Here is a 72,089-nt window from a genome sequence, read left to right as displayed (position 1 = left end):
GATTAGTAATATGCATTGCTAAGAAATTCATTTGGACAACTTTAAAGGTGATTTTCTCAGTCAGTATTTAGATTTTTTTGCCCCCTCAGATTCCAGATTTCAAATAGTTGTATCTTGACCAAATATTGTCCTATCCTAACAAACCAAAGCTTATTTATTCAGCTTTCAGATGATGACTTGTTTATGACTTATGACTGGTTTTATGGTCCAGAGTCACATTTTATCCACAGTATGTCTTTAATTAACAAACACTGTCACAATCACTGACAAAATTAAAAACCCTGCGTTAAGAACTATTTTCATCACTAATTCTGTTGATTAGCCTTGCTTTAAACTGAATTCACAATAGTTTTTTTTCACTCTTTCACCTTGCATGAACACTGAATGCATGGACCTCCACCAGGAGGCCTGAACTCTTCTCCATTTCTGTAAACCCTTCCTTCATGTTCACAAGCTGCAATACAGTAAAAACACATGTATCATGTTGAATATTAGAGAAAAAAAGAAAGAAAGATCTTTCTTAAAAGAAAGATGTTTGCATGCTTATTTACTGTTACAAGTCGGACAGCACTGGTCATGTGGTTTCGTTGGGTGCGTGCAACTCGGAGGCGGACATGAAGATGATGCAGATTCACACGACACTTGTCCACCCTGCATTATAAGATACACCCACACATACACACATAAGTACATTCACATGATCATATATGTGACCCTGGACCACAAAACCAGTCATAAGATTAAATTTTACAAAACTGAGATGTATATATATAATATGAAAGCGCAGTAAATAAGCTTTCTATTGATGTATGGTTTGTTAGGATAGGACAATATTTGGCCGAGATACATCTATTTGAAAATCTGGAATCTGAGGGTGCAAAAAAATCAAAATACTGAGAAAATCACCTTTTAAGTTGTCCAAATTAAGTTCTTAACAATGCATATTACTAATCAAAAATTACATTTTGATATATTCATAGTAGGAATTTTACAAAAAATCTTCATGGAACATGATCTTTACTTAATTTCCTAATGATTTTTGGCATAAAAGAAAAACCAATAATTTTGACCCATGCAATGTATTTTTGGCTATTGCTACAAACATACCCCAGCGACTTAAGACTGGTTTTGTGGTCCAGGGTCACATATATGTATATATATAGTAAACACTATTAAACACTCACCGAGCACTGACATCTTAAACATGGATCCTGTCTGGACACAAAGGTTTGACCGTCTGTGTACGACTCACCCTCATAACTGCACTCCTCACATCTGAACACCAACATACAGAACTGATTAATAAAGGTTAAATAAAAAGTGTTTCATATCTTTCGTGCTTACTCTTTTAGTAAAAAGCGTGATGAAATGTCAATACCGTGCACAACATTCTCCTCGTCTCTTGACTGGATTACGACAGGGAGTCGGTGGACAGGGTGGGTACTGAACACAATTAATATTCCCATTCTGAAAAAAAATATATAGTTTGTTACAAACTTCTAAAATGTAATTATTTTTCATTTTGGAAAAGCATTTCATCTGAATCAATTTATTGAATTTATTACTTTTTTTGGCACTTATATTTAAAGCATTTTAAACTGCATTCAGAGTAAACATTTGATCAGTTCATGCATTCTCTGGAAAATAAAATATAAATACAAAATTTAAATTAAATTAAATGTTCATATTAATGACAGTGAAAAAAATACTGAAGAACTTAAATAACTAAAAAATAAAATAACATTAAATAAAAATAACAAAAAATTACATATCAATGGCAGTAAAGCAGCAGATTACATAAAAATACAGCCAGGTTTGAAAAACATTGCTAAAATAAAAATATTAAAATAATTTACATATCAATGATAGTGAAGCAGTATATATTGAAAATATTTTGTATACTGAAGAAAAAAATTGTATCAGTTCATGCAATCTTTTAAATAAAACAAAATACATATCAATGACAAAACAAAACAAAAAAATACTGAAAAACGTAAAATATAAAAAAAACAATATAATAATAACAGTAAAGCAGCAGATTACAAAAATGCAGCCATATTTTGAAAAACATTACTAAAGTAAAATTTATAAATATTTAAAATGAATTAAATAATTTACATAATAATGACAGTAAAGCAGCCAGGATTTGAAAAGCATTACTAAAATAAAATGAATAAAATAATTTAAATATCAATGAAAGTGAAGCAGTATATAAACAAAAATATAAGTATTGAAAAACTTTTTGTATATTAAAAAAAAAAAAAAGATCAATTCATGCAATCTCTAGGAAAATAAAATAAAATATAAAATAAATTAAAATAAAATAAAATTGACATACAATGACAGTGAAGAATAGCAAGTTATAAACAAAAAATTTAAATATTTAAAAACATAAAAAATAAAAATTACATGTCAATGACAGCAAAGCAACAGATTACAAACAAAATGCAAATTATTTACTAAAATAAAATTATTAAATATTTTACAATTAATTGATTAAATTAATAAAATAATTTACATATCAATGAAAGTGAAGCAGTTTAAAAACAAAAATATAAGTAATGAAAAACGTTTTTGTATACTGAATTTCTTTATCAATTCATGCAATCTCTAAGAAAATAAAAATAAAATATAAAATAAAATTGACATACGAGTGAAGCATAGCAAGCCATAAAGAAAAAATTTAATTTTTAAAAATTTAAAATAAAATAACATGACGTCAATGACAGTAAAGCAGCAGATTACAAACAAAACGCACATTTTTTACAAAAATTAAATTATTAAATATTTTAAAATTAATTTATAAAATTAATAGAATCATTTACATATCAATGAATGTGAAGCAGTATATAAACAAAAAGTATATAAACAAAAAAGTTTGTATACTGAAAAAAAACATTTTATCAATTCATGCAATCTCTACAAAAATAAAATATCAAATAAAATAAAATAAAATAAATTTGAAATATAATGACAGTGAAGAATAGCAAGTTATAAACAATAAATAAAATATTTCAAAACTTAAAATAAAATAAAAATTACATCAATGGCAGGAAAGCAGCAGCAGTTTACAAACAAAATGCAATGTTTTTACTAAAATAAAATTATTAAATATTTTAAAATTAACTCATACAATTAATCAAATAACAGCAGTGAAGCATAGCAGATTGTAAAAATACAAACAGAAAACGTATTCTATACTGACATTTTTTTGATCAGTTCATACAATCTCTGAGAAATAATTAAATAAAGTAAAATAAAATAAAAAGTTTACATATCTATGACAGTGAAGCAGTATATAAACAAAAATATAAGCATTAAAAACGTGAAACCTTTTGAAAAATGAACCTTTTATCAGTTCATGCAATAAGATACAATTTAAAAAAAAATAAAAAGTAAGCAGAAATGATAGACAAAAGTCACAACTTACCTCACATCTACACGTGGGATCACATGGGGGTCCTGGTGGCAGGGTCATCCCATTCGGGATGTCTATTCCATTCACACTGCAACCTGTGAGAAATAAAAGCAGCAAACTAATATAAAGTATAACTAGCTATTTACTAGACATTTACTAACCTGTTGCTAAACTCTTAACGATTTCTTTTTTTGGAATAACATCCAGTATTTGTCAAAAAAGTAAACTGACAGAACTTTGATTACATGTTCTCCACTATTCTGTACTTGGTAAATATTTTAAACAAGTTTTAACATCATATTTCAAAGATTAAACACACCGTCACAGACAGGACAGCAGGATCCAGGAGGAGCAGAGGCTGGGTTTCTACAGCGGATATTACAGCGCTCACTCTCACAGTGAACCTGACCCTCCTATAGAGATAGAAAGAGAGTACATTTAAAGAATAAAGCACTGATGGTCCAAAAACAGCTCTGTAACAGGTGAAGAAGACCCACTGTGCAGGTACAGGTCGTGCAGGGATCATGAGGAAGCTTCCACTCAGAGCCGTGCTGGTGCCGCACATTGTCCTGGACACAACCTTCATGTCAAGACAAAAAACTCTTTTGATAAGTATGAACTAAAGAAAATCTTAAGTCATTTGTCATTTAAAAAAAAAAGCAGAAAAACCTCACAACACACTTACTTCGACACCTGGGACAGCACTCTCCACCTACAGTCTCCACCAAATTACAGGGAAGTTCAGGACATGGCTCACTGTTACAGACTATGTTTCCTGACTATAAGTAAAACAAACACACATCTCCTCAATTAGTGCTGATTTTAAAGGGGAAAAAAACTTACTATTTAAACTTAAACACAAACTCACAAAAGACCACAAAGCACCAGCGTAGAGGATGCTTTTGGTAAATTTTAGAATATATATACTGTACAAGATGCATTTTAAACAGTTAAATATTGTTTGTGTGTGGACAACGATGAGCATAAAGCATTACAAGTAATGTGTGTTATGTGCAGTGGTGTAATTGTTAACTAAAACTGGTCAAAATAACTGCAAAAAGCTGAAATAAAAAAAAAATACTACACATGAAAAATGCCAACTTAAAAAAAAAAATAAAAAATTTAGACGTACTTCCTTAGCATCTAACTAAAATAAAATGTTGTTTTATTCAAAAAGATTTACACTGCATTTAGGGTAGAAATTTGATCAGTTTTTGCATTCTCTGTGAAATAAATAAAATAATAAAATTGTTATGTACAGTTGTATTGTTAACTAAAATGGTTTGAAATTGTTCATTAAAAAAACTTGAAATAAATAATATATCAATACTACATGAAAAACAAACTTAAAAAAAATAAATAAATAAATAAAACAATGAAAAAAAAATGAAATTAGACGTTGCATTGACAACTAACTAAAATAAAATAAATTGAAGTTGTTTTATTCAAAACAATTTACACTGCATTTAGGGCAAAACTTTGATCAGTTGTTTATCAATGTTTAAAAATGGTTAATAAAAAACCTTGAAATAAAAATATATAAACACTACATGAAAAACATGGGGAAAAAAATGAAATAAGACATATTGCCTTGGCAACTAACTAAAATAAAATAAATCGAAGCTGTTTTATTCAAAATGATTTACACTGCATTTAGGGCAAAAATGTGTATAATTAAATTAAATTAAATTAAATTAGTTATGTATAGTGGTGTTAATGTTAAAAACCTAAAAATCTTAAATTAAAACAAAACAATTACAAATAAATAAAAAACTAAAATTAGACATATTGCTTTGACAGCTAAGATAAAATGCATTGAAAAAAATATTAACAATGCATTTAGGGTAAAAAATGATTAGTTCATGCATTCTCTGGGATATAAAATAAACTAAAATAAATATAGTTAAAAATAAAAACAGTTATGTACAGTGGTGTTATTGTTAACAGAATCTGTTTAAAATTGGTCACTGAAATTTTTTTAAAATAAAAAATATAAATAGTACATGAAAACTTAAACGTGAAAAACTAATAACTTAAAAAAAAACTTAAAAACAAAAATAGACATATTGCCTTGGTAAATAAAATAAAATAAATTGAAGTTGTTTATATATATATATATATATATATATATATATATATTATATATATATATATAAATATATATATATTTTAGTATTATATACTACTACTATATTAATATTTTATTTAATTATATATAAAGAGAGATATATAGTAGTATATAATACTAAAATAATAATAATGACAGAAACTTAAAATTACCTAAATGTGAAACAATTTAAAATCAAAACTCTAAATACAAAATAAAAGTTAATTTAAAATATAAATAAATATTACAATAGTAGTTAAAATAAAATACCAAAATAACCAAAATAGTTATAATAATAATTTTTTTTTTTTTGCAAAAATAAGTAATATGTCACATTTTGAATTTACAACATAACACTTCCTGTTTAAATTTTTATTTCCATTAATTTTGTGATAAATGTTGCAAACCTACACAAAGGCCTACATTTGCGTACAACACTTTGAGCAATTAGTGAGAAGCAACTGCAAAACCATATTACTTCCCAGTAATGTAAAAATATAATATAAAGCTTATTTTTTCTGAGGAGTATTAAAACAATAAGCACTATATTATACTATAGGCATTACAATTTCTCAAAAAGTCCAAAAGTTTTGTCAACTGAATACAAAATAATTAGTTCACTAATATAAGTGCTCTTGTAATATAAAATATACATTTATTTAAAATATTCTAAAAGTGCTATGTCTAACTGTAACCTTGTGTTAACCAACCCCACCAATGACAAAACAGAAAAGCACACTGGCATCTCACAGGCTTACATTGCACACACAGCGTTTGCAGGGATCACGGGAGTGTTGAACAGAGACGCCGTCGAGGATAACCTGCCCCTCAAAGTCACAACGGGAACAATCTCGGCAGCAGGAGCCGAACGGCGGCTTCACGCCATCCTGACATGTCTGAGGACACCGCTGCACATCAACACACGCCTGATTCCCACCCTGACGAGCAAAACACAACACGTGCAAACAAGCGTGAGGTCATTTTATCCACTAACTTGTTCAGAAGAACATGTCATTCATTGTACATATGGAAGTGAAAGAGAAGCACCTGACAATTACAGATCTGGCAGCCATCAACAGTGCTGTAAGAGCCATTGTAGGGCCGACCGTCCACATTACATGCTGCAAAGGATGCAATAAAATAGACACAGTCACAAATAAATGATGGCAGTCAAATGAAAGAGCTCAAATGTGCTTGTTGTACCGGAGCAGGTCGGACAGCACTCTCCAGGTCTCCTGTAGGGGGTTGGACACGCCGTGGGTTGACACTGGATGGGGTCGCATCTCACCTGACTGTTCTGCAAATGAACACATGCAATCCAGGTTAATATGATCAAAGTTGTTTGGCTGAGCAATTTGCATTGACTTGTTTAACCCTCTGGTGTTGTTCGGTCATTCTAGACTGAAAAAAAAAGTTTGCAAATTCTTGAAAAATCACTGGTTTGACCTTTCTGTCGTTATGTGACCCTCCAAAAAACTGTGGACTTAACTCGAAAAAAGGTAAAAAAAAAAAAAAATGAATCACACTTGTGTTGTTAAAGGAGTAGTTCACTTTCAGAACAAAAAGAATCCAAGATGTTCATGTCTTTCTTTCTTCAGTCGTGAGGAAATTATGTTTTTTGAGGAAAACATTTTAGGATTTCTCTCCATATAATGGACTTCTATGGTGCCCGCGAGTTTGAACTTCCAAAATGCAGTTTCAAATGGCTCTAAACTATTACAGCAGTGGAAAGAAGGGTCTTATCTAGCAAAACGATCGTTATTTTTTTTTTTTAAAGTTAAAATTTACATACTTTTTAACCTCAAATGCTCGTCTTGTCCAGCTATGTGTGCACTCTGTATAGAGATTAAAAAGTATATAAATTGTAAATGTTTTTAGAAAATAACCGATCGTTTCACTAGATAAGACCCTTCTTCCTCAGCTGGGATCATTTAAACCCCTTTGAAGCTGCATTTAAACTGCATTTTGGAAGTTCAAACTCAGGGGCACCATTAAAGTCTACTATATGGAGAGAAATCCTGAAATGATTTCCTCAAAAACATCATTTCTTTACGACTGAAGAAAGAAAGACATGAACATCTTGGATGACAAGGGGGTGAGTACATTATCTGTAAATGTTTGTTGTGAAATTGAACTACTCCTTTAATGGTCAAAAATGACCGCCATAGGAAATGATTGGGAACTAAGCAAAAATACTGTGACGGGTGTCTCTGGACTCATCAGCGTTGCCCTGGCAACAGACAATCTACACCCGCATGTCCTCATCACCGCAGATCGGCCACCGCTGCTTCCCAATCAACAGCCGGCTTTATAAGCCGGCACGCTACTCAGCCAAACAGACGACGTCTCAAGCTGGAACGAAACGGCTCTAACTTGTGTTCTCTTTTGTTTTAGAAAGCAGCGAGTGACTGATCTCCCTCACTTGAGCACCCCTGGCCACCCACTTTCGACGTTTGAAGAGCACAACACAGACACGCCGCACCAGCCTCACGCCACGATTCACGTTTTTAAGTATTTGTTTAATAAAAACCAACCTCCGGGGCTGTTCACTCAGCTTTCCTTGTCGTGTGATTCTTCACCCGTGACAATACAAAATACAGAGATGTTTCTTTGTGTACAATCTACAAATTAGCCACAGTGTAGTAAAACTGTGCACAGCAATGAAGGAGGTGACAAAACTGAAGCAATTATACAAACACTGCTCTGTAACTATAGAATAGTTTATTAGAATATTTTATTAAAAAAAAATTTTTTCACAAGGTAGAACAAATCTGCCTCTATTCGATGGATTTTAACCCCCTATTTTTGAACATAGATCTTAAAGTGCACTATCCAAAAACTATTCAAATTGTTTTAATTCATGAATGCTTTGGAATACAGACCTACACTTGGAATCTTTTTAAGAAGGCAATCTGCCAATTATTGCAGAAGTATTTTAACAGTGAGTGACAGAAAAACAATTTTTAATGAGTGAAATAAGTTAGAAGTCCCTTTTAAGAGAGTGCTCCTAATCTTGTTTTCTGTATAAAAGACACCTGGGACCCAGAAATCTTGCTGATTGATTAGAAGTTTTTACCACAGGAACACCTGCAAAATGTACACTAACTTCCCTAATTATTGAAATGTCTTTTGCTATTTCAGTTTGACCTTATTTAGCATTTTAGGGTTATACATCATCTTAAGGCTGAATAAATAAGCTTTTCATTGAGGTAGCAATGCATGTTACTAATCAAAAATTAAGTTTTGATATATTTACGGTAGGAAATGTACAAAATATGTTTATGGAACATGATCTTTACTTAATATCCTAATGATTTTTTGCATAAAAGAAAAAAGAATAATTTTGACCCATACAATGTATGTTTGGCTATTGCTACAAATATACCTGCACTACTTAAAACTGGTTTGGTGGTCCAGGGTCACAAATATAATTTATCTAACTATAATCCGTACAGATTCTCAAATTCTAACACTAAAATATCTCTTTCGGAACATTTGGATATGAATAATGAGATTGTTTAGTCCATTTATGAAACTTTCCGTTGTTTTTTGGCTGTCTTTGGTTTAATTTCAAATGCAATTTCATCCCTGCAAGGACAGCAAACAAACACACAAAGTAGACTCACAGAGCAGCTGCACTTGACGCAAGGGTTTGTTCTCGACACAAACACATCGCCGTTCTCATAGATTTCACCCTCATGTTCACATCCTAAAGATTAACACGGAAGACAACACAAATACACCTTTTATAATGCACATATAAGTACTTTGGAGTGGCATTTAAATACTACAGTATATGAAAGCACATTGTGTGTAGAGATGCATTGTGGGTACTTGTTTGGCAGACAGGGCAGCACGTTTCCTGAGGAGCAGACGGTTCCTGACAGGACTGTGATGGACATGGATTCACATTACACTCTACTCTTCCATGCTATAAAATAAGCACACATACACACACAGAACAGTGTCACAGTTGCACAAGACATGCCAGCAAGAGAGAAGGACACAAGTGAAGATCAAAAACCAAATCTTTTTGATTTCATACTTCACATGTACAGCGGTTGCAGTCGTCTGGGCTGAAGACATCGCCATTGCTATAGATATTGCCGTGAAAGCTGCATTCTGCAATCAGAGACATACACAAGGTGTATTGCACCGGAACGAACCCCTATGGAAACAATCTTCGAGATAAGCATTGAAGAAGTGTGTGTGTGTCTGCAAGCATATTTTCTGCCCACATCAGATCCAATCTTATCTGCAATATGAACTATAAAGATGTCTGTGAGTATTCATGAGTGACTCCAGTCTGTTCTAAAAATCTGATGTCTGAAAACGAGTAGTTCAATGCATTCTCACGTAAAGTGGGGTCAGTGGGGTCTTCTGAAATTCATGCTTCTTTCAACATCATTTATGTCACATATAACATATATGCGAAAGTATTATTTTTTTTTCATATTTTATGTTGCTTCCTTATGTCAAACTGCTTTAAATTATTCTTTTCCACATCAATCTACACTCCATACACCATAACGACAAAGCAAGAAACAGATTTGTAACAACTTTGCAAATTTATTAGAAATAATAAACTGAAATGATTCAAGTAAGTATTAAAGTATTTCTGGGACAGTTGAAATTTAGCTCAGGAGCATTCATATTGCTTGTAGATGTTACTACACTTCAAGTGAAGTTAACCTGTGGCAATTTCGTTTGAATGGGTATGATTTGAAAAGGCACGCTGTCTTAATAAAGGATCTAACAGCTGAAAATGTATATTTGAGCAAAAAGCAAGCCTTGAGATCAAATGAACTGCCTGTAGAGCTCAGAAACAGGGTTACATCAAGGCACACATCTGGGGAAGAGTTCAGAACTTATTCTGTTGCATTGAAGGTTCACATAAGCATGTAGCCTCCATCATCCATAATGGACGAAGTTTGGAACAACGAAGAGCAATTGATAGAGAAGGGCCTTGGTTAGACTGGTGACCAAGAAGCTGATGGTCATTCTAATTGAGCTTTATGATTATATATGCAAAATGGAGAAACTTAGAGAAGGACAAACATCCCTGCAACACTCCACCGATCTGGGATTTATGGTGGTGTGGCCAAACCCAATCCTCTCCTTAGATTAGAAGACACATGAAAACCAACTTGGAATTTGCAACAAAGCACCTTAATTCATGAACCTTAATTCCAAGCATTATGTTCACAGGAAACCAGGCACTGTTTATCATCTGCACAGTAGCATCCCAATACTAAAGTATGGAAGTAGAAGCCTAATGCTGTGGGGCTGTTTTTCAGCGGCAGGGACTGAGGGACTCGAAGGAAAGCTCAATGCACCAATATATCAAGATAGCGTTAATGAACATCAGACTGGGAAGGAGGTTCAACTTCCAACAGAGAAATCACCCTAAGCACACACCAAGAGTGGCTAAAAGACAACTCTGTGAATGTCCTTGAGTGGCCCAGCCAGAGCCTGGGCTTGAACCCAAACAAACATTTCTGGAGAAGCCTGAAAAGGTCTGCCAGCCCTCATCCAAGTTGACAGAGCTTGAGAGGTGAAGAGGTGAGGAGAAGAATGGCAGAGAATTGCCAAATGCAGATGTGCCAAAATTTTTGCATCATACCAAAAGGCTTGGGTCTGTAAAGGAGCTTCAACTAAGTACCATGTTAAGGGTATGAATACTTATGCAATGTACTTATTTCAGGTTTTTAGTTTTAAGAAATTTGCAAAGTTTACAAATTAGTTTTTTGCTTCGCCATTATAGTGTATGGAGTGTAAACTGATGTGGAAAAAAAGTTATTTAAAGCAATTTTACATACTGTAAGGCTGCAACATAAAACGAGGGAAAAAAAATTAAGGGGTATGAATACTTTTGCAATGCGATGTATATATATATATATATATATATATATATATATATGTGTTTGTTTGTTTTTTTCACAGCAACAATGTAATATAATTATGTGTAAATATGTGTATTACAAACAAAATATTGCCATTACTATTGCGGATCACGCTTTCAGTAAACAAGATTTAAGACGGAAGTAAGAGAGAGATTGTAGAAGAGGACTGATTTAAACAGCTGTTGGATTGTCTACTGTTCTAAATCTGTAATCCACTCTGTCTAAACATACACATCCAATTAGACAGAGAGCAAGAATGGAAAAGAGCTAAGGAAAATGAGAGAGAGGGGAAATAAATAACTTTTTATTGCATTTACAAGTCTGTTTCACTGACAAGACATCTGCTTATGTGTGATAAGTACACACACACACGCACACACACACACACACACACACACACACACACTAAATCATCATACTTTTCTGCGCCAAAAATTTGTCATTTTACTGAATAAATCAAACTGTCCTACAACAGATCATAAAAGCAAAATATGTTGTAGAAAACGGGTGCACCAGTGCAAATCAGTTTTGAACCACTTGGCTACAAACTCACATACCCACAAAAAAAATTTGATTACAGGACTTCAAGGAAAACCACTGTGGTTCATTATGTTCATTTATGTCATGCATGTAAATTTCCCTTATGACTGGCTTGCTGATTAAAGCTTAGAAGCTTAATGAGTATGTTGTAATTAATTATTTTGTGTTTTGATTCCTAATGCTGATGTAATGGATGTCAGATTACTCACCATTTGAGCGGCTGCACTGAACTTTCCCTTGGGTGCAGATACAGACAGTGCGGCTGTCAGGAGACCATTGGGAGCCTTCATCCATCTGACGTCCTTCCCACACACATTTCCGTTTCGAACACTCACAGGTTTCCAGGTAGTCTACTCTCGCCTGCAGGGCTGTGTTCTACAAACATTAAAGAGTTGTTAAAAAAAGAACAGTGTCCCTACTACCTTTATGGTCCTTGAATGTGGCAGTTGTGTTGCTGTCTATAGAGGTTCAGAAAGCTCTTGGATTTCTTTCAAAATATCTTAATTGGTGTTTCAAAGATAAACGAAGGTCTAACGTGTTTGGAACAACATGAAGGTGAGTAATTAATGACAGAACTTTTATTTTTGGGTGAACTATCCCTTTAATGATTACACTGCGTAACATATATTTACATATGCACATGTACATATACATGAGGTCAAAAGTTTACATACACCTTGCAGAGATGTTCACTCTGCAAAATGTTCATTATTTTACCAAAATTAGAGAGATCATACAAAATGCATGTTATTTTTTATTTAGTACGGTCTTGAATAAGATAATTCACAAAAAATAGACGTTTACAAATAGCCTACAAGAGAAAGTAACAGTTGAATTTATAAAAATGACCCGTTCAAAAGTTTACATACACTTGATTCTTAATACTATGTTGTTACCTAAATGTTTGTTTAGTGATAGTTGTTCATGAGTCCCTTGTTTGTCCTGAACAGTTAAACTGCCTCCTGTTCTTCAGAAAAATCCTTCAGGTACAACAAATTCTTTGGTTTTTCAGCATTTTTGTGTATTTAAACCCTTTCCAACAATGACTGTTTGAGTTTGAGATCCATTTTTTCACACTGAGGACAACTGAGGGAAGGTTCAAACTCTCACTGATGCTCTAGAAGGAAACACAATGCATTAAGGCAGCCGTGGCCTAATGGTTAGAGATTCGGACTTGTAACCCAAAGTTGCAGGTTCGAGTCTCAGGTCCGGCAGGGATTGTAGGTGGGGGGAGTGAATGTACAGCACTCTCTCCACCCTCAATACCACGACTGAGGTGAGTCCCTTGAGCAAGGCACCGATCCCCCAACTGCTCCCCGGGCGCCGCAGCAATGGCTGCCCACTGCTCCGGGTGTGTGTTCACGGTGTGTGTGTGTTCACTACTGTGTGTGTGCACTTGGATGGGTTAAATGCAGAGCACAAGTTCCTTGTATGGGTCACCATACTTGGCCTCACTCACCCCCTTTCCTTTCCTTTAAGAGCCAGGGGGTGAAAACATTTGAACAGAATGATAATGTGTACATTTTCTTATTTTACATAAATATCTTTTTTTTTCCATTTACATGTTAACTTGCATGTTTCTCAGAAGACAAAATAAGTTCAATTAACCCTGATCTTCAAATTCAAAAAGTTTTCACCCCACGGCTCTTAATGCATCATCTTTCCTTCTAGAGCAGGGGTGGGGAACCTTGGCCCTCATCCTGCAAGGTTTCCATGTTTCCTTGCGCAAACACACCTGATTCAAATTAACTAGTGATTGTGCAGAACTTCATTGGCTGTTGGATCCATTTGATTTGAGTCAGGTGTTGTGAAGCAGGGTTGTATGAAAAACTTAGAGGACTGCGGCCCTCGAGGACCAGGGTTCCCCACCCCTGTTCTAGAGCATCAGTGAGCGTTTGAATCTTCTGTAATAGTTGCATATAAGTATCTCAGTTGTCCTCAGTGTGAAAAGATGGATCTCAAAATCATACAGTCATTGTTGGAAAGGGTTCAAATACACAAAAATGCAGAAAAACCAAAGAATTTGTGGAACCTGAAGAATTTTTCTGAAGAACAGCAGGCAGTTTGACTGTTCAGGACAAACAAGTGACTCATCACTAAACAAAAAAACAAACAAAACAGATGTAGATCATTTAGGTAAAAACCCAGTATACAAGAATCAAGTCTATGTAAACTATCTATCCATCTAAACTATTATTTTCTCTTGTAGACTATATGTAAATGTCTTTTATGTGAAATATCTTATCCAGGTCAGTAATTAATAAAAAATACGCATTTTGGTAAAATAATGAACATTTTGCAGTAAACTTTTGAGTTCAACTGTACATACATACATACTACATGCTAAATAATTACGAAATTAATTTACGATAACATTCACATGGTACTCCAAGGTATTTTAATATACTGTACACCACAGCACTAATATTGTACATTTCCCTCATACAAACTCTGGTATGGCCATGGTACAGATTTAAAATAACAATAATGGTACTTTCTAGTCCTTTTTTTCTATGTGCAGACTCAACAGCATGCCTACAGGTATTTGCAATATGTTCCCAATGTACCTGACTCTTCAGCATGTCCAGCATGGTTCTGATGCTATGCAGGTTGTTCTCCAATTGGCCAAGGCGTGCGTCTGGATCAACTTGGTATGCTGCAGCTGATACTATTCCATCTCCACGGTCTCCCTGATCTTGCATCATGTCCAGGTCATACACTGCAGGTACTGTGGGAATGACTATGTCCAGAAGGGAGTCTGTAAAACCACAAACACATGCAAACACACAGGTTAGAAAAGATGAATGCACTGTGCTTGGCTCACCTGGATATTTTGGACATATTTCAATATGTGTACATCAGTACTTGATCTATAATGCTAAAGCATACATTAACCCTGTGTATCAGAGGGCAATAAAGGTAATAAGGTTTCCAGAAAACAATCATAAACATCCCTAATAAAATAATACCACAGCTACTAGCTGACCCCTAAAAAAAAAACCTAACAGCTGAAAATATGACTAAACCTGAATCAAACTCTTTTGTGGGTCCTAACTTTATATTAGAAGAAGCTTCACGTCCTGAAGCTTTATTTTCAGCTTTGTTGCATGTGTGGTTAAGATGTTTAAATGTTTTGTTGTTTATATGTTTAAGTATATTGAGCATTAAGATGTATAAATGTATTGTTTTCATGCCTGTTACATTGTCACAGAACCATGGACGCTTTTCATATGCCCTGGTGGAGAGTTCAGCAGTCTGCCAACCACCCTGAAATGATGAGAAAACACATACAGTCAGTTCTGTGGCCTTGAAAACAGTGAACTCTGTAACCATGGCGACTCATTGCAAAGTCATGACAGTAACGTCTTAAAACAGATGAGTAATGACAACACCAGAACAATCACCTCTGTAGAATGCTTTAAAGAGTTTTGCAGGGGACCAATTCATTTTGAGGGCTTCTAAAAGTCAATAGTCCTGCACCAGCTGAGCTACGTTTATTGAGATAAATGTGCACCTGGACCACAAAACCAGTCATAAGTAGCAGGGGTATATTTGTAGCAATAGCCAACAATACATTGTACGAGTCCAAATTATCCATTTTTATTTTATGGCAATAATCATTTGGATATTAATCGAAGATTACTTTCCATAAGGATCTTTTGAAAATTTCCTACCGTAAACATATCAAAACGTAATTTTTGATTAGTAACATGCATTGTTAAGAACTTCATTTAGACAACTTTAAACGCGATTTTCTCAATATTTTGATTTTCAGATTCAGATTCCAGATTTTCAAATAGTTGTATCTCGGCCAAATATACGTCCTATCCTAACAAACCATGCATCAATCATGTATAAATCTCAATTTACGATAACTGACCTTTATAACTGGTTTTGTGGTCCAGGGTCACAAATGGTAGTGCTAAAGGATTGCTTATGCTAGGTTATAAAGCTTCAGAAGAAAAACTTAAGGAAAAACTGGAGAAAATTTGTTAGTGTGGAAAACATTTTAGCCCTACTGACAACCATGATGTTAGCTGTTTGATGTGGTATTTGCGTGCTGGTTTAGATTTTGTTCCCCTGTCTAAAATATGTTGCACTAAATGTTCTCTGAGGTTCATATTTTTTTTTGCATGATTCACTTACACTACCATTCAAAAGTACGCATTATGTTTTTTAAAACACTTTGAAAGAAGTATCTTTCACTCACCAAGGCTGTATTTATTTGATCAAAAATACAGTAAATAATTCAGTAAAATACAGAAATATTGTGAAAAATTATTACAAAATAAAATAACTGTTTTCTAATTGAATGTATTTTAAAATGTAGTTCATTCTTATGATGCAAATCTGAATTTTCAGCATCATTACTCTAGTCTTCAGTGTGACATGATCCTTCAGAAATTATTCTAATATGTTGATTTGGTGTTTAATCATTACCTACTAATTATTATTATTGGTGCTCAAATATTAATAATAGTTCTTCTTATTATCAATGTTAAAAACATTTATGATAGTCCCCAAAATACTTGGGCATGCAGGAGACATTCAAAATGAATTAATGATATTGCATTTAATAATAAAATATCAAATGAAATAAGACAAATTGAACACTTTTAATGAAACAAAAAACTTATAATATATTGTTGGAAATTAGGACAAAAGGTATTTGGAAACACTGTAGTCTTGAAATGTTGTTGTAACATGTCTATACACTTTGAAAATGATTTTTTTGATGTTGGAAATACAAGAAAATACTATTTCATACTGTTTCAAAAGTTCTAGATTAATTTGATGTATTTATTGAAATTTACTAGCAATTGTTATGAAGCAATTCCTACACCAAATTGTTATAGTGTAGTTAATGTGATTAACTTTACCAGTATTATTCTGGACACCCGGAATTGATGCATTGCGATTCATGAGTCGATTCTGAGATTTTCCGAATGCATCGCAATTCTCTCTGGAATCGATTCTGAGCTTAGTTTTTAACAGCAAATGGCACTCTAATCTTGTCATGATCGGGGCTGTGGGTTTTCCCTCAGCCACCTGAGGTCGCTGTTTGCACTGCACTCTGATTCATCACGTCTGTTTTGTCATTACCACTGATTCACACACAGCTGTTCACAATCTGGACTCTGTATAAGAACACTCACACTTCATTCCGTTTTCAGGTCTGCATTGTCTTATGTCTCCTGTTTTGTCTGTTCACTCTGCGTTCCTGTATTCCTGGCTCAAGATCATGTTCCCTGTTTAGTTTATTTAGTGTTTCAGTTTGTTACATTTGTGCCGTGTTGGCCTTTTGTTTTGTTTATTTTCTGTTAATAAAATACTTACCTGCATCTGGACCCAGACCTCCTTGGCTGTAACGTGACAGAATGCAGACCTCACTGATGGGTCCAGCGGGGAGTAATTTTTTTTCTGAGGAGGCGGAGGCAGCGTCGGCCACCCGCTTTGAGACCATCTACGCCTGTTTGGCGGCGATGGAGGCCATTAACGCTGAGGCGGAGCGGAAGCGCCCCTACTATAGGGCCAGGGCGGAAGCGTTTTTTCGGGAGAGGGCGTCCGCTCAATCTGCTCCTGACGCGGCGGTGACCGCTCTCTCTGCTCCTGACGCGGCGGTGACCGCTCTCTCTGCTCCGGACTCGGCGGTGACCGCTCTCTCTGTTCCGGACGCGGCGGTGACCGCTGAAGTTCCACTGGCGGCGAGGCCAGCTCACGTTCCTCTGGCGGCGGTGTCCGCTCACGTCCCTCCGCTGCACGGGCCTGGCCCGCCATCCCTCCCCCTTATGCACCTTCCACCGTTCCTCCTCCCTCCAGAAATTTTGTTTTGGGAACGTCTGGTAGCCGTTCCCTAGAGAGGGGGTACTGTCATGATCGGGGCTGTGGGTTTTCCCTCAGCCACCTGAGGTCGCTGTTTGCACTGCACTCTGATTCATCACGTCTGTTTTGTCATTACCACTGATTCACACACAGCTGTTCACAATCTGGACTCTGTATAAGAACACTCACACTTCATTCCGTTTTCAGGTCTGCATTGTCTTATGTCTCCTGTTTTGTCTGTTCACTCTGCGTTCCTGTATTCCTGGCTCAAGATCATGTTCCCTGTTTAGTTTATTTAGTGTTTCAGTTTGTTACATTTGTGCCGTGTTGGCCTTTTGTTTTGTTTATTTTCTGTTAATAAAATACTTACCTGCATCTGGACCCAGACCTCCTTGGCTGTAACGTGACAAATCTAGTTTTTAACTGCACAAAATGACAACGAAGATGAAGGCCGAAGAGCGTTTGTGTGTTTGGTTGAGTCATGTAATTGCACATCGGGTCAGAATGCTTTTATGACGTGAGATTAATATAAACAGCTAACTCCCTTGTAATTCACTTCAACATTTTCAAACTTTATGAATGATTATTTTAGGTTCAAGTGTGTGTAAGAAACATGCAGTGCCAAAACTAAGCTAAGAATCGTTTTGAGACTGAATCGTGATGCATTCGGAAATTCTCAGAAACGACGTAGAATCATTTCTTAATTCACGATGCAATTCTTCTCAAAAATAAATAGAAAAGCCTTTATTGGCTATTACAGCAATCAAACACTTCCTATAATTGCTGACCAGCTTTTTGCATGTCTCCACTGGTATTTTTGCCCATTCATCTTTAGCGATGAGCTCCAACTCAATAGCTGTTCCCAATGAATCAGGGTAATTAGGATGCTTTAGAACAGCTTGGACTATTTGGAATGGTATAGAACTTTGGATTTTCCCATAGACTGTGACAGTTTGCAAAGGGTATGAATAATTTTGGACATGCCACTTTTCGTTAAAATGTAAATAAAAGCTGAAAAATATTTTTTTCCACAATGATGCTTATTGTACATCGTCTTATTATCTTTTGGGAGAAGCCTGTGACATTTCCGGTGAAAAAAATAAAAAAATAAAAAAATAATTTATATATATATACCCTAACCCTAAGTCTAAAATACTTTTATACACTAGCATGCATGTGTTTGTATCAATAAACTCACGCTGAACTTGCTGGCCTTTTTTCCTGCAGTGCTGGAGAAGGTAACCTGCAGATCTTCTGGGAAATAAAGAGTCAGGATTCGTCCACCTTCTTTCAGTTTGAGCACCACGGCATCCTGACAGTCCACATACAACACTATCTGCCTGGGCTCCAAACTCACAGCCATCCTCACCCAACCTCCACCCGTGAATGGACTCCCACCTGGCACCTTTAGCACCTCCGTCCGCAGGCCATCCTCTGACCTGAACTCCAGCTGCAGCCAGTCTGCTCGGGTGTTGGAGACGAGCTCCAGCAGGGGGCGTTCATCCTTCTGCAGGAGGGCAGAGGAGGTGAAGGAGATGAGGGTGGCCTCCGAGCCTTTGTTCTGACGGCCCACCAGGTGCAAACCCAGGACGCCCTGTGAGGTGTTGAAGAGGTAGTCCAAAACATTCTGGGGTAGTTTTAGATGAGGCGTGCTTGAACGAAAACGCCAGGCCGGCATCTCTGGGTCACGTCCTTTGACCTTAGACACCCCACGAGGAGAGCGAGTGACATTAAGAGCCTTCAAGAGGTTGATTACTAAGAGAAGAAACATGTAGAATGACAAAAGTGACATGCATTATGCCTAGTAATCATTCAGTACCATGATACACAGTTGAGGACAACTGAAGGACTCATATGCAACTGTAACAGAAGGTTCAAATGCTCATTGATGCTCCAGAAGGAAACACGATGCATTAAGAGCAATTTGAAGATCAGGGAAAACTTAACTTAGTTTATCTTATTTAGGCAAAATAAGGCAAATGTACACATCTTCATTCTTTTCAAAAGTTTACACCCCTGGCTCTTAATGCATGTTTTTTCCTTCTGGAGCATCAGTGAGCATTTGAACCTTCTGTAATAGTTGCATATGAGTCCCTCAGTTGTCCTCAGTGTGAAAAGATAGATCTCAAAATCATACAGTCATTGCTGGAAAGGGTTCAAATACACAAAAATGCTGAAAAACCAAAGAATTTGTGGGACCTGAAGGATTTTTCTGAAGAACAGCAGAAAGTTTAACTGTTCAGGACAAACTAAGAACTTATGAACAAAAAGTATGTATTTGAAAAGAAATCTCACGGCAGTCTTCAGTGATGATCCTTCAGAAATCATTCTAATATGTGAATTTGCTGCTCAAGACACATTACTTCTTATTATAGAATTTTTGTGGAAACCATGATACATTTTTGTTTCAGAAATAAAAGACTTGAAAGAACAGTATATATTTCAAATTGAAATGTTTTGTAATATTATAAATATCTTTACTGTCACTTTTGATCAATTGAATGCATCAATTAAACACAGAATGATTTCTAAAGGATCATGTGACACTGAAAACTGGAATAATGGCTGCTCAAAATTCAACTTTGCATCAAATAAATAAATTACATTTTAAATATATTTAAAAAAGAAACTATTAATTAATTAAATATATAATACATTTTAGTAGTGAACCTGCTATCACACAGATGAAACGGTACAAAATTACAAGCTTTTTGACCTTTTATAAGCATGTAAATAGTAATATGTGAGAGGAAAAAACCCTGCAGAGCAATGATGGCGAGTGAGGAAAATGCTCATAATGACTTCCTTTCCTTGTCAGATCTTTACTGTTCCAAACCTCCCTGAGGACAACGCAACACACACACACACACACACACACACACACACACACACACACACACACACACACACACACACTGGTTTACATGTTTTATGGGGACATTCCATAGGCGTAATGGTTTTTATACTGTACAAACCGTACTTTCTATCGCCCTACACCTACCCTACACCTAAACCTAGCCCTCACAGGAGATTGTGCATACTTTTACTTCATCAAAAAAACTCATTGTGCATGATTTATAAGCCTGTTTCCTCATGGGGACCTGAGAAATGTCCCCACAAGGTCAAAATTTACTGGTATTCCTATCCTTGTGGGGACATTTGGTCCCCACAACGTGATGAATACCAGGTACACACACACACACACACACACACACACACACACACACACACACACACACTCTTAATCTATATCTCAGGTATTTCTCTATGAAATCAGATTGAACTGATAAGAGATAGGAACTTAAAAGGCCAGACAGAGACGAAAAGACAAGATAGAAAACAAAGGTTATGTGGAAGTGGAAATGATCCTTTGAAAAAAAAAAAAAAAAAAGCAAGCAAGCAGAAGCATACCTGCGCTGGGCAAATCAAAACTTACAGATAAAAAGAGGCAAACTGAGACATTGATAACATAGAGAGAAGGGCTGTCTCCTGAAGACAGATAAATCTACAATCAAAATCAAAATCTCCTTTTGGGAACATCCTCGAAGTCAAAATAATTTCAAAATTGAGCACATTTTTTGGATGCTAAAGAATTTCTTTAGGGGTAGGGTTGGCCTGTAATAATCATATTTGTGAGTAAATATAAAATGCAAAATTTTAAAAAGCTTTTTACATTTTTTGTCATTATTACAATGTATTTTTGTTTTTATTTTATGGATAGATTAGATTTCTAATTAAAAAATGTTCATTTAAGGGTGGGATTAGTTTGTAATAATCATAATACACTTTAGAATAATAGAAATCAATGGTATGTTCTAATTTAGCGATATTTTTTAGAGACAAATTGTTCAAAAATGATAAAAAATATTGTAGGTGTAAGTTTATGCATAGTCTATTTATAAAAATCACATTTTTCTTTTCTTTTTTTATAAAAAAACAGCTTTTTAGAACATTAGCACATTTTCTAATTCAAAAGTTTTAATTTAGGGGTAATTATTGGGGGCTTTAATAATCATAATTATAAGTAAATATGAAAATAGTAATATTATTACAATGCAATTTGGTTTTCATTTCATGGATGGGATTAGATTGTAATAATCATAAATAATTACTTTTTTGCATTTTTAGATATTTTTAGATTAGATATGTAATGCAAAAAATTATTTAGGTTTGTGATTAGTTTTTAATAATCATAAATAGCTTTAGAACAACAAAAGTCAATAGTATGTATTAATATAGTATTTAGCTATTTTTTAAACAAATTGTTTCAAAATTATATAAAAAAAACTTAAATCACTTATTTAACAAATATTTTAGTTATGAGTTTATGCATATGCTATTTATTTTCCTTTTTCATAAAAAACAAACAAACAGCTTTTTAAAAAACTAAGCATATTTTCCTAAGCAAAAGGTTTTCATTTAGGGGTAAAATAAGTCTTTAATAATCATGAAAATGAGTCAATAAAAAAAAGATACATTTTTTGTTATTATTACAATGAAATTTGGATTTAATTTTATGCATTAAACATTTAGCATTTAGGTATTTTTAGATTAGATATCTAATGCAAAACTAATTCATTTAGGGATTAGTTTGTAATAATATGTAAAATGTAAAATGTATTACAATTTTTAAAAGTATTTTTTATATACGTTTATTAGGTGCTGTAACATCTCATCACTTTCGTTTTCTTTTTCATTAAAAAAACTTCAGCTTTTGTGCAGTTCATTCAAACAGTCCTGCAGTGAAAGTGATTTTTAAAAGTATAAATATTCCATGTAGTCTCCAATATTTCTAAATAAATAAATGAACACGAAATACATTCTTTTGGAATGCCCAATTCAGCCCATCAGTGATACAATGTAGCGGCGGCACACATCAATGCAACAATGTATCAAGTGTTTGATTGACAGCTCTCACCGGTGTCGGCGCCGCGCGGGTGATTCGCGTCCTGATGAGTTTGAACAGAGTCACAGACATTCCAGAGAACAAGCAAACTCATGAAAACACCTCCAACTAAAGCCGTCAACTCCATTCTCACCCGACCAATTTCTGCTTCAAAGTCTTCAGAAGAAAAAATACCGTTTTCATTATTCAGTGAAATAATGATTAGAAATATTAAAGTACGTTAAAATAAAAAACGTCAATAGCCTACATGAAGCAAGATCTCGGATGAAGAGCTAGATGAGTCTGGTCTGGTCTCGTATGACAGCGACCTTCAGACATGAAACATCTGGACTTGTTTTCCGTTGTTTAGCTGCGGGGTTCGAGGTTTTCCTGTCGCCTCCAAACAAAACAAGGCAAAGTTTCGTTCTTTTCCGAGACTGAAATGAATGCTGTACATGTGACAGTCGCAGGAGACTGCAGTTCTCTCCTCTGTGTTACTCTGCTCCTCTAATCGCGATCCTCCTTTCTCCTTTCAGCCAATGGAAAGAAAAACTACATACTTTCAGTTAAACATTTCCGGATTTCCGGGCACCCCCGAACCTTTAGTCGTCAACTTTTAGTGAAGAACACAAAACAGTTTTATTAATACACAATGTCTTATAATAAGTTATACAAAGATTATTGGATTCTCAAAAGATCATGCCCATTCAAAAACGATTACATATTAATTAACACAGCATATGATATCACATAAGCAATAAAAATGAAAAAAATATATTAAAATATATACATTTTAACTTATAAATTAATAAGAATGTGATGGTCAGTTTCAGTACCATGGTATATAGCAAAAAAAAAAAAAAGTAGAAAAATGTTATTCAAAATCAGCAATCTTTCTGAGTGTATATGAATTGATCTTCAGGATTCATATTTGCAGAAAACAATGGTTTGAAGTTAAAAACATTGTAATGATATGTTTCTTACAAACACTGCTTTTCACCTCCCAAGATGTTAACTGATGGACTGGAGTGGTGTGGATTATTTGTGGACAACTGTGTTTTTATCAGCTGTTTGGACTCATTGTGATGGCACCCATTCACTGCAGAGGATCCATTTGTGAGCAAATGATGCTAAGTTTCTGCAAATGTTCTGATGATGAAACAAACTCATCTACATCTTGGATGGGCTGAGAGTTGAGTACAGTTTCAGCTTATTATCTTTTTATTTCTAAACTATTCTTTTTACACTATTACACTTTTAAAAATAAAGGTGCTTTAAAAGGTGCCATGAAGAACCATTTTTGGTTCCATAAAGAATTATTTCGTCAAAGTTTCTTTAAAGAACTACATCTTTCTTACCTTTTTATAATCTGAAGAACCTTCTTTTGCAATAAAGAACCTTTTGTGAAACAGAAAGGTTCTTCAGATGTTAAAGGTTCTTTGTGGAACCATTTAAACAAAAAAGGTTCTTCTATGTCATCGTGAAGCACCTTTATTTTCAAGAGTGTACAAAGTCATTTTTTTAACATTCCCACCTTAAATTTAGGGGGGAAAAAATGGGGCTTTATTGAAATCATTATATTTTAATTATTTTTAATGTTTTTTAAAGAAGTCTCTTCTGCTCACCAAGCCTGCATTCATTTGATCCAGCAGTAATAAATAACTGTTTTCTATTTGAATATATTTCAGAATGTAATTTATTCCTGTGATCAAAGCTGAATTTTCAGCATCATTACTCCAGTCTTCAGTGTCACATGATCCTTCAGAAATCATTCTAATGTGCTGATTTGCTGCTCAAGAAACATTTATTATTATCAATATTTAAAACAGTTCAGTACATTTTTTCAGGATTCTTTGATGAAAAGAAAGATGAGCATTTATCTGAAATAAAAAGCTTTTGAAACATTATACACTCTACCATTCAAAAGCTTGAAGTCAGTATAATTTTTTTATTTTAAGAATTATAGAAATAATACCTTTTATTTAGCAAGGATGCTTTAAATTGGTCAGAAATTATGATTTATAATGTCACAAAAGATTTCTATTTCAGGTAAATGCTGTTCTTCTGAACTGTATTTATCAAAGAAACCTGAAAAAATTGTACTTAATTGTTTTCAACTCAATAATAATAATAAATGTTTTTAAGCAGCAAATCAGAATATTAGAATGATTTTCTGAGTGATCATTTGACTGATGTAATGATGCTAAAAAATCAGCTTTGAAATCACAGGAATAAATTACATTTTACAATATATTCAAAAGTTATTTTAAATAGTAAAAACATTTAAAAATTGTAGCTTTTGCTGTATTTTGGATCAAATAAATGCAGGCTTGGTGAGCTGAAGAGACTTCTTTAAAAAATCTTTTGAGTGGTAGTGGATGTCACCAAAGTATGTCAGTGGTGTGAAAGACCACTCAGATGACCTTTGTCTCTGATGTCTAATTGGTTAAAACGAGGACACTATTTCAGCCACCTAATCTCTACCTGTCTTAATTACAGTGTGCTTCCAAGACAACTCTATTAGTGTGTCTTGTCAGGGTTTATTAAAGCATATAAGGTATACACACTAGGACGAGACAAAAATAGGCCAGATTACCACTCAAGACACAGGCTGTTACACTTTACCATCAGGATCTTGAGAAAAGTCCCTAAAAATACAGTATTGCATTTTTTACAGGCATTTTACCCGTATTTTGAATTACGCATGTATGTCTATCTATCTATCTATCTATCTAGTTTGATAGAATTTCAGTCCTTCAGACGTTGACGCTTTGACTCTCTCAGTCTCTTTTTTGTACAACATTGTATTTGTCATATTACATACACAGTTTTACTTAAAGGTTACTACTGGCCATCTTAGAATGCTGCCATCTGATTGGCCGAGAGTGAAGTGATGCTATTGGTTAGACCTGGGATGATGGTTAGTCCTAGCAGAGGTATTTGATTTGACCTCTTAACTTGGCTCTGATCCAGTGAGCCTGAACGCTAAACCTCAGACTAATCCTCCGCTCACCAACTGATGCAAACACTGACATGCGGTGGACTCAATACGCAAGTCACACACAAACTCTGTACTCAACCTCTCTTTAACAGTCACATCCAAAATTCTGTGGATGGTAATAATGTAACTTTGGAGAGAAAATCTGAACCTGGAGAACAGTTAGATGGAACAGGTAGGTTAGAATGCTTTCTTGTCTTTGTCTCAAATCAATACTGTATAATCAAATCAAGAGAACAAACTATAATTAACAGGTTTTGTGAGCTCAAATGGAACTGAAGTGTATTTTTGGCTTGTCTTTAGTTCTGTATGAGAGAGAGATGCTTCAACTGACTTGTGTAATAGTCTTGAATAATTTTAGATGATCTGTGTGCATGTTCACATTAACACAATGGTGAAAACATAATAGCTTTATACAATTGTGTGATTATTATCAGTCTTTAATTTACTTGTAATCCTCTTCTGTTGCTTAAAACAAGTCACGAGGGCTCCAAAATATTCCAGTTATAAGCCAAATGCTGAAATATAAGAATACAAAGTCAATTTGGATTGATTTAGTTTGATAGAGATAAATTAATACAGCTGATGAATATTAGCAAATGTTTAATATTTTAGAAATATAAAAATAATTGTTGTGAATGTTACATTGACTGAAAATGCTGATGGGATAATGTGACTCTTCATGGCTTTACTCTATTATTTGTTATCATTGTTTATTTATTTCCTCTTATTTTACACATCAGCTCAATGCCTTACAATTATATCCATTTAAGTGTTCTGTCTAGTGAGGGTGGGACTGGGGTGAAGGGTGGTTAGAAAAGAATGTTTACATGTATATTGAAATAATTCTGTAAATTGTTGATGCAAAATAATAAATATATTGATAAAAAAAAAATAATTGTATAATAATAATAATAAGTGCCCAGTATTATTTTAATATAATTGCGATACTATTATAGTTTTTACTAATACATTTATTTGTACATTTTACATGTAGTTTCATTTTAGTCAAAGTTTTAGTCATTTGTTGTGTATTTATACTAGTTTGTATTTCAGTTTTAGTTTTTTTAGTACATTAAAATGAGGGAATTAAATGAGTTACCTTAACAGCTGAAATAAAAGTTTTTATATTTTATATGCACATTTCAATTAACATTTATTTTATTTAAAACAACACAAGTTAATACAAACCTGGTCATACCTAACAACGTCCTCTCATACCTTATGCCGTTATTGTATAATACTGTACTACATATTAAAAATATTAAAGAGACAGAGACATTGCACTGAGCAAATTATTGACAAATTGAATATTCTCTTGATGGCATGAATGGAAATTGTTTAACGCAGCTTGGATATGTTTGTCTTGATGTGTAAGTAAGAGTGTGTTTGGGTGTTTGCACGTAAGATGGCTTATCTGTCTGCTGAGAACCTCCTTACGAGATTTAAAGGTCTTAAATGAGCAGGCCTGTTTGCTGAAAACATTTATAGGTCATATATATACACACTACCAGTCAAAAGTTTTTGAACAGTAAGATTTTAAATGTTATTAAAGTCAAGCCTTCATTTATTTGATCCAAAGTACAGCAAAAACTGTAACATTTTGAAATACTTGTACTATTTAAAAAAAAAAAAAAAATTATTTGAATATATTTTAAAATGTAATTTATTCCTGTGATTTCAAAGCTGATTTTTTTTAACATCTTTAATCCAGTCACATGATCCTTCAGAAATCATTCTAATATTCTGATTTGCTGCTCAAAAAACATGTTTTATTTTATTATTTTGAAAACAGCTGAGTACAATTTTTTCAGGTTTCTTTGATAAATAGAAAGTTCAGAAGAACAGCATTTATCTGAAATAGAAATAGAAACGTTATAAATGTCTTTATCATCACTTTTGATCAATTTAAAGCACCCTTGCTAAATAAAAGTATGTTACAAAAGCTTTTTCTTTCAGATAAATGCTGATCTTTGGATCTTTCTATTCATCAAAGAGTCCAGAAAAAAAGGTATGTTTTAAATATTGAAAATAATAATAGTAAAAATGTTTCTTGAACTTCTTAAACAGCAAATTAGCATATTATAATGATTTCTGAAGGATCGTGTGATGCTTAATGATGCTGAAAATTCAGCATTTCATCACAGGAATAAATTACATTTTAAAATATATTCAAATAGAAAGCAGCTATTTTAAATGGTGGAAATATTTCACAATATTACTGCATTTGCTGTATTGTGTTTAAATAAATGCAGACTTGGTGAGCAGAAGAGACCTACCATTCAAAAAACCTTTTGACTGGTAGTATATATATATATATATATATATATATATATATATATATATATATATGCGTGTGTGTGTGTGTGTGTGTGTGTGTGTGTGTGTTTGTATAATAAAAATGTGTGATTTTTAAAATACCTGTTTTTTATCCTGTCAGTGAGAGATGGTTTTGAGGTTGATCTTCAGTCAGCAGCCACTGTGGAAGATTGTAATATTCTGCCAGCTATATTCTGCGGTCAGCCGGCATTCTGTAACTGGTATAAACACAAACACAGAAACAGACCACACACAAAATAACAAACACATACATATATGCACACACACACTTGACATGCATGCGTCCATACAACTTCTATTGGCTTCACAAAGCGAATACAGTTCTGAAAGAATTTGAGCAGGGAATTACGGAATTACGGATTTTCAATCCGTGGGCCACAGAAAATTAAGAACAAATCAGTATCCAGGCAACAATCCGGTCGAGCTAATCTGTCAGAGCTGTGCTGAACAACAGGCTCTTTGTATTGCATCAGACATTATCTAATAATTGACAAATTACAACATTTATTAGCAACCGGACATGAAAATCAACCAACATTTTACATTACAGCAGACTGTAATTAGAAATATCCACCTTTTTCCTCAATGCAGAAGTAAGCCTATGGGTGAGACTTCTGGTTCATTAGCCGTTATAGGGAAATAAAGAGAAGAATAACAACGTGCAGTAAATGGTACAACTGTTTGCACTTCAAACCAGTGTGTTCATAACTAAGATAATACATTAAAATAATATGGTAAGACACCAATTTGCAATATCAAGCAGCAAAACAAGTTATTTTGTACAGATAAAATAGCTGGATGCGGATAAGACCAGAAGTCAGATCCATAAAATAGGTATAGTGTGAAAAATGTGAAAAATGTTGTTTAAAAAATTTTACATTTACATTACATTTATTCATTTAGCAGATGCTTTTATCCAAGGGACTTACAATTGGAAATACAACAAGTGATTCATCCTAAGGAGGCAGATAAACATAGGAAGTTCTCAAAAATACCATATGTGACCCTGGACCACAAAACCAGTCATAAGGTAAAATTTTACAAAACTGAGATTTATACATCATATGAAAGCTCAATAAATAACCTTTCTATTGATGCATAGTTTGTTAGGATAGAACGATATTTGACCGAGATACATCTATTTGAAAATCAGGAATCTGAGGGTGCAAAAAAATCAAAATACTGAGAAAATAACCTTTAAAGTTATCCAAATTAGGTTCTTCACAATGCATTTTACAAATCAAAAATTACATTTTGATATATTCACAGTAGGAATTTTACAAAAAATCTTCATGGAACATGATCTTTACTTAATTTCCTAATGATTTTTGGCATAAAAGAAAAATCTAAAATTTTGACCCATACAATGTATTTTTGGCTATTGCTACAAATATACCCCAGCGACTTAAGACTGGTTTTGTGGTCCAGGGTCACATATATCAGGCGTTGTTAGAAGAGTGCAGGCTAGAAGGGGATCAAGAAAGATCAAGAAAGAGAGGAGAACAAATTTTTTTTTTATATAGTCACAGTGTCGAAAAAGATGGGTTTTCAGCAGTCACTTGAAAGCTGTTAAGGAGTCTGCATTCCGGATAGGGGTGGGAAGATCATTCCACCAGGCAGGAACAGTGAACGATAATGTTCTAATGTAAATAAATGTAATGTGTCTATTTTTGGCAGCCAGCGATTGTGACGGTGGGCATGACGTGTTGGCCAATGTCAAAGAGAACAGCCTGATGGGAACTTTTATTGCCAACCTCAGTTTCACTGCGCATCCATCATCCAATCATATGCGTTTAAAACTATCTGGGAAAGACGCTGATTGGTTTTATCTGGAGGGAAGAACCATTAAACTGAACTCAACGTCAACTAGGATTATTGATAGAGAGGTATCATTAAATTATCTTTAAATACAAGCCATTACACTGTCATATTCTGTCTTGATTTTGTTTAAATGATTAATTTGATTTGTCTATAATGATATTACAGATGCACGGCTCAGTTTTAACAGCAACTGTAAGGTGTTACAAACATAAGGCCCTACAGGTAAGTTGAATTACAGTATCTGTGACAATTCAGCAGCATCCTCTTAGAAAATTGGATTTAGCTATACAGATTATAGTTGTCAAATAAAAGTAATGTTGCTGTCAGACTGAACACAGGATCATGGTAGAGGTTCTGAACGAGAATGACAACAAACCCAAGTTCCTACAAAGCTCAATTCAACCTCTGCAGCTCAGTGAGGTAAAACACACAACATAAACAAAACACATAGGCTACTAGTCAAAAGTATTTATTGTTTTTTTTTAAATGGGTCTCTTCTGCTCACCAATTCTGCATTTATTTGACCCAAAGTACAGCAAAAACAGTACATTTTTGAATTATTTTTCCTATTTAAATAACTGTTGAATATATTTTAAAATGTAATTTATTCCTGTGATCAAAGTTAAATTTTCAGCATCATTACTCCAGTCTTCAGTGTCACATGATCAAGAAACATTTTTTATTATTTATTTATTATTATCAATATTTCTTTCAGGATTCTTTGATGATTAGAAAGATCCAAAGTTCAGCTTTTGGTTTTTTAAATTTACACTTGGAGCTTGGAGTCAAATTCATTTTTTGGGAAAGAAACTACAGAAATTAATACTTTTATTTAGCAAGGATGCTTTAATTTGATCAAAAGTGATGATAACGACATTTATAATGTTAGAAAGTATTTTTATTTCAGATAAACGCTGTTCTTCTGAACTTTCTATTCATCAAAGAAACCTGAAAAATACACTCAGCTCTTTTCAACATAATAATAATAATAATAAATATTTTTGAGCAGCAAATCAGATTATTAGAATGACTTCCGAAGGATCATGTGCCTGGACTAATGATGCTAAACATTCAGCTTTGAAACCAGAGGAATAAATTGCTTTTTAAAATATTTTAAATAGTAAAAATATTTAAAAATATTTAAAAATTTTACTGTTTTTGCTGCACTGAAAAACATTAAAAATCTTACTGTTCAAAAACTTTTGACTGGTAGTGTATCTTTATTTTTTTTAAAGATATAAATAATTGTATTCATCAAGGATGCATTAAATTGATCAAAAGTGAGAGTAAAGACTTCAAAATATTACAAAAGATTACAAAATATTTATTCTTTAAATGATTTTTGAAGGATCGTGTGACACTGAAGACTAAAGGAATGAGGCTGAGAATTCAGCTTTTCATCATTAAAATTTAAAATATATTCAAATAAAAATAGTAAAAAAGCTGTTTGAAATTGTATTAATATTTCACAATATTACTGTATTTACTGTATTTTTTGATCAAACAAATGCAGCCTTGGTGAGCATTAGAGACTTTCAAAAACACATGTGACCCTGGACCACAAAACCAGTCTTAAGTCGCTGGGGTATATTTGTAGCAATAGCCAAAAATACATTGTATGGGTCAAAATTATTGATTTTTCTTTTATGTCAAAAATCATTAGGAAATTAAGTAAAGATCATGTTCCATGAAGATTTTTTGTAAAATTCCTACTGTAAACCTATCCAAATGTAATTTTTGATTAGTAATATGCATTGTTAAGAACTTAATTTGGACAACTTTAAAGGTGATTTTCTCAGTATTTAGATTTTTTGCACCCTTAGATTTCAGATTTTCAAATAGATGTATCTCGGCCAAATATTGTCCTATCATAACAAACCATACATCAATAGAAAGCTTATTTATTGAGCTTTCATATGATCTATATATCTCAGTTTTGTCAAATTTAACCTTATGACTGGTTTTGTGGTCCAGGGTCACATATATTTTGCTTATAAAAGTATATATTTAAAACATTTTCCCATATTTTACTGCACTCCTGAGATTTTCTCTCATCTTCTGCTGTTTTTATGATGTGTTTGTTCAGTTGACAGCGGTGAACTCTGTAGTGTTTACAGTCCAGGCCACAGATGCTGATGGAGACACGCTCACATATGTCATTGATGAAACATCAGTAGGTGAAACAAACATCTCATCAGATCCACAAAACCACATTAGAAACCTTCTGCTAGCCCTACTGCAGCCTCATTCAACCTAAAGTGATAGTTCACCCAAAAATTATAATTCTGTCATCATTTACTCGTCCACATGTTGTTCCGAACCTGTATGAATTTCTTTCTTCTGTTAAACACAGAAGACGATATTTTGAAAAATGTTTGTAACCAAACAGTCAATGGCTACCGTCAACTGTTTGTTTCCCAAAATATCTGCCTTTATGTTCAAAAGAATAAAGAAATTCATATAGGTTTGGAACAACTTGAGGGTGAACAAATGATGACAGAATTGTTATTTTTGGGCAAATTATCCCTTTAAGTGTTTTTCATTGTAATAAATCAAATAGGTTTAATAATCTGTTTATTAAAATATGTTTACTATCATGTTTATATATTTCCAGCCTGATGCCAGGTATTTTCGAGTGGACTTACCCAACAGTGGCAAAGTGATTCTCAACAAGTCACTGGACTATGAGATCAAAACTCAGCTGCGACTGACTCTTTATGCAGTGGTAAAACACATACAGAAAATAAAAATATGAGAAATAAACAAACTGTTGTTTACTCAGATGTTGGTGTGGTTGTAGGAGATGAACACAGATGAGCACTACAACACAACAGCAACAATAATCATCAATGTGACTGATGGGGATGACCAATACCCACAATTCCAGCCTTGCACTCTTCTCTCAGCCAATCACAGCAAGCGCATATGTGCCAATCCTCTATACACCGCCAACATCACAGAGAACGAGCAGGTAAACCCTGTAAATATATGTATACAAATAAAGACATCTTAATGTTTTTGAAGTCAATTATGTTCACCAAGGCTGCTTTTATTTGAAATACAGTAACACTAATATTGTGAAATTTTATTAAATTTAAAAGAACTGTTTTCTGTTTGAATATATTTTAAAATGTAATTTATTCTGCAAAGCTGAATTTTTAGCATCATTACTCCAGTCTGTGATTCTTGAAAAATCATTCTGATATGCTGATTGGCTGCTTATGAAACATTTATTATTATCATAAATGTTGAAAAAACAGCTGAGCTACTTATTAATTTTGTGGAAAACTGATACTTTCATATTCCCTAGGCCTAGGAAATAGAAATTGTTTGTAATCAGGGTGCGATTTGCCGGGGAGATGAGGGGGAATTTGCATCCCTGCCTCTGCTAAATTATTTTTATCCTGTGGGGATAAAACATCCCATGAAGCCGCTCCTATTACCCGATCTAAATCAAATGATGCACGATACGTGCTTTAAAGTCCTGTTCTGAATCAAATGATTCGTGATACGCGTATTGAAATTCCATTTTGAATCAAATGATCCAACATACACGCATTGAAGTCCCGTTCTGAATTAAATGATTCGTGATATGCACATTGTTCCGTTTTGAATCAAATGATCCAAAATACGCGCATTGAAGTCCCGTTCTGAATTAAATGATTTGCGATACGCGCATTGAAATCCCGTTCTGAATTAAATGATTTGCGATACGCGCATTGAAGTTCATTTTGAATCAAATGATGCCAGATACACGCACTGAAGTCCTGTTTTGAATCAAATGATTCGCCATACGTGGATTGAAGTCCTGTTCTGAATCAAATGATTCACAATACGCGCATTGAAGTTGTGTTTTGAATCAAATGATGCCAGATACACGCATTGAAGTCCTGTTTTGAATCAAATGATTCGCTATACGCGCATTGAAGTCCTGTTTTGAATCAAATAATTCGCCATATGCGTTTAGAAGTTCTGTTTTGAATCAAATGATCCAAGATACATGCATAGAAGTCCCTTTCTGAATTAAATGATTCACGATACGCGCATTGAAGTCCCGTTTTGAATCAAATGATTCGCGATCCGATTGGAGTGCTTCAAAACAGTGAATAATTTTCGAAGCAGTGGTTTACTGATTCGGAGTTTCAAAAAGCTCAGTTGATACTTTGCTCACTTTCTCTATATAATTTATTTGTTATTTGAAATGAAATCATTACAATTAATAGGCCTAACTTACAATGTTTGTATTAAATTGTGACCACGTTAGACAGTTTCTGTCATATTAAAAGCAGTTCATGATGTGACACTCATTATCTGGTACTTGCCAAAAAAGACGGGTATAATGTGCATTGTTAACAGATTACACTAACAGTTTGGTCAACCTCTGCCTATGGAGAGAAAAAAAAAAGTTTTCAAAAGCATCCCCCCCTCTTGTTTTTCACAAATCGCAGTTTGTAATGATATAAAAGCCTTTACTGTCACTTATGATACATTCCAGGGTTGGGGTCAATTCAGGAATGAACTCAACAATTCCAATTCAAAGAAGGAAATGGAATTGGAATTCAACAACAATTACAGGAAACAGAGTTGGAAGTGGAATTCAATTCAGGGAAATTCCGCTGAATTCCGTTTATTGCTGTTTCTGAGCATTCATTTGTGATTGCATTTAGAGACATACATTTGAACTTTATTTATGATGCTTTACAAATACCAAGTAAAGTATGAAATAGAGTTGATCAAATGCAAGTAAATAAAAATGAGAACAGTACATTATGAATTAATAATAGAATGACAGTGGTGAAACATTTCTGGATGTACTATACATTCAATGTATGATTACCACATAACATAATATATGTCTCAACTCACAAAAAAATGAGTCATGTTCATTCATGTATTTCATTCACTTTTTATTGCATCGAATTATCATAATTTCCTGAAATTTGGCATGTGAAATGATCATGCTTAACATACTAAACATACATTATTTTGCATTTCTTTTATATGTTTCTTGTTTATGTGATTTACAATATTTAATATACTATAAACTATTAAGCAAATCAAGTCAAAATATTTTATTTAGCAACTCAAGTGGAATTTATTTGATTTCAATTCTGTTTCCTGACATTCCAATTCAATTCCAATTCCAATTCAAAAAGTGAATTGGAATTTACCATTCATCCTCAATTCAATTCATGAATGGCCCCAACCCTGATTCATTCATTACATCATTTGCAGAAAAAAAATATTACTGACCCATGGCTCAGTACATGGATCTGACTCCTTCTAATTGTCTCTTTATTTCTCACTCAGGACATTGTCTTGGATTTCTTTCCGGGTCCGATTCAAGCCATTGATGGTGATAAAGGTCTCAGAACGCCAGTAAAGTACACCATCCTGTCAGGTGCTTCTCCTTTCTCTGTCACTGATGCAAACTCCTGGAATAAAAAACAAATGCTGATTAAATATATGTGTTTCTGCTGTAATACAGGGGCAGATAATGGCAGATTCGTCATTGACAGTCATTCTGGAGAGGTGCGGTTAACCAGACGTGTGGAGAACAGACTGCTGATCCCAACACTGAGACTACGTGTTATGGTGTGTCTGAGAGTGAAAAACAAAAATGTACAATAAAATAAAATTAAATAATTAAAATAAAACATTATTATTACATTTAATATATACAGTCAAACCAAAAATTATTCCGACAACAGATTAAATTTTTTATATTTTTTACTAGTGGGTGCAGGACACTATAATTCATTTATGTAAGTGAAGATAGCAAAATAAAGTAAACTGTGATATATTATACCCAAAAACTCTTTATACAGTGGACTACCAGTAAAACTGATCAAAATTTGGGACTAAAAATTATTCAGACACTTTGACCTGACTATGTTTTGCCTAAGTGTTTTTTCTTTAATTGCTAATGCAAACTTTTTACACCACAAACTGAACAAAATTACGCATTGCTTGGTAATTGGTCAACAAAATATTGATAGTTGTGTAAATACTAGCAGCTGTCAATTTTAGATTGATTGCAATCCAGTACATACCTTTCTATCAAAGTGATCTGACATTATCAAGACGAATCAAGATTAGTTCTTGTCATATTTTATTACCATTTTCTAAACTATAGTGAATAAACTGTGATAATGGGAGAAATGTTGAAGAATTTCAGTTTGACTGCAAATAATATTCTAGTATATAAAAATAAATAAAATAGCATTTCTAAAGAAAAAATAATTGCTTTTTTCTTTTTGAAAGCATTGTGATGTTTCTGCTCAGGCAGCTCAGACGGATGACCCTCTGAAGTATGCAGTAGCCACAGTTCTGGTGAGGGTCCTAGCAGAAAACAACTTTCCACCGCAGTTTAACCGTTCAACGTACCGTGGCTTTGTCAGTGAGAGCGCAACTCCTGCCTCACTCGTCATGACGTACGGCAACAAATTACTTATCCTTGAAGCCACGGATCAAGACTTCACTGACGTACGTGACTCAACAAGATCACAACGTTACAAAACCACATACAGTCCGTACGACCATACAACAGTAACACCCCAATTTCAACATCGCAAAGACACTGGCTTGACATTCAAAGCATGAAATATGGAGTTATGTTTCTGTTTAAGCCTAAGAAACTGTGTTTGTTTTATGTTTGTGGGTTAAAGGGCTTCAATCCCAGACTGCAGTATTCTCTAAACTCCCAACATAACAGCTCTTGGCTCTTTTACATTACACAAGAAGGATTGCTCATCGCTAAAACCAGCAGGCTACACCTCGGCCACAAATATTTCCTAGAGGTATGACATAATGACTACATATATGCACTTAAAAAATATTTCAAAATTGTGTGTTGTGTGTTTTACAAGTACTATTTCAGTCCTTCCATCTCAAATATTCACATTCACAATATTCAAAGTTTGATTGACATCTCTTACTGTTACATAATTATTATTAATAATTTCCAAGTGAAAATTGTTTAATCATTACTTATTCTCAAACATGTCTGAAATAGGACATTTGATGACTGTGTTGCAGGTTCTAGCCACTGACCTGGAATCAGGAGACATTGTTAAAGCTGCATTGCATGTGGAAGTTCTTCAGAAAGGCCAACCAGGTACTAGAACGTCTTCAAACTCCTGGATTATATCTTAATTAGGAAAATACAAATATATAAAATATTTTATATAGACAAAATGTGTGCAACAAACTAGAAGTGGGCACTGTTTGTCTGTGCAAACCTTGCTAAACATACACTACCGGTCAATTTTTTTTTTTTTTAAAGATCATGTGACACTGAAGATTGGAGTAATGATGTTGAAAATTCAGCTTTGCATCACAGGAATAAATTCAGTTTTAAAATATATTCAAATAGGAATAACTTATTTTAAATTGTAATAATATTTCACAATATTACTGTTTTTTGTGAAAGCCCATTTCTGCCACGTAAGAAAATAAAAAAATTAATGACTTATAAAGCTTAAAATTTAGACTTTTTAATCTCATAATTTTGACTTTTTAAGTCATCATTTCAACTTTTTATCTCATAATTACGACTTAAGTAAGTCATTATTTCAACTTTTAAAGTCTTTTTCATCCCGTAATTATGGAAGCCCATTCCAACCACAAAAGAAAAAAAATTACTTAAAAGTCGAACATTTTGACTTTTTATCTCATAAATTCGACTTTTAAAGTAATAATTTCAACTTTTTAACTCTTAATTATGACTTAAGTCATAATTTCAACTTTTTATCTCATAATTATTGAAGCCCATTTACGCTACGTAAGAAAAAAAATGAGTTTAAAAATCAAACATTTTTACTTTTTAATCTCTCTTAATTATGACTGAAGTCATAATTTCAAATTTTTATCTCATAATTACTGAAGCCCATTTACACTACGTAAGAAAAAAAAAGTAAAAAAAATCTAACATTTTTACTTTTTAATCTATCTGGTCATAAGTCATAATTTTGACTTTTTATCTCATAAATATGACTTGAAGTTAAACTTTTCTCTCATAATTTTAACTTTTTATTCTGTAATTATGACTTATGCAAGTCATCATTTCAACTTTTCTATCTCATAATTATTGAAGCCAATATCTGCCACATAAGAAAAATAGTAATGCCTTAAAATGTTTGACTTTTTATCTCATGATTTCAAATTTTTAACTCTTAATTATGACTTAACTCATAGTTTCAACTTTTAAAGTCATAAATTTGCAATATTAGTTTTTTTTTCCATGGAAGCCCATATCCGCCATGTAAGAAAAAAATGTATGCCTTAAAAATTTGAAAAGTTTAACTTTTATCTCATAATTTTGACTTCATAATTTAGATTTTTTTTATCTCGTAATTATTGAAGCCCATTTACGCTATGTAAGAAAAAAATTATGCCTTTAAATGTCAAATTTTTTACTTCTCTCAATCTCTTAATTATGACTGAAGTAATAATTTCGACTTTTTATCTCGTAATTATGACTTAAGTATGTTCGGGGCTTATTTTTTTTTTTCTTATGTGGCGAAAATGGGTTTCCATAATCCTGTGACCAATGTGTTTATAGTCAATAAGTCAATTTTGACTTGTAAAGTCATAATTTCTACTTTTTATCTTGTAATTTTAATTATGTAATTTTAAGAATGTCCTAAATTCGACTTTTTAAGGCATGATTTTTTTCTCTTATGTGACGGAAATGGGCTTCCATAGCAATTACTGTATTTTTTTATTTAAAAAAATGCATTCTTGGTAAACATAAGGGACTTTTTTTACATTTTAACAATTAAGATTTTTTTTAAAGCTTTTGACCGGTAGTGTATAATAATCAATTATTTAAAAAAAATGTAAATAATAAACAATACTTGGTTAAACATGTAATAAATAACAAACAAATGTATTCTACAAGTTCCACAGGGTCCTTTGGGGGCGGGGCATGTGTACAGCAGTGAGGCAGTGGGCAGGGCAGAGGGTGTGGCAGGGGTGTGTCTGATCCTGCTGGCCATTACCCTATTTACACTGGTGCGGTGCATACAGATGAACAGAGAGAAGCGGAATCATGTCATCCGGAACAGTGTGGCCGACAGTGCACATCCTAATGTGGTAAGACAAAATACATTCATGCAACCTGCATAATAATAATAATAAATGTTTTTTGAGCAGCAAATCTGAAAATTTGAATAATTTCTGAAGGATCATGTGACTGGAGTAATGATGCTAAAAATTCAGCTTTAAAATCACAGGAATAAATTATATTTTAATAGTAAAACTATTTCAAAATTGTACTGTTTTTGCTGTACTTTGGATCAAATAAATGCAGTCTTGGTGTGCAGAACAAGACTTCATTAAAAATCTTACTGTTCCAAAACTTTTGACTGGTAGCGTAACTTCAAAATTTGGGGTGCCAGGATTTTTCTGAATGTTTCTGTCAATAATACAGTAAAAACAGAATTAATGTGAAATATTACCATTTAAATGACTGTTTTCTATTTGAATATATTTGGAAATGTAATTTTTTCCTGTGATGCAAAGCTGAATTTTCAGCATCATTATTCCAGTCTTCAGTGTCACATGATCCTTCAGAATTAATTCTGATATGATTCACAGTTCAAGAAACATTTAATTAATCTTATTATTAGTGTTTAAAATAGTTGCTGATTTAAAGAAGTTCAAAAGCATTTATTTATATATATATTTTTATCATTTATAGTTTGGAATAATTAATGATGTGACACTAAAGACTGGAGTAATGGAATAAATTACAGGAATAAATTACTTTTTAAAATAGTTTTACATAGAAAAGAGTAATATAACTTACTAACAATTTATAATTATTTAAAAATGTGTTTACTGCCAATTGTAACACTTATTAAACAATATTTAAAAATACTTTCTCCTTTATTTTTGATAGCTTGTAAAATTACACACACAAAAAAAACTTAAAGAATATTTTAAGCATTTTTAACAATTTTGAACCCTCAAAATGAATCTTTTTGCATTTCTTAATATTCCATATCTAGTGTCTGAGATGGTTCCGGATGGTAAGTTAATTTTACTGCATTCCCTCTTAGTGAATCTCCTTGTATTATCATTTCCCAAAAGTGAAAATAGAACAGTTTCTTAAAGCACAGAATGACAATGACATGCCGTTTACTAAACCAAGATGATCTATTAGCAGTTCTACATAAGTCACAGAGTTTTAAAGTGTTAGATCAGACACTACTTAATGCAGTATCCCAGACCTTCTAACTTTGAAAGTGCACTAAGTCTTTTTTGTTTAATTTTGGTAGATACAACAGGTACACCTACCAGTGTACATGCAGCATCACACACACTAAAAGTCATTCTAATATGCAGATTTGCTACTGAGAAACACTTCTTAAACACTGTAGATGCATTCATTATTGAATTGTACAGTGCATCAATTTAAATACTAGGCCTACTCAGTGCACCTTCAAATTTCCCTTAGTATCCTTTGTGCTTTTAAACAACAGAAATGTGTTTTCACAGAAGCAACTGTAAATCCAGCTGACGGACAGTTTTTCTCTGACAGATGAACCAGAGCTGTCCGATGAGCCTAATGGAGGAAACCTTCTCATATCACAATGAGGCGTTCAGCGAGTATGACTACTCCACCTCACCTTTCTACGGCAAACAGGGCATCTACACCAAAATAGAAGAACCACCTCCATCATCATCTGTGAACTTACCATCAATTACCTTCAACAAATACATACGGGAACCAAGACGCAATTATTTAGCACTGAGGCCCAACGGGAGGCCCGTGAACAGATTTAACAATAAAACAGTGTCATTTAACGACTACGTTGTGGTTCGGGAATGCGATGAGGAGGAGTGTGAAGAAAATACAGAGACTACGTTCACAACAGAGGTGGAGATTTGTACTGATTTAGAAGAAATTGATTGTGAGTTAGGAAACGATGATTCAGATCTCCAAGAAGAATTTAAAATGGAATCACAAAGAATCACTTTATACTGTGACGACATACACAATGAGTCTGAAATGCTCAATACACATCTCAAAAGAGTCAAGCAAGACTACGAAACGCATAATGCAGACCACACACAAGTAAAAATTGACTTGGAAGATGCAGATCCACTGGAAATGAGGCAGCCAAAAATAACTGGAAAGCACCAATTCAAGTCTGATATGCAAAGAATACGAAAACACTCGAGTGAAAGTCAAAAAAGAGATCAAAACTCAGCATCAGAAGATGCTACACAAGCAGAAATCTCAGTTTCCCAAGGACAGCCATTTAACCCTAAAGCCTTGGTTTCAGAGGCCTATTCGGAAAGCTTTAACTCAGATGCTACTAGAAAATCGGATGATCTTAATTTAGATCCTCAGATTTCAATAGCTGAAAGTTCTGAACAAAACCTTCATGATTTAAGTAACTTACAAACACATCTAAGCACATTAACACTTGATTCAGGTCAATACAATGGCTCAGAACAATGTCTGGAAGAAGAAACGAACAACACTGCAAGCTCAAACACGTATTATGTTAATGAGGACATTGCAACAAATTTAGACGACAGCAGCCCTGAAGAGGAGTCTGTATCTAATCTAGATACAAGCAGTCAACATCTGCACTATCTTCATGATCCTCAGGACACACAGATTGAATGCTATGACACAGATGAAGATGATAAATGTTTATAGCTGAAAAGTGATGTTGAAGCACCAAATGAGCCTTTGGAAAATGGGAAAAGAACCAGAATAGAGTCACGATTTGGTCAGCCACCCGGATGCACGGCCATATTGGCGATACTCGGATGTAAACAACAAAATAGATTGTACTAAACCACGACAAAAAACGTGTGGAAGCTGCTAAATCATATAGAGAAGGACTTAGTAAGCAGGAAAGGGCGCAATATTTTGACAAACTAAAGTAAATAGGTGGTAAACATGAGCAGTATTAATTAAGATATTAGCCTAATATTTCACTTACCTGACCGGAAATGGTAACAACAAACACGAATGTTGTCAAGATTCGTGCACTGGAAATCCTGGTTCAGTTTGCGCAACCACAAACGCCTTTTCTTCCTCAAGAGTTTTTTTTTTTTGCACTCTTCTCCTTGATTTGTCATAATTTTTGGCAATCTATAGTACTCCAAATGTTTTTTCTTGGTCCGACTGATAAGTACAGCCCAAAACAAGACAATAATTGATCATTTTCAGCAGCAAACATGCGAGTTTAGTCCGGTTCAGTGGCATTGTTTACATCCAGTGTCGCCAATATGACCGATTAATTAAAAGTCGTGAAAACACTTTTAACTCCCAAGTTTTAAAAGTTTGCCATTTAAGTTGTCCTGCACCGATGGTTTTCAGACATCCTGTGCCCTTTCTACATTGTATGTACATCGTTGCACACAGACAAGCTTCCTTCGTATTAAAATTGCACTTTGCATTGCAACATCCACTCAAATAAAATCTACTGCTGACAAACAATAAGACTGTCTGTGGTGTACACCTTTTAGATCTTCTAAAATAAACTTATGTGTGACTCATTCATTATAATAATAATATTGAATAATGTCAAAATAATCTAAAAGCAGGTGCAATATGCCTAATAAAGATTACTTTGGGAGCAAAAATGACCAGATCACCCCCTAGTGGATCAGATTAGAATCTGCAGAAAAATAAAAAAAATTCACCTGGGAACCTCACAAATGAAAATCTGACTGAAAATGATTCTTTTTCCATCAATTTTATTGAGAAAACACTCTCAGCTATAAGACAGTATTTACAATACAATGAATAGAGTTCACATTCAATTATAAACATATATACACAAATTATATACTAATGTTAGGAGAGGAGGTCGTTTTCAGTCATGTACGAATTGCAGAGGAGAAGAAAGGTGAGAAAACCAAAATAAAGTCTATGTAATAAGGTTGAGGGAAACAGAAAAAGGCACTTGAGGAAAGAACAGCTTTAGTTTGTCGGTTCAGTCCATTAATAAGAGTACAAACACTTCATAAAGCTCTCACGGACCGGTCCTTCAAAACGGGGTTTTATTCATAAATGAGCACCCAATTAGTTGATTGATCAATTCTGCACACAGCTTTTATCTGTCCTTGCATTTACAATCCTTTGTAAATCAAATTTCTTATCCGCCATGAAAGACCATGAAATAATGCAACATCCTTACTGCAATCTACTGCTTAGAGTCATGTCCAATATCACACATCCTCTGGCTATATGGAGATAAACACATGCATGTAGTGGTTTCAAGACATGTTATATTATTTAGAAAATTTGTTTATATAATGGTATCTTTTTTATATACCTAAAAAAATGTTCATATAATGTGCAGTGTAAAAACACTAGTGGGCGGTTATTGCTTTATGCCGTGTCGGGTTACACACATGCCATTATATAGGCGCATTTTAGTGCATTATAGACAATCAGACAAACCTCTACGCAACACTCTGACAAGCTTCACAAGCTGACCTGAATACTATTTCATCAGTGCATTTGAAATCACATCAGAATCCAACGGTGATGAGTGTTAATCTACCAAAGATGTGTTCACGAAAAAGCCAAAATTAAAAAAAAAATGCTGTGAAAGAACAGAAATGTTTTGTAAACACAGTAATGTTTCACAATGTGGTGTGCTTGAAATCGTAAAAATAAATTATTTTTCATTTTGCATTTTTTAAGTGCAAAGTTTGCAAAATTAAAACTCATCGTGTCGGACCAGAGCTTCTCCAAAATCTGTCGCTTGGCTCCCGACAAATAAGTCATACTTATCCACAATTTCCTGCTTTGTGAGGCGTTCGTCCTATTATTGAAATAAAAGAAGTTATTCAAGCAGCTGTCAAGATAAAAAAATAAAATAAAATCTTACAAACAGACAGATCATATCATCATTTATAATTGTCAGCAGTTAGTGTACTTCATATACAGTTGAAGTCAAAAGTTAACATACACTTTGCAGAATCTGTAAAATATTAATTATTTTACCAAAATAAGAGGGATCGTACAGTACAAAATGCATGTTATTTTTTATTTAGGACTGACCTGAATAAGATGTTTCACATAAAAGACGTTTACATATAGCCCACATAAGAAAATAATAGTTGAATTTATAAAAATGACCCCATTCAAAACTTTACATACACTTCATTCTTAATACTGTGTTGTTACCTGAACGATCCACAGCTGTGTTTTTTTTGTTTAGTGACAGTTGTTCATGAGTCTCTTGTTTGTCCTGAACAGTTAAACTGTCTGCTGTTTGTCAGAAGAATCTTTCAGGTCCTACAAATTCTTTGGTTTTTCAGCATTTTTGTGTATTTTAACCCTTTCCAATAATGACTATATGATATTGAGATCCATCTTTTCACACTGAGGACAACTGAGGGACTCATATGCAACTATTACAGAAGGTTCAGCTGTGGATCATTCAGGTAACAACACAGTATTAAGAATCAAGTGTATGTAAACTTTTGAATGGGGTCATTTTTATAAATCAAACAATTATTATCTCTTGTGGACTATATGTAAACATCTTTTATGTCAAATATCTTATTTGGTACAATACCAAATAAAAAATTAAAGCTGCATGCAGCGATGAACGGGCCCTCGCCATTTGCGCAGTCTTTATCCTGATAGCATCAGGAAAACGGTGCCCAGTTGGCACATGCATTCACAGTAACCCTCAGCCAGTTTGGATTTAAAGTTTACAGCATTGAAAGGGTTACACTTTAAAATCAACACACAGACATACAAATTTGGCCATCCAGTTTCATTTGTTAACATTAATTATATTAGTTAACATGAACAGTAATTAAATAGCATTTATTAAGGTTAATTAATATTAAGCTAAAAAAAGTATTCATACATTATTAAAATGTAAATTTGTATCTTTTAACATAAGTTTATGTACTGTGAATTAACATGAACATGAACACAAATAGACATATTTATGTAGGTTACACTACATCAATGTGCATATCTTCCTCAAAGATGGTCTATTGCAAAACAACATGTTTCACTCTCTCTCCCTCTCTCCCTTTCACCCCTTTCCCCTTCAGTCACACATAGACATACAGTCAGGCAGAGTGAGAGCAGATTTCTGATTTCTTTTTTAATTGTCTTTAATTCATAGAAGCTTGTATACTTATGAGATTAACAGCATTTGCTCAGAATGATTAGTTCTTTGTGTGAAAAAAGTTTTAAAGAGTTTGGATGCTGCACTTTAAAGATATAAAAAAAATTATGGTTATCTTTTTTACTTTAAAAAAATCACCACATCAACACCGTTCAAGATATCCCAAATCCGCCCGCAATTTAGCATCTTCAGAATATTCTCTTCGTGTTAAAAAAGTTTGGTGTGAACAGCATGTTGCTCTTACGAGAAGTATGAATTTGTTTACATCCTGATTTTCCCAAAAAATCCACATTCAAATCAAAATAGCCAGCTTCCTGTTGGTCGTAGCTAATGAGTTTAATTTAGAAAGTTGTCCAGATTGATGAGAACGAAATATGTACAGAGTTTGGTGACTGTAGGAAAAACTAACCCCCCAACTTTTGTCAAAAGATGGCACTATAGAGTGCCTGCTCCACACCCATTTATGGCCTTTTGCCAGTGTCTAACTACCATTAATATTTTGATGTGTTTTGAGTTTCATGAAATTCTAAGCATGTTATCTGCCTCGAAAAGACAGGAACCTAATTTTAAAGTTTGACACGTTGCCATGGCAACAGCATTTGATTTATCATCGACCCGTTTACATATTCTCATCGGCCATGTTTTTACATTATTTTGATGAAGTTTGAAGATAATCGAGTAAAATTAAGAGGCTGATTTCAAAGCATTTTGAAAATGACACACTTCCTGCTGCCAGTTGGTGGCGCTATAACTTTGACTCATAATAGTCACGTTTATGTAATCGGCATCATAAAACGAACAAACTGGTGAAGTTTCATCAGAATCAGGCAATGTGTGCAACAGTTATTAGACACTTCCTGTTTCTCATTTCTCGCCTTAACTTTGTCGCCTTGCCAAACCGTTCGAGATATCAAAAATCCGCTCGCAATTTTGCATCCCCAATGTCTTGAGATCATGCTGACCAAGTTTGGTGACAATCCCATGAAAATCCTGGGAGGAGTATATCAAAATCCAGAGCAAGCGCTTTTTACTCAGCCCTAAATATCTCACTTCCTGTTGGGTGCAGCCTATGACATAGAGTACAAAAGTTGTTTGGCTCAGTGAGATCTATATGTGTACCGAGTTTAATATGAATACGTGTAAGTATGTGTGCGCAGTACATCAAGTTTTCTGACTGTGTTCCAGGGGGCGCTGATTCCAATGTGTGTGCAAATTTTCAAGAGTTTTTGAGTATGTTAAGGCCCCCAAAAGTGCCCAGAAGGTTGAAAAAAATAAAAAATAAAATAAAAAATAAAATAAGAATCCTTAGAAGAACAATAGGGCCTTCGCCCATTCTGGGCTTGGGCCCTAATAACATGCGTTTTGTATGATCCCTCATATTTTGGTCAAATAATTAACATTTTGCTGATTCTGCGAGGTGTATATAAACTTTTGACTTCAACTGTATATGACTGCAAAATGTCCCTTTAAACACAACATCACAGAGAATTACCATGCTTTTACCTTATCTGCATCAGATTCATACAGCAGGTGTTTGGCCTCAGCCTCTGCATGGTCGTAGTCGGAAGGCAAGATCCAGTCACGGGTCTCGTCTTTATCCATACGGCCGTCTTTGTTTTTATCCCTGAACTCTGTAAACTGTTCTCTTTCTGTTTTCACCCATTCTGGTTCATTTGCATCACCGTCCTGACTGTACATATCACCTGAAATTCACACACAGACAAGAGCAAATATGAAAAAAATAAAATCAATACATGGAAGAGGGGAAAAAAAATTCTGTCCTTTCTGGTCTCTCTTTAATCCACACACAAAAAAAAGAAAACATTTAACTTACCAATGTATTCATTCAGGTCGATGAAACCATCTCCATTTTTATCAATGTCCTCCATTGTCTCCTAAAAATCCAAACATAGGCAAAACATTTAGAATTGCTTAGTACTTATGCTCAAGATTTTAAATGGTTGTCTCCACCAGTTTTTAAAAGATTATATACATCAAGTAATAGGATGGTATATAAGAGCTTTAGAAGAAGTACCCTTGGCCACTTATCATAAGCTTTTAGAGGAACACATGACTGGAATAGACTTCCATTAGAGTTAAAGGAATTAAAATATATTACAGGAACTTGTGGTTTCTCTAGAAAGCCGAAATTGTAGTTTCTGTCAAATCAAATCGTGACTATTTGATTTCTGAGTATCTTAATTCTTTGTGTTAAGCAAATCCCTAGTTTGCTGTTTTTATTTAATTTTTTTTTTTTTTTTACATCAACTGGCCATGGGACTATGGATGAAAAAAGCCAATTTTAGCCAATTTTTTTCTGACACATTTTATATGTTATATACACTACCAGTCATTAGAATAAAGTTTTTTAATGTTTAGTTTTTACATTTTAAAATGTAATTTATTCCTGTGATTTCAAAGCTGAATTTTTAGCATCATTACTCCAGTCACATGATCCTTCAGAAATCATTTTAATATTCCGATTTGCTGTTTAAAAACAATTATTATTATTATTATTATGTTGAAAATAGCTGAGTAGAATTTTTTCAGGTTTCTTTAACAAATAGAAAGTCCAGAAGAACAGCATGTATGATAGAAATAATAGAAATCTTTTCTAACATTACAAATGTCTTTATAAATCACTTTTAATCAATTTAAAGCTTCCTTCTAAATAAAAATCATTTATTTAGCTAATTAATTTCTTTAAAAAATAAATAAAAGATATAATAATAAAGCTAATATATATGTACTCAACTGTAATATGTACAAATAACCAATATTGATAATAATAATAAATGTTTCTTGAACAGCAAATCAGCATATTAGAATGTTTCTGAAGGATCATGTGACACTGAAAACTAGAGAAATGATGCCGAAAATTTAGATTTAATCACAGAAATAAATTACATTTTAAAATATATTCAATATACTGTTTTTGTTGTACTTTGGATCAAATAAATGCAGATGCAAATGCAAAAACTTTTGACTGGAAGACACTTTTAGCATTCTGATTGTCCAGACATACCAGCACCACAATATCCTTCATGTAGTCAAACTCCTCTGGGTGAAGAAACGCTGTAAACTCTTCCTTATTGGCCCTCATTTCTCCATCACGGACAGCCATCTTGAAACGACGCTCATCTCTAGTCATCATTTGCCTGTAGTTAAAACCGTCCTCGGGATCTGCTTCATCTAAACACAAAAACACACATCACATCAGTCTGGATTTCTAGCTATTAATAATAAAAGTGTTTTGTTTTTTACATTTGTCCTCATTTAAATCTGTTGTTTTGAGGTCAGATATTGACTACAGAGTTTTAACAAAAAGATTAGATTTCAATACTGCAAAATAAGAGCATAGCTGGTCAGTCCAAAAGATCCAAATTTAGATTAGATTCAACCTCTAAAACATGATTAATCAATAAACGCATTACACACCAAGGATGTAGCCATAGGTAGCGTTCTTGTATTCCTCCCAGGAGACATGAGAGTCTGAGTTGAGATCGTGAGCCTGCCACTGCCGGTCCACATCGTCATAGATCCATCGCTTCTGAGCGTGCTTGATCCACCGTTTCATCTCATCAATGGTCACAAAACCGTCATGATCCTCGTCAATCTTTTCTACGATCTTACTGTAGATAGAAAAAGAGTGAGTGAGCTGGAGAACTTTCTCAAGAGAAAACTCCATTGAATTGTGGTGTGTTTTTACCCCAGTCTCTCTTTGCTCTCCTCTGGCGTGAGCTGGTCAAAGGTCTTCGCCTCCTCTTGCCCGAGAAAAGCCTCGTGGTCATAGTCGAAGTTCTCCTCATCATCGTGATCCTTGTTGCTGAGGGGGGCGTCATGATGGACGCGCTCCTTCTTCTCCATGGGTTTGCTGGAGGACTGAAGAACGCAGAGGGCGACGACCAACAACAGTGGCAACAGGTCCATCTTCTCGTATACCTTTGTGTAGCAATAGCCAACAATACATTGTATGGGTCAAAATAATCAAAAAATTATCTTTATTAAGATCATTCATGTTCCATGAAGATATTTTGTCCTACCGTAAATATATCAAAACTTAATTTTTTATTAGTATATGCATTGCTAAAAACTTCATTTGGACAACTAGTATTTATTTTTTTATTTTTTTGCACACTCAAGATTGAAGATTTTCAGATAGTTGTATCTCAGTCAAATATTGTCCTATTCTAACAAACCATACATTAATGGGAAGCTTTTATCAGCTTTTATAAAATTGAATTTTGATTATGACTGGTTTTGTGGTCCAGGGTCACATGTATCAATGTAAACAGACACAATACAAATATTAATAATTTCACATCATGCTTCTTCTATACATATTTATAGTTAATTATTTTATGTGACAGTAAGCTTTTAAGTTCAAATAATAAATTATATATACACACACACACACACACACACACACAATACTTTTTTGATAGTGTAATAAAATGTTACCTGCTAACATACATATTCTACTGTTTTAAGAAATATTTGTTCATTGTATTCTTTTATTTAATGAACATCCTCAAGATTAGACACGCTAACATCATTTAAATTCTTCACATTAAGCCTCATACAAACCCTGCAACTCTTTTAATGACACAAACTAAACCGCGAAGCATAACTTTGTATATATAAGCATTATATACATTAACTGGTTAATGTTTTAATGCAAAACTGCAACTTTACCTGCTGAATTTGGTAGTGTTTCACGATGCCGGGCTGATCTCACTAACTCCGGACGTCAAACTACTTTGGGGAGACGCTTCCTCTGGACGGACCTCTCAACTGACCAATCAGATAAGAGATAACGCTCAGACCCAGTTTAACGGACCAATCGAATTGAGGATTGCATTCAGGACCGCCCAAGTAGAGGTCGTCTGAGCCGCTTGGCGATTGGTCCACTTCAATCCAAACGTGATTGTGTCATTGGTTTAGAACTGCCACGTCCTCAAGGCTCCTATTCACATCTTTCTGCAGAAGTTTTGTTTACAGAAATGTGGGTTTGTTAAAGTTGCTCCAAATTCTGTGGTATTTTAAAACTGTAACGTTAAATTGTTTAGATATCGTTTAATCTTGTTATTCGTTACTGATAATTGCTAATGAGATAGATACGCTACCAGTTAAAAGTTTTTAATGTTTTTGAAGAATTATCTTCTGCTCACCAAGGCTGCATTTATTTCTTTCAAAATACAGCTAAAGCAGTTGTGAATATTGTTTACTACTTAAAATTTTTATATTTTTTAAATGTAACTTATTCCTGTGATCAAAGCTAAATTTTCAGCATCATTACTCCAGTCTTCAGTGTCACATGATCTTTCAGAAATCATTCTAATATGCTGATTTGCTGTTCAATAAACATTTTTTATTATCAATATTTAAAACAGTTGAGTAAATTTTTTCAGGATTCTTAAAGATCAGCATTTATCTGAAACAAAATAAAATCTTTTGTAACATTATACACTATAACATTCAAAAGCTTGAAGTCAGTATTTTTTTATTTTATATTTTTTGGGAAAGAAATTATAGAATTTAATACTTTTATTTATCAAGGATGCTTTAAATTGACCAAAAGTGATGATAAAGACATTTACAATGTTACAAATGTTTTCAAAATAATAATCTTTTTTTTTTTTTTTTTTTTTTTGCAAATTAGAATATTAGAATAATTTTTGAAGGATTGTTTGACTGGAGTAATGGTGCAAAAAAATCTGCTTTGAAATCACAGGAATAAATTACATTTTAAAATATATTCAAATAGAGAACAGTACTTTTAAATAGAAAAAAATATTTTAAAAATGTACTGTTTTGCTGTATTCTGGATCAAATAAATGCAGAATGAGACTTTTATAAAAAAAAAACATTAAAAAATCTTACTGTTCAAAACTTTTGACTGATAGATAGATAGATATAGATATCTCTGATTGTATTTTAAAGAGGTTTATTAAAAGTAAAAAAAAAAAAACTAAATTATTACTGCATATATCTTAATATAAGTAAATAATATAAATGTAATATTTTATTTAGTCTTATTTAAAATTATATTTTAGGCCTGAAAATAATGTGAAGATACAAAAATGAGCTCTAAAAGTATTTTTAAACTTAACCCAGACTAAAAAATGCATCATGACAAAGCATTAAACAACTGGGACCGTAATTATAAGCATCACATTTTAAGCCAAAACATTATTGATAGTAGATTTAAGCACTTTTGAACCTTTTGCATGCCACATTACATTAAAATGAACAATTCTTATTATAGTAATTTCATCAGGACACTGAACGGTCTTAACATTATGTAAAAACTAGACAATTACATTCTGTAAAACATTCTATATACTGAAAATAGTATATACTGGAAATAGTCTGATCAGTGCTTGAAAGATGGATTTTCCAATGATTGGTTCTTTGAATTAGTATAATTTAATCCATGTTGTTACATTTGATACTAGTCAAGAAAGACAAAAAACAGCAATTGTACATGTATTGTAAATGCATTTCACACTCAGATATGTTTTGATTATTATACAAAGAAAAAAACAAACCAGAACTCAGAGATTTGAAGATTTTATGGTAAGAATGTACAAAATACAGTTTGAAATTCTGCAAGCATCAGCAGAAACGGATGACACACTGACACAGTGATTATTAGCCAACGTCTTTCCCATAGCTGTCTCTCATGTTTGTTTCCTTCCGTCTTTCCCTTTCGTTTTTCACCAGCATGTTTCGGTTGTGTCACAAGAGAGTTTTGTAAATCAGTGTCAGGCGGCCTGTAGCTGTGCCCCCTGATCTACCGGCGGGGCAGCAAGGGCCGCCACCTCTTTTCTGGGGGTCAGGGATGCGAAAAGTGTGTCTAGGATTCCCAAGACCTGTAGAAGCTCCTGGTGGAGGTCTTTTTCCACACCCAGTGCCTCCATTAGTAGCTGCAGCAACCGCTCGACTGAAGGTGACTGCGGAATAACGTCCTGATACAAATCTACACACACACACACACACACACACACACACACACACACACAAAATCTTTAAAAAACAGAGAAAAACAATCCTATTTCACAAGCAGCAGTTCAACTTCTTTATTCTCATTCACTCATGTGCACATGATACGACATGAAACTCACCAAGAATAATATCCCCCACCATGAGCAGAGGCCGAGAAAAGCGTGGGTCAAAGATGTACCTAAAAAAAAAAACAAACAAAAAAAAAAACACCCTTTCACTTAATTTCAAAATAATTTCATATCAAGTCATTGTCGCAAAATAAATGTATTATGGTACTGAATGCCTTAAATCAATAAAATGTGGTCAGGATTTTTGTGACGTGTTCCCGTTTATGATTGTGACCTCCTTTTCTCGGTAAGTGACCTGGTGTTGTGTTGTGTGACCCAAACTTTAAATCTCATCAAACCCTAAGAACCTGCCAGAGAATTTCCCGCTGCTTTAATCATTCCAAGAAGTTTGGTTTTGTCACAAGGATTTTATGGAATGCACTTCACAGAATATTAAAAGTGCTGAAATGCAGTAAATATCCCACAGACTTTTAATAATATACATGTACACAATGTTTTGGTTTATGATGTGATGCACGAGAGCCAATTTAAAAATTTTGTTCCCTATTCTTATTTTTTGTTATTTAGTGCCTTTTTAAAATGCCTTTTTTAAGTCTGGATTATGTTTAAAAATACTTTTAGGGGCCCATTTTTGTATCTTGACATTATCAGCACTAAAATATGATGTTAAAACAAGACAAAATAAAAAATGTGGCAATTATAATGCTTAGATCTATCTATCTGTCTATCTTTTTTTTTTTAAGTAGTCTCTTCTGCTTACTAAGCCTGCATTTATTTGATCCGAAGTACAGCAAAAGCAGAGATATTTTGAATTTTTTTTTCACAATTTTAAATAACTATTTCTATTTTAATGTATTTTTAATTTAAAATTATTCCTGTGATTCCAAAGCTAAAAGAAACCATTCTAATATACTGATTTGCTGCTCAAAACATTATTATTATTATTATATATTATACTATTGTTGAAAACAGCCAAGTAGAATTTTTTTCAGGTTTCTCTGATGAATAGAAAGTTCAGAAGAACAGCATTTATCTGAAATAAAAAATCTTAATATTTTTTTTAAATGATCAAATAAATCAATAAACTAATATATATAATATATTATATAATATATATAATATTATATATTATATAATAATATAATAATATTATATAATATATAAATATATATATATATATATATATATATATATATATATATATATAGTACTAATTTGCTTATTTATATTTTTTTGCAAATTTGCAATCACAATTATTACAATATAAAATAAATATAAAATACACATATATATAAAATACTCATACATACATACAAACACTTATGTCATAACATCAAAATGCAAAAAAAAAAAAAAAAAAAAAAAATTATGTACCAAAATATACTCTCTTCTTGCCTTTTTGAAAATTAGTTTTTTTTTTTTTTTTTTTTCAATTTTAAAGTTAAATATATCACTTTCCCCCATAAATGGTTTCAGAAATGGAATATTTTTATCATCTTGAAAAATGTTGTAATCTTTCCTACGTTGATGAATTTCAAGTCCCCCAGAATAATTTCTAATGAGGCTTTACTACATCTGTTTATTTAAATTTTTAACATTTTTTTAATTCTGAAGTGTTCTCAAATTCCCCCTCCAACTATATATGAGCCAATATAAGGAGGTGACATATTGAGTTTTGTATGGGAGTTTGAAGTCATAAGAGTACGTGCTTGTCGGAATAAGACGTGAGAGAGTTACTCACTTGAGAACGAATTTGAGGATCCTGGTTAAGCTCGATTCAGTTCGTCCTGCGAGAGCGTTTTTCAGAGTTCCTCTGCGGTTGATCTCTATGATAACCGCTACGGTCACCTCTGGTTTTTTGGTGCGTGACCACATCTGTGAAACATGCACAAACACATACTGATATCTCCATCTGAACAGTCATATCATACATCAAACTGCATTAAATACACACAGGTATGTGTTTACCTCCAGAGCTGTGTCCAGCGCTTTGGACACCTCAAAAGATTTCAGCTGTGAGTCATATTTGCATAGATATTCCTTCACTGGTTTACTGACCAAGAAATCATCCTAAAAGAGACATGAAATGACTGTAAGACACTGCTGAAAAAAAAAAACAATGCAGCAAAAATTAAGCATACAAACAGTCTTATATGAATAAACATGTCTCAGTAAACATGGTTTTAAAATAAATTCTTATTTTGTAAACATTTCATGATTTATATAGCTGACATATGAATATAGCAGTAGAAAAGCTATATTAGAAATCAACTGAAATGTTAGCAAATAAGAAATTTAAATGAAGTAATTAAAATGCGTTGATTCATTCTAAAAGTCAAATGAAAAATGAAAATATTATAAAAAAATAAATAAAGATAACCTGTTTGGCCACATACTTCTTGTGAAATGCTGGCAAATAAGAGATTTAATTAAAATAAATAAAATAAAATCAAAATCACGTTTTGGCACAAGGTTTCTGTAAAATGTTAGTAAATAAGAAATGCAATTAAATACAATTTTCTTATACTTTCATTCAGAAAAAGTAATTAAAAGTAATTTAATTTAAATTAAAACAGTAAAATAAAATAAAATAAAATAAAATACATGTTTGGGCACAAAGTTCTTGAGACATGTTAGAAAATAAGAAATGTAATTAACTAAAATTCACTAATTCATTCGTTTAGAAAGAATAAAACAAAATAAATAAAATAAAATACAAATGTTTGGAAAAAAAAAGCACTTGCGAAATGTAAGCAAAAAAGATATGCAATTAAAATTCATTGCTTTATTCATTTAGAAAAATAAAATAAATAAATAAGAAATAAATACAAAATGTAATTAAAATTAATTGATTCATTTAGGGAGAAAAATAAAATCACATGTCTGTAAAAAGTTAAGAAATAAGCAAATAATCAAATAAGAAATTTAATTTATTTAAAATTCATTGATTTATTTGTTTGGAAAAAAGTAAACAAAACAAAATAAAATAAAGTAAAAAAAACAATCATGTTTGGACACAAAGCTCTTACGAACTGTATGCAAATAAGAAATGTAATTAAAATTCATTGCTTTATTCTTTCAGAAATAAAAAAATAATAAAAAAAATAAATACATAATGTAATTAAAATTAATTTATATAAAAAAAATCACATAGAACAAAGTTAAGAAATAAGCAAATATATTTTTTAAAATTAATTAATGAATTTTAATTCAAATTAAATGATTTAGTCATCCACAAAAAAAGTAAACAAACAAAAAAAATCACCTGTCTGGGCACAAAGTTCTTTCCCTTGACAAAGACCCGGTATGCCGGAAGCCGTCGCCTTCGAGTAGGTACCGTTGACTCCTTGACTTTTTTGTGTCTCCTGTGCCTGACACTCAACACTCCATTGGTCATCCCCACAGCAATCACTTCATCATCAGGCTAGAGGAGAACCACAATAAACAATGCTTTAATTCAAGTTCAAATGAAAACCCACATTTACAGGTTCAGATAAACAGATTTATTTGTGTGAATGAACTAAACGTACCGCAATAGCCATACTGAGGATGGCCGCATCAAAGTTGAAATCGTATACAACCTTATAAGCGGAGTTATACACTTTGATGTGACTAAAATGAAAAGCGAAATAAAGAAATTCAACTTTCTCACAAATAAGCACTTAATAGCATTTCTTTAGTACAGCTGACACATGCAGACATACCGATCCAGCGATCCTGTGAGCAGTTTGTTGCCTACAGAACTCAAACATGCACATGTAACTGTTTTGTGATGATTCTTAAGAGAAACAATCTCTTGTCCGCCTTTCAACAAGTCCCAAATTTTCACATAGCGGCCTCCTGTAACACACACATTCTTATTTCAACCAAGAGCCACATTCAAGCTGACATCAGTTGAAAACTACAGTAATGCACCAAGTCGAAGTATATTTCTGCATTACGATGACTAGTGTTGTTTACCTGTGGACACCAGCAGGGCTTCAGACGGGTACAAAAGCACACACTCCACAGGATGGCCGTGTTGCATGGTCATCGTGCTGCTTCCTGATCGCATGTCAAACACTTTCACCGTGTGATCATACGAACCTGAAACACAGACGACAATCATGCAAACATCAACTACTGGAGCAAACAGGGTTTTTATGTTTTTGAAGACTCTTTTGCTCACCATAGCTGCATTTATTTAATATTCAATATTGTGAAATATTATTACAATTGAAAATGACCGTTTTGGATTTGAATATATTTTAGATTCTAATTTATTCCTGTGATGCAAAGCTGAATTTTCAGCATCGTTACCCCAGTCTTCAGTGTCATATGATCCTTCAGAAATCATTCTAATATGCTGATTTACTGCTTAATAAATATTTATCAATGTTGTAAATACTTTTAGATTTATAGGAAAAAGAATCCTAAAGAATTAAGTTCAAAATAATTTTTATAGAAATATCTTTACTGACAGGTATTGTCAATTTGACATATCCTTGATGAATAAAAGTATTTTATTTTTATTAATTAATAATAACTTAACAAATAAATTAATTTTTTTAAAGTGTATATATAAAAATGTATAAATAGAAAATATATATTTAAAATGATATAAAACGTGTATATACACTCACACAAAATGTATTATTCTTAGTATTATATTAACAACTTATTTAATAGTTTCACATATATAACATTGTAATTTATATATATTAAATATATTTTAAAATGTTCATTTGAAATATTTTAATCTTTTTTTGGAATCGTGATACTTTTTTTCAGGACTGTTTGACCAACAAAAAGTAAAAAAGAACAACCTTTATTTAAAATAGAAAGGTTTTCTAACAATATACACTACTGTTCAAAAGTTTGGGGTCAGTAAATTTTTATTCTTAATACTTTTATTCACCCATAATGTGTTAAATTAATAAAAAGTGATAGCATAGACTTACATGGTTAGAAAAGATTTATATTTTGGATAAATGTTGTTCTTTTAAACTTGTTACTCATCTATATATGTGACCCAGGACCACAAAACCAGTCATAAGGTTAAATTTTACAAAACTGAGATGTATACATCATATGAAAGCTCAATAAATAAGCTTTCTATTGATGTATGGTTGTTATGATAGGACAATATTTGGCCGAGATACATCTATTTGAAAATCTGGAATCTGAGGGTGCAAAAAATATCAAAATACTGAGAAAATCACCTTTAAAGTTGTCCAAATTAAGTTCTTAACAATGCATATTACTAATCAAAACTTACATTTTGATATATTTATAGTAGGAATTTTACAAAAAATCTTCATGGAACATGATCTTTACTGAATTTCCTAATGATTTTTGGCATAAAAGAAAAATCTATAATTTTGACCCATACAATGTATTTTTGGCTATTGCTATAAATATACCCCAGCGACTTAAGACTGGTTTTGTGGTCCAGGGTCACATATATATATATACAAACATTAAATGCAGCAGGATATTTATAGACATACTATTAAAACAACAGAAGAACAACAGAAAATTCAAATTAAATTAGTAATGTTAAAACCAATCAGTAAAAGCTAAGGAAGGTGATTTCTGTATCAGAATGAATGGGAATCATTTGGATATTAAGTAAAGATCAAGTTCCATGAAGATATTTTGTACATTTTCTACCGTAAATATATCAAAACTTTATTTTTGATTAGTAATATGCATTGCAAAGAAATTCATTTGGACAACTTTAAAGGTGATTTTCTCAGTATTTACATTTTTTTTGCACCCTCAGATTCTAGATTTTCAAATAGTTGTATCTCAGCCAAATATTGTCCTATCCTAACAAGCCATACATCAATGGAAAGCTTATTTAAAAAAAAAACCTTATGACTGGTTTTGTGGTCCAGGATCACATATGTGAAGTACAGATGAGAATTAAACATGGCTACCTGTGACAAACAGATCTGGGTTGAGTTTGCTGGGGGCGAGAGCTCTGATATAGTCTGTGTGTTCAGTGAACGAGCAGAGCTCAGCACCACTGGGAACGTCCCACACACGGCACGACAGGTCATCGGACCCCGACACCACACGTAACCCATCAGACAGGAACGAGGTCACGTGTACCGCCCTGCACATGAGAAAGACACACTTAAGACAACAGAATTGCTGACAGAGTTGCTTTACAAGGGTACAAGATGCCATTTGAAAGATTTAAGTTATTGAACACATTATTTATTAGGAAATATTTCATGCGGGGACATACTTGGTGTGTCCCCTGAACTGTCTGAGAGCCACTCTACCGCTGACGTCAAACAGACGGATGAGTCCCTCCTCACTTCCTGCCACTAGAAGTTTCCCGTCGCCTCTGAAAGTCCCACCATACGCTGTATCCCGAAAACGTGTAAAGCTCTGTATGGGCTCTTGAGAGTGAGGTCCGTATATGTGGACCTGATGCAGAACATTATAATATCAGCATATTGCATGCATGAGAGTAGTTCAGTACTTAGGGAATTATTTTTATGACAATGAAACATTTTCTGCTCAAATCATCTGCACTGTTATGCATATAAACATTCTACTTATACTTAGCTCTTATTTGCAGTTTTACTTATTTATTTTTATTAAAGGTTCTTATTATTATATATAAGCAATGTTTACTGCATTACTGTATTTATTCTATTAATTTTTTTATTTGTCAATATTCTAAACGTGACAAAAAATTGAAATAATTATAAATATAAACACACTGTATACATACTATTTAAAATATTCATACAATAAACATAGGAGAATATTTATACACATAACATTACATACAAGAGAACTTTTTTTTTTTACTTTTTGTAATTCTATTTACTGTCTTTATAATTTTAAATTAAAATCAGTATAATTAAAGGCTGTATAACAAATACTTTATTAGTATATAAATACTTTATTTATAAATATAGACTACCAGTCAAAGGATTTTGAACAGTAAGATTTTTCATGTTTTTTAAAGAAGTCGATTTTGCTCACCAAACCTGCATTTATTTGATCCAAAGTACAGCAAATACAGTAAAATTTTGAATTATTTTTACTATTTGAAAAAACTCTTTTCTCTTTGAATGTGTTTTAAAATGTAATTTATTCCTGTGATCAAAGCTAAATTTTCAGCATAATTACTCCAGTCTTCAGTGTCTTATGATCCTTCAGAAATCATTTTAATATGCCGATTTGCTGCTTGAGAAACATTTATTATTAGTATTATTATCGTCATTACTTAAAACAGTTGAGTAATTTTTTTTCAGGCTTATAGAATTAATACAAAGATCCAAAGATCAGCATTTATCTAAAGTAAAAAGCTTACATGCTACACTATACCATGCAAAAGTTTGGAATTAGTATAATTTTTTATTTATTTATTTTTTGGGAGGGGGAATTAGAGAAATTAATAGTTTTATTTACAAAGGATGCTTTAAATTGATCAAAAGTAATGACAAAGACATTTATAATGTCAAAAACAAAAGATTTTTAGTTTAGATAAATGCTGTTCTTCTGACCTTCCTATTCATAAAAAGAAACTGAAAAAAAATTATACTCTGAAAATTCTAACATAATAACAATAAATATTTTTTGAGCAGCGAATGATTTCTGAAGGATCACGTGACTGGAGTAATGATGCTAAAAATTCAGCTTTGAAATCACAGGAATAATTTACATTTTAAACTGTATTGAAATAGAAAACAGTTTTTTTAAATAGTAAAAAAAAATTCAAAATTGTACTGTTTTTTTGTAGTACTTTGGAACAAATAAATGCAGACTTGGTAAGCAGAAGACATTTTAAAACTTCTGACTTGTAGTAAAAAATATAGATTTAAAAAAAAGCTCTATATGAATAAAAGGGAAAATTAATACATAAACATGTCAATCTAAAAGAAAATGAAGATAAATAGACTCACTTTAGTGGAGGCTGTGACGGCATAATTGTGAGGAGCGAGAGGAGAGAAGTCGATCTTTTTTACAGCACCAAACTCTTTAATTTGCACAGGAAACTAAAAGACAAAATACAGACTGTCAGTGTACCTAAACACCAATCAAAACACCTCAGATATACATTTTCCCTTTTACATATAAATGTGTGTCAATGACATCTCAAACCTTGTAATTCTTCCAGTAGAGTGTATCCTCTGTTACTTTCTCTCCTAGTTTAGGAATAACCTGAACTTTGGTGGGTTTAAAAGAAGCCATCTCAAATATGAACACTGGTTCTCAGTTAAAGCAGGTTCACTCTGAGGACCTGCAATATCACAACACTTCAGATTACTTCAGCATTCATAAGCATTCATGAAAGTGAATATAAGGTAACAGCACATTACTATAAAGTAGTATTGTAGGGTTTGCAATTTGATACCGTTTTCAAAATCATACATAAAGGTTTTGGTTTACTACATTTTCAGTAAATTTGACATTTGGTTATTAAAATATAATTTACAAATTCACAAACATAAACGTTTAGTAACACAGTCCTTCCTAATTTTTTATAAACGAACAGTAACATTGGGAAGTTGTGTACATCAAATTCATGCAACATAACACATATGATATCCTTAAGATCGCGCTTAAAAGAAGAAGCCCCTGCGTAAATCCATTTCTACAACTAATAACTAATTTCTCCATCAACCTCACGCTTATAGTCTATGACAGGAGTTTAACTTGTGTATGTTTGTTTTCAATAAACAGCATCGTTTATGCAAAATATTATAAGGTATATCTTATATCTTACCTTATTGTGGTTTCCACCAATTTGTAAGATGATTTTTGGATGATTTTTCTGTACGTTACAGAATAGAAAACATGAGCAAAATCACGTTGATTCTACAGCCACATGGAGGCCGCCATTTTGTGACGTCACATTTCCGGTTTGTACAAACTTTATTGACTCACAATCCTCGACCTTTGAGAGTAGCTATTTTACTGTCTTCTATGAGAATGCTAAAACAAAGTACAAAAATGTACATATACACGCAAAAGCGAGGCACTGCAGGCAAAAATGCTGTTTTTTCATGCACCTGACAAATTTGAGATTTTGTACTTTTTGTTTTTTCATAAAGTGTTTTCTTAGACCAGTGGAAAGAAAACATTTTATATTAACATTAAAGTTTTATAGCACTTTATCTATTTGTGTCTATAGATTTCAATTACAATCCATATTTTTAAAGGCCTTTTTATCAAAATTAGTTTTTTCTCCTACACTGAGCCATAAATCTCCACTTCAGTAGCACTTACAAGCATTAAACTTTACATTTTTATTCCTGTCTATATCCTGACGATTTTTACAGAGGGATTTGTTCATATATAATTTGCTTGATTTTATATAACATTTTATGTCTTAAAAATGGTAAAAAAAAATATATATATATATATATATTGTCATGAATTATGTCATGACGAAATGAGATTCCCAAAATCCCCTCTGTAAAAACTTTTGACTCTAATATTAAAGAAGAATTTTGAAACTGACTTCATCCAGTGTTTAGATTTTTGTACTAGAAATGTATGCAAATTAGTGCATGTTTCAGTAAATAATGCCTCATTTGCATATTTAAACCTAACATTTTAGAAAACTTAATAGAAAAAATGTTTGCAATTATCAATGTAATCAATCAACTGGGTAAGTAAGGCTATAACTAGTTAATATTTTTACTCTAGTTACCTGCAGTGTCTTACCTTAAAGACATTTTCCAAACAGGACTTGATTTCCAGGATTTAAAAACTAAATAGTTTTTCCATTATAGTCGTTGGAATATACGTCAAACATTATCGTTTTGATTTATTGTGATTTTACAGCATTAGTATTTATTCCTGTAGATTTCTGTTTACTGTACAGTTATGGTTTTGATACTGTATTTGTATTTGTCTCCTAACATAAATCTAGTTAATTTTCACATTCAATTTGACATACGGGGTGTCAAAATGAGATTCTCTGAAAATATATATTAGGCTAATGATATGCTGACTTTATTTATTTATTTATACATTGTCTAATTTTGTCAGAGAAAGTGTTGAGAGGTTACAGATGTAAATGTGTGATCAGGAATGTAAAGCTTGATTACAACCCAATTAAAAGTGTACATCAAAAATCTTTCTAATCGAATACATTTTTCAAACAAAACTTGATTTCCTTAAAAATGCATCTTGTTCTGGAGCCTTATATGAATGTATATTTTAAAATAAAATAATACAACATTGTACAAAATATAAAATAGCTTTTACCATTATATTCAATAAAACATTATGGTTCACAATATAATGATAGATGCATAGATAAATTGTGCCAATAATATGATGACTTGGTTAATTTTTTTTTTTTACTATAACCTCAATATTGTCAGGAAGTGTTGAAAGGTTACAGAGGTAAATGTGTGATCAGGAGTCTACAGCATGTTTATTTGTGACCCAAATGAAAGAGTACAGTGAGAAAAAAAACATTTATTTGCTTTCTTATTGATGTATTTTCTGAAGATAATTTTTGGACTGGAGCTTGGAAACTTTACCTTATGAATGCATATTTTGCCATTTTGCCATTAAAACTTTTAGTTATATATATATAGTTATACAGTAAAAACATTTTCTGATATGATAGAATGCTAGAGAGACAGAAAAGAGCTGCTGAAAAGAAATTTCCTGATAGGATTGTGCCAATGATATGATGGCCTATTTTTTTTAAACTATAACCCTAATATTTTCAGAGGAAGTGTTGAGAGGTTACAGAGTTAAATGTGTGAACTGAAATCTACATGCACATTTATTTGCGAGCCAAATGAAGAAGTACAGCGAGAAACATACATTTCTTCACTTTTTTATTTAGACACTGCAGGTGAATAGGGTAAAAAAAAAACTAATAGTTATCAACTTACCTACTCAGTTGATTGATTACATTGTTAATTGCAAACATTTTTTGTATTACAAGTTTTCTAAAATGTACGGATTTAATATACAAATTATGTCACGTAGAGAGATGAGGTCAGGGTCCAAATGCAGGTAAGTATATATTTTAATTAAACCAAACACGACTAGAAGATAGGATCCGGGAACAGAGAGACAGACAGTACCGAAGACAATGCAGACAGGATGATGAGTGGGAAATGAGAGTTCTTATAGACTGAGTGATTGAGAACAGGTGTGGGAAGATGAGTGCTAATGACAAAGACAGGTGTGAACGATCAGGGAAGTGCAGTGCAAGGGAAGGGAAACAGCGCTCTCAGGTGGCTGAGGGAAAACCCCACAGCCCAGATCATGACAAATGAGGCACTGTTTAATGAAATATGTGCTAATTTGCATACATTTCTAGGACAAAAATCTAAACACTGGATGAAGTCAGTTTCAAAATTCTTGTTTAATTTTTTTGACACATCAGAGTCAAATGTTTTTACAGAGGGAATTTTGGTTATCTCATTTTGTCACTCCATATTTCAGAAAATACTTAGAACCGGCAGAAAACTTTAGATGGAATGATATGTACAGAATAACAGATACATAGAAAAATACGATATATAGAATGATAGATTTACTAATAAGATATATTGTCTCGATAATATGATGACTTGATCATATGATGAATATGATGGGGTTTATTAAACTATAACCTCAATAATATCAGAGGAAGTGTTTAAAGGTGAACAGAAATCTACAACATCTTTATCTGCAATCTGTGAAAGAGTACAACAAGAAAATTAAGTTTCTTGACTTTAAGGGGGCCTGGAAAATTGACCTTATCCACCTTTTCCTTCAATGCAGAAGTAAGCCTATGGGAGAGACTTCTGGTCCATTATTCGCTATAGGAAAATGAGGAGAAGAATAACAACTTGAAGTAAACAGTAAAAATAGAAAAATAGGGGTTTAAAATTGTACCTTTTAGGGCTCAAAAGCTTGTCGCTGGAGCAGTACCTTTAAAGGGACATCTTTGTACCTTTTTTTTTTTTTTTTACCCCTAATAGGTACATATTAGTATCTAAATTATATGTATTACTACTCCAAGGTACTAATATGTACCCTATAGGGATAAAAAAGGTACAAAGATGTCCTTTTAAGGGTACTGCTCCAATGACAAGCTGTAGAACCTCAAAAGGTACAATTTTACACCCCTATTTTTCTGTGTGTATATGGGTGAGACTTCTGCTTCATTACTCGCTATAGGACAATACGGAGAGGAATAACAATGTGCAGTAAACAGTAAAACTGTCTGCACTACAAACCAGTGTGTTCATAATTAAGCGAATATATATTTAAATAATATAGTAAGACACAAAATTTGCCATTTCAAGCAGCAAAACAAGCTGTTTTGTGCAGCTAAAAATAGCTGGACGCGGTTGAGACCGGAAGCCAGTGTCTGCACCCACTCTTACAGTAAGAAAAAGGTGGATATGAATGCATATTTTGGCAATAAAAGTTTTATAGTTTTTTTTTTTCCTTTTTAGTTATATAGTCATTGCAGTCCTTCATTGTCAGAAAAAGGTACAGCAGAGGTACAATTTTGTTCCTAAAGGAACAAACCATATAATGGTACTTTAAAGGCACACAATAGGTCCTTAGGGTACAATTGTGTACCCAAAATGTGTATTAAAGGTAGAACAAGAGGTACAGAATCGTACCCTTCAGGGTACCACCCCAGTGACAGCCACATGAAGGAAGGAAGAGGAAGTATTAAGAGGTTATAGAGATAAATGTGTGAACTGGAATTTACAGCATGTTTATTTGTGACCCGAATTTAAGAGTACATTGAGAAAAATACATTTCTTTGCTTACTTATTGATGACATTGTCCATACAGGACACATTTCCTGAAGATAAAGTCTTGGCTAGACAGACAGACAGACAGACAGACAGACAGACAGACAGACAGACAGACAGACAGATAGATAGATAGATAGATGGCATGTCCAAAATTATTCATACCATTTGCAAACTGTCACAGTCTATGGGAAAATAGAAAGTTCTATAGCATTCCAAATAGTCCAAGCTGTTCTAAAGCATCCTAATTACCCTGATTGATTGGGAACAGCTGTTTGAATCAACTCAACAGGTGAAAAACAGAAGCTCTCTGCTGTTGGTTTGTGGACAGTCATGGCTAAGACAAAGGAGCTCACTGAGGACCTGCGGCTGCACATTGTGGCTGCTCACAAGTCAGGAAAGGGCTATAAGACCATATCTAAATGTTTTGAAGTTCCAGTGGCTACAGTGCAAAGTATTAATAAAAAATACAAGATGTTTTGCACTGTGAAAAATCTCGGAGGACGTGGTCGGAAGCCAAAAGTGACACCTGTGCTGGCCAGGAGGATAGTGAGAGAGGTAAAAAAGAATCCAAAGATCACCACCAAGGTCATCCTGATGAATCTGGGCTCTGCTGGTGGCAACATCTCAAGGCAGACAGACCAACAGACACTGCACACCACTGGGTTCCACGGACGCAGACACAGGAGGACACCACTTCTCCAGATAAGGCACACAAAAGCCCGCTTGGCCTTTGCAAATGCTCACCTGGACAAAGAAGAAGACTTCTGGTGTTCTGTTTTATGGTCAGATGAAACAAAAATTTAATTGTCTGGCCACAATGATGTAGCCTTCATTTGGCGTAAAAAAGGAGAAGCCTTCAACTCTAAGAACACCATCCCCAGTGTTAAACATGGTGGTGGGAACCTAATGTTTTTGTTTTTTTTTTAGCCGGTGGACCAGGGAACCTAATCACAGTAAACGGCACCATGAAAAAGGAGCAATACATCAAAATTGTCAACAACAACATCAGGCAGTCTGCAGAGAAACTTGGCCTTGGGCACCAGTGGACATTTCAGCACGACCATGACCCAAAACACACAGCAAAAGTGGTGAAGAAATGGTTAGCAGACAAAAACATGGCAAGGAGACCCTCCAACCTGAAATTTATTCATGGCTGTGTTTTTGGGCAAAATTGTGAGTGAGCCCACTCCCTTGGATGAGAAGCAACCCCACACATGAATGGTCTCAGGATGCTTTACTGTTGGCATGACACAGGACTGATGGTAGCGCTCACCTTTTCTTCTCCAGACAAGCCTTTTTCCAGATGCCCCAAACAATCGGAAAGAGACTTCATCTGAGAATATGACTTTGCCCCAGTCCTCAGCAGTCCATTCGCCATATTTTTTGCAGAAGATCAATCTGTCCCTGATGTGTGTTTTTTTTTTTTGAGAGAAGTGGCTTCTTTGCTGCCCTTCTTGACACCAGGCCATCTTCCAAAAGTCTTGGCCTCACTGTGCGTGCAGATGCGCTCACACCTGCCTGCTGCCATTCCTGAGCAAGCTCTGCACTGGTGGCACTCCGATCCCGCAACTGAATACTCTTTAGGAGACGATCCTGGCGCTTGCTGGACTTTCTTGGACGCCCTGAAGCCTTCTTAACAAGAATTGAACCTCTTTCCTTGAAGTTCTTGATGATCCTATAAATTGTTGATTTAGGTGCAATCTTAGTAGCCACAATATCATTGCCTGTGAAGCCATTTGTATGCAACACAATGATGGCTGCACGCATTTCTTTGCAGGTCACCATGGTTAACAATGGAAGAACAATGATTTCAAGCATCACCCTCCTTTTAACATGTCAAGTCTGCCATTCTAACCCTATCAGCCTGACATAATGATCTCCAGCCTTGTGCTCGTCAACATTCTCACCTGAGTTAACAAGACGATTACTGAAATGATCTCAGCAGGTCCTTTAATGACACCAATGAAATGCAGTGGAAAGTTTTTTTCGGGATTAAGTTCATTTTCATGGCGAAGAAGGACTATGCAATTCATCTGATCACTCTTTATAATGTTCTGGAGTATATGCAAATTGCTATTATAAAAACTTAAGCAGCAACTTTTCCAATTTCCAATATTTATGTAATTCTCAAAACTTTTGGCCATGACTGTATATAAAACAAACCATAAAACAAATTTTAGTTAGTTATTATAGTCGTAATAATAAATACATGTCAACTTAAAGTACAACATTTACTGATATCAGCCCCAACATTTTTTTGTATAGGCCTCCACAATGATTAAAAAAGACAGGAAACGGATATAGATATATCATGTATTTTAAAAGTTATTGCTGTATGTGAGAACATGGGATTCAAATAGAATATAGATAGAAATAAAGAACTGTAGATAGAACGACACATGTAGAACAGATAGACAGAACGATATAACAATAGATAGATAGAATGATACAATATAATGACACAACACGATAGATAGATATATATATTGTGCCAATAATATGACTTAATTATTCTTTTTTCAACTATTACCCCAATATTGTCAGAGAAAGTGTCCAGAGGTTAAAGAGTGTGTGAACAGGAATGTACAGCATGTTTATTTGTGAACCAAAGTTACATCCAGAAGTGAGTGGCCTTATTGGGTACTTTCATGCACATGATATTTAGACTAGGGGACAGGCCATTTCTCGCTTTCTAGAAATTAACCGGGTATTTGACTTTTCAGAATATGTGAAACAGAAACATCAAGTTTAGCATTAATTAGTCAAATAGCATTTTTCAGAGCAGAAGTACCTACGTGTCCTTTGGTGCTTTCAGGACGTGGGCACATATACCAAGGGAAGAATCACAGACTGAGTTCCTCATAAAGCACTATAAAAAAAGCAACTTTGCACCTTTGAAACACCTTATAAAATATCTCCAAAGTGGGTTTCAATGCACCTCCCTAATTTGAACTATTAGCGATATGCGTGCGAGGCAGAGAAAAGTGTGTCAAGGCAAAGAAAAGTGTCACTTCTATCAAATTTCACGGCTTGGCGAGTGAATTTTAATAACTTCTAATGACTGATATCTTGCGTGAGTCTCTACGCTACTAAAGAAAGTGTTGCTTCTCTGACGTCAGGGGGACCTGCCAGAATGATGTCAACCCTTTTCCCTTTTACACATGCCTAGAGGGAATCAGCGTAACACGCACAGGTTCACCAACTCACAAACATGCACACAATGCAATAAAACGTCCACGTTTCACCTCTCGAAATACCCAAAACTGCCAGCCGCCCACATCAGACACAGTTTCCCCCTTGCGCGCCATACAGAAGTGCAGTGTTTAGATCATTTGCAAAGCAAAGCCCGAACAGAGGAACTGCTGTACTACAAACCACAGATATTTATCAGTCGTCTTATCTTCTTTAACCACATCGCATTTGGTTTCTGTCACACATTTATTTGAAGGGAAATTCTGACCCGATATTTTATCTAGAATTCAGACAGGCTAACCAAGATAGAGACTGTACTGAATTATGACCATTTTAAGTTGTTTTGAGTTTCAGGCAAAGTGAAAACTCTTATTTAGAAGATTCGGTGCTTAAAGAAACTTTACATCTTTCCTTGATGTTTGCGACTCTCTCACTTCCCTATTTTTTCTCACTAATAATGTTTATATTTGCACTTGTGGTTAAAAGTCTGGTCACGTCCTCGTTGACTGATTTGTATCAAAGAAAAAATTCTTGCAAGAACAAGGCGCAAAAACTTTTCTTATCGCAGTTTCTTCTTCCAGAGATAGTTTGGGCTCTGAAAAGTATGAATAAAATGCATTATTTTTTAGTTAATGATTAGGAAAAGCATGAAAAAGATCTGTCCACTCACACAAAACTAATGTAAAGAGTGTAATGTCCTCTTTAAAGTATAGAATTTATAAAATAAATGAACTAAATACCTCAAAGGCAAGTGTTGTTGAATATATGTGACCCTGGACCACAAAACCAGTCGTAAGCAGCACAGGTATATTTGTAGCAATCGTCAAAAATACATTTTATGAGTCAAAATGATGCCAAAAATCATTAGATATTAATTAAAGATCAATTTTTGATTAGTATTTGGACAACTTTAAAGGTGATTTTCTCAATATTTAGATTTTTTTGCACCCTCAGATTCCAGATTTTCACATTTCAGCCAAATATTGTCTTATCCTAACAAACCATACATCAATGGAAAGCTTATTATTTATACATCTAAAAAATGGACCCTTATGACTTGTTTTAGGTTTTGTGGTCCATGGTCACATATAGCAGATATAAACTGTCGTTTTGAAGATAAATGCTTTGAAGATGCACTAAAACCATCAAAAACCTGTGACAGATGGAAATAGAGATGTTTTAAATAAATTATAGTCTTTATTGTGACTAAATTAATAAGTCTGGCACTGCAATATATGTAAACATTGTTTACCAGATATATTACAGCGGCATAGTAAATATCATAAGGGGAGAGACCTATTTCCTCATTTTTAAGGGACTTTATGGTTCACTTTGTTTTGTTAACCCATGCATAGTATAGTATAGTTTAGATATTTCAGCAGTTTCTATATAGAATGTAACTAAAGGGGCATACCAATCATTAGACTACAGTGAAACAGCTAGCAAATTTCACTGTGATATTTAGACGTAGTATTTACATATTGTCCTCCGTTAACCTTTGTTTTATTTACAACATTTTTTTAATGGCGTACAGGGGAAACAGTCGTTCATTTATCCTTATACTATTACCTAACTGTTAAGATCGCTCAATTCAAACTTGTGAAACTGGTCTATAATGGGAGTGATGACAGAGAGGGGAAGAGAGCCCATCTCTTAGTAATTTAGCAGAGAATAACCGAGCGCGTCTTTAGTCGTAATTTTGACGCTTGTTCATTCTGAGCTCGAGGGGAACTCGCTCTAAGAAGAAATTTGCCCACGGGTTCTTACGTGGGTGTAGTGTGGGATAGTATATGGAATAAAAGCACAGGCACGGACCCCACGAGAGCACACGCGGCGACGCGACGCGGACGAACACACTTGAAATTTCACTGCGCTGAATTTGACGCGCCACAGCAACAGGAGCAAAGGTAAGATTACGCGATGCATTACGCGCTAAACATCTGCACAACCAACTCTATTCACTTTAATCCCATCATTTTCATTCAGATGGGATGTACTCATATAGCCTATAAAAACAAGGTTATAAATAAAATCAGTCAATAAATATTAGGATCATTTCAATGAAATGTACAGTACTTGGAAAGTTATGTCTGTTAAACAACATTTCGGCAAAATTAGATATTCTACAAAAAGTTTCATGGGTTTATGTTAATCTGGAGATTATTATAAATTAATATAAGAATATTTGTACTTTAAAAACGAAATTTGGAACATTTAAATCAACTGCAGTCAATAAACAACTAAATAAAAATACTTATGTTAATATGAGTAGATGCCCTCCTTGTAATACTGGCAATGAATGATTATTATTTTATATTTATATTATAATATAGATTAATGTTCAGTGTGGAATAATGTTCATGCTACATTAATTATTAATGTTCAATGCTACATTAATGATTGATGAATATATCAAGCAGCATTTATTTACTTTTTTGTAGTCTAGTTTTGAAAGTGTCTAATGAATCATTTAACATTTACATATTAACTATGTAATTTTGTCATTCTTTCTTCAGATGGTTTGGTCGACATGGGTCATCATCTTCAGTTTGTCCATAGTGAGGATGTCCGCGCTTAACTCTTTCCCTGAGAAATGTGAGTGTACTGACCATATCATTATTTAAGCATGAGTACCCACAAACACACACACAGTTTTTGTATCATAGTGGGGATTCCCGACTTCTGGGTTTCTACCCTGAAAAGTATTCACTGGACATATAATAAATATTTTGAGTATAAATAAATATACTTTGTTCATCTAAAGATGCTTTTATACGGTTAGGCTTTTCTAGCCTATTATTTCACAGACTTTTGTGACCCCGGACCACAAAACCAGTCATAAAGGTCCATTTTTTTAATAAATAAGCTTTCCATTAATGTATGGTTTGTTAGGATAGGACAATATTTGGCTGAGATACAACTATTTGAAAATCTGGAATCTGAGGGTGCAACTTTAAAGTTGTTCAAATGAAGTTTTTAGCAATGCATATTACCAATCAAAAAAGTTTTGATATATTTGCGGTAGGAAGTCTTCATGGAACATGAATATATTTAATACTCTATTGATTTTTGGCATACAAGAAAAATCACTAATGTATTTTTGGCTATTGCTACAAATATACCCCTTCTATACGACTGGTTTTGTGGTCCAGGGTCACATTTAGTTTCCACAAACGTACACACAGATTTAGAGAGAGGTGTGGCACCCTTTCTGTGTTCTGAATTGTTTCTCTTTATGCAGTTGAAATTGCTGAGAGACACACAAAAGTGACCCTGACCTGTAGAACAGATAAAGACAACATCGAATGGAGACGCGAGGGCGAAAAATTACCGCAATCAGACTATGAAAAACTCAGCGGGCGGAATTTGACCGTGATTGACCTGGACGAAGACCTAACCGGGAATTACACCTGCTGGAGTAAGGCAGGTCTTGAAGACTACACCTATCTCCTGCTCGACAGGTCTAAAGAAGCTACAGGTGGGAACATCTACTGAATTTTTATGGTTAGGAATAAGCCATGATGTATGATTGAGGTTTGCCATAGACTCTTAAAAATAAAGGCTACAAAAGGGGGTTTTCACAGCAATGCCATAGATGAAGAATTTTTGGTTTCTCAAAGAACTTCTTAGTGAACAGTTCCTAGAAGAACCATTTTTTCCTTATACTCCTAAAAAATAAAGGGGCTTTTGTGGATAAATTAAAAAATTAAAAAATAAAGGGGCTTTTGTGGATAAATTAAAAAATTAAAAAATAAAGTGGGCTTTTTAGTGATGCCATGAAAGAACAATTTTTGGTTCCCCAAAGATCCTTTCAAGGAAAAAGTTCCTTCTTTAGTGTAAAGATCATTTTAATAATCAAAAGAGTTTTGAAGGTTCATGAAACCATCAATGCCAATAAAGAAGCGTTATTTTTTAAAAGTGAAGTGTGAAGAACATTTCAATAACGCTTAAGTGCAAATAGATCGCCTTGTTGGCGTAAGGAATTTACTCCGGCCACAAACTCGTGGTTGGGCTAGTCAGCATTTTAAAAGACAGATACCAAGAAATGTTTTCCAGTGGCGTACACTGCCACTCAACAGTTTGGGTTTACTAAGATCTTTAATGTTTTTTAA

General features: G+C 33.5%; 5 protein-coding genes across 5 annotated transcripts in view; 2 read left to right on the top strand and 3 right to left on the bottom strand.

Moving 5' to 3' along the window:
* Positions 1-22,824, bottom strand: part of kcp (kielin cysteine rich BMP regulator) — a 62,643-nt gene extending 39,819 nt beyond the window's left edge. The window contains exons 1-19 of the mRNA XM_073850214.1: positions 22,710-22,824; positions 18,990-19,546; positions 15,163-15,235; positions 14,536-14,726; positions 12,178-12,343; positions 9,571-9,647; positions 9,360-9,456; positions 9,152-9,234; positions 6,729-6,822; positions 6,573-6,646; positions 6,284-6,463; positions 4,104-4,197; positions 3,916-3,998; positions 3,738-3,831; positions 3,431-3,513; positions 1,379-1,467; positions 1,185-1,275; positions 552-651; positions 369-454 (exon numbers count right to left, since the gene is read on the bottom strand). Of these exons, the coding sequence (XP_073706315.1) occupies positions 369-454; positions 552-651; positions 1,185-1,275; positions 1,379-1,467; positions 3,431-3,513; positions 3,738-3,831; positions 3,916-3,998; positions 4,104-4,197; positions 6,284-6,463; positions 6,573-6,646; positions 6,729-6,822; positions 9,152-9,234; positions 9,360-9,456; positions 9,571-9,647; positions 12,178-12,343; positions 14,536-14,726; positions 15,163-15,235; positions 18,990-19,546; positions 22,710-22,824 (2,427 nt within the window). The remainder of the gene's footprint in view (positions 1-368; positions 455-551; positions 652-1,184; positions 1,276-1,378; positions 1,468-3,430; positions 3,514-3,737; positions 3,832-3,915; positions 3,999-4,103; positions 4,198-6,283; positions 6,464-6,572; positions 6,647-6,728; positions 6,823-9,151; positions 9,235-9,359; positions 9,457-9,570; positions 9,648-12,177; positions 12,344-14,535; positions 14,727-15,162; positions 15,236-18,989; positions 19,547-22,709) is intronic.
* Positions 22,825-25,719: 2,895 nt separating this feature from the next.
* Positions 25,720-42,295, top strand: LOC141345845 (uncharacterized). The gene is made up of 16 exons (XM_073850766.1): positions 25,720-25,849; positions 28,115-28,214; positions 29,692-29,900; positions 30,001-30,057; positions 30,163-30,255; positions 31,922-32,008; positions 32,450-32,560; positions 32,636-32,806; positions 35,146-35,236; positions 35,324-35,430; positions 36,121-36,321; positions 36,504-36,635; positions 36,874-36,952; positions 38,738-38,931; positions 39,849-39,869; positions 40,382-42,295. Exons 2-16 carry the CDS (start codon positions 28,121-28,123, stop codon positions 41,510-41,512), a joined length of 2,778 nt encoding a protein of 925 aa, XP_073706867.1. The 5' UTR covers positions 25,720-25,849; positions 28,115-28,120; the 3' UTR covers positions 41,513-42,295.
* A 249-nt stretch (positions 42,296-42,544) lies between these two features.
* On the bottom strand, positions 42,545-49,749 carry calub (calumenin b). Its single transcript, XM_073850412.1, has 7 exons — positions 49,662-49,749; positions 48,676-48,908; positions 48,405-48,598; positions 47,992-48,158; positions 46,801-46,861; positions 46,470-46,669; positions 42,545-43,637 (listed from the first exon to the last, which is right to left on the bottom strand). The coding sequence occupies exons 2-7, from the start codon at positions 48,894-48,896 to the stop codon at positions 43,533-43,535; spliced, it is 948 nt and encodes a 315-aa protein (XP_073706513.1). The 5' UTR covers positions 48,897-48,908; positions 49,662-49,749; the 3' UTR covers positions 42,545-43,532.
* Positions 49,750-51,376: 1,627 nt separating this feature from the next.
* Positions 51,377-60,905, bottom strand: utp15 (UTP15 small subunit processome component). Its single transcript, XM_073850761.1, has 13 exons — positions 60,777-60,905; positions 60,152-60,290; positions 59,953-60,045; positions 58,278-58,462; positions 57,964-58,142; positions 56,003-56,128; positions 55,747-55,882; positions 55,573-55,654; positions 55,308-55,466; positions 54,011-54,112; positions 53,784-53,917; positions 52,094-52,152; positions 51,377-51,948 (listed from the first exon to the last, which is right to left on the bottom strand). Exons 2-13 carry the CDS (start codon positions 60,239-60,241, stop codon positions 51,734-51,736), a joined length of 1,560 nt encoding a protein of 519 aa, XP_073706862.1. The 5' UTR covers positions 60,242-60,290; positions 60,777-60,905; the 3' UTR covers positions 51,377-51,733.
* Positions 60,906-70,493: 9,588 nt separating this feature from the next.
* Positions 70,494-72,089, top strand: part of il12b2 (interleukin 12B 2) — a 10,256-nt gene continuing 8,660 nt past the window's right edge. The window contains exons 1-2 of the mRNA XM_073850649.1: positions 70,494-70,572; positions 71,219-71,455. Of these exons, the coding sequence (XP_073706750.1) occupies positions 70,494-70,572; positions 71,219-71,455 (316 nt within the window). The remainder of the gene's footprint in view (positions 70,573-71,218; positions 71,456-72,089) is intronic.

The sequence above is a fragment of the Garra rufa genome, chromosome 11 (assembly GCF_049309525.1).
Source record: "Garra rufa chromosome 11, GarRuf1.0, whole genome shotgun sequence".
Lineage (NCBI taxonomy): Eukaryota > Metazoa > Chordata > Actinopteri > Cypriniformes > Cyprinidae > Garra > Garra rufa.
Note: the sequence above shows the minus strand (reverse complement) of the source record. Positions and strands in the feature narration are given on the sequence as shown.

Excerpts from the sequence above, each read along its gene's own strand:
- LOC141345845 (XM_073850766.1), top strand. The coding sequence starts at position 28,121 with ATGGTTTTGAGGTTGATCTTCAGTCAGCAGCCACTGTGGAAGATTGTA. Across the intron at positions 32,561-32,635 it reads GACTGACTCTTTATGCAGTG|GAGATGAACACAGATGAGCA; the intron begins GTAAAACACATA and ends GTGTGGTTGTAG. Across the intron at positions 35,431-36,120 it reads CACTGAGACTACGTGTTATG|GCAGCTCAGACGGATGACCC; the intron begins GTGTGTCTGAGA and ends GTTTCTGCTCAG.
- calub (XM_073850412.1), bottom strand. The coding sequence starts at position 48,896 with ATGGACCTGTTGCCACTGTTGTTGGTCGTCGCCCTCTGCGTTCTTCAG. Across the intron at positions 46,862-47,991 it reads TGAAGGATATTGTGGTGCTG|GAGACAATGGAGGACATTGA; the intron begins GTATGTCTGGAC and ends TTGGATTTTTAG. Across the intron at positions 46,670-46,800 it reads CGACCTGAATGAATACATTG|GTGATATGTACAGTCAGGAC; the intron begins GTAAGTTAAATG and ends TGTGAATTTCAG.
- utp15 (XM_073850761.1), bottom strand. The coding sequence starts at position 60,241 with ATGGCTTCTTTTAAACCCACCAAAGTTCAGGTTATTCCTAAACTAGGA. Across the intron at positions 58,463-59,952 it reads CCGTCACAGCCTCCACTAAA|GTCCACATATACGGACCTCA; the intron begins GTGAGTCTATTT and ends GTTCTGCATCAG. Across the intron at positions 52,153-53,783 it reads ATCCTCAAATTCGTTCTCAA|GTACATCTTTGACCCACGCT; the intron begins GTGAGTAACTCT and ends TTTTTTTTTTAG.